Here is a 72089-nt window from a genome sequence, read left to right as displayed (position 1 = left end):
TGGCCATCAGATATAGATATTGCTATAGATAGACTCTATCAATTTATATTTTTAGAATATACTCAAATATTAGCAGTTATCTCTGTGAATGGGACTAGGGAAGGTTTTTGTTGTTCCTTAAAATTTTCATATGTGCACAGTAACATTATATTCCTAAACAGAAAAAAACATTTTTTTCTAATGCCAACAGAGAATTACACTCTTTTAAAAATAGATGGGAGGGAATATCTCTTACTATTTAGGAAGTGAGGAAGTGTTGGAAAGAGAGAGAGGGAGAGGGGAAATGCATGGAAGAGACAGAGAAGAGAAGAAAATCGCAAAGTAACAGAAGTTATAGTCACTTGATGCTTTTCATATTTGATAAAAATATCTACTTTTATCTCTCAATTGGGTTTTTCTTGGACATCCAAACTCTTTAGAAAGGGATGAATGGTGACCTATCCAGATATAAAGTTGGGTCATAATACTTTTTAAGGTCCAAAAGTCTTTTGGAATTGTTATAAAAATTCAGAAAAAAACTAATTGTGACATAGAAAATTTTATGTGCCTCAAGACTGAAAGCTATTTTGAGCCAATCTCTCAGAAGAGTAGATACTGAAAAGTCTTGACTGTAGAACATGAGATGGAGTAAAAGGAAGAAACGCAGTTTAACAGCAAGTCGAGTGAAGGAGGGGAAGAATAACTGGATATGTATTTTATGAAAACTCAAATGATTAAAGAAATGGCCATCCAATATTTGCAGATTGAGCCAGGAGTTAAAGGTAGACTAGGCACTGACATGCTAATATTACAGCACATTAACTTTGTAGTTTGTGGTTCGGCACAACGGTTATGGTAGTAAATGGTGTTTTTACACTAAGTTGTATGTAAATGTACAGTGAAATGCTATTCATACAGATGGGCAACCAGAACACTACTGGAAAACAAACAAAAAAACAATGTGGAAGACTAGCTCTTGGAATAGAAAACTTTTTCTACAGGATATGGGAAGCCAGTATCAGATATCCTGGTCTCAGCCCTCCCAACTCCCACCTTCCTGTCCTCTCAGGACACTTAAATAAATAAATATTTTTGTGGTTTAGCCTCAAAGTAGATTCCAATTTATCAAGGCTAATTACAAATGTACACGTGTGTGTGTGTGTGTGTGTGTGTGTGTGTGTGTGTGTAGGGGGTGTGAGGGGATTTCAACATTAAATTCAAGTAAATATCAATAGAATTCGTTATTTAGGCCCACTGCCTACCACCACTGACACGTCATTGCAGATTCCCATCTACTCTAACTATATTCCCATAGCTGTGGGTGAAGAGGCACTTCTGTGGGTGAAGTGCGATTAGAGAAAAGAAATACTGGTCTATCAGCGTATTAGTCACAGTACTGACTAACTGTCATCTTCTGTGCTACCTTCTATGAATCTTTAGTAGCTGCCAAACTTGTTCCCCTTCCTCCAAACTGCTGAGCACCTTTTCAGCTACCTTCCAAAGCACTTTGGATTGACAAATAATTTTAAGCTTGTTGAGCGTTACAATGACGCTATTACACGCGGTGCATATGCTTTCTGGCAAAAACAAAAAACACAAAAATGCCTCTCTCCACTCAATAACACAGATGACATGTGTAAGAAGGCACAGCCTAGATAACTTCCTCTCCCCTCCCCTTTCGAAATTCTCCTAAACTGGCTTCCTTCTCCTTCACTCTTTCCACGTTTACACAGGAGCCTGAAACAGAGCAGGATTTCGGGGCTTCCGGGCACCAGCCCCGGCCCTGCGTCGCGAAGCTCGGCCGATAGGAGCCCGCTTTCAGGGCTCGCTCACGACACGAGGGCGGGCACCCGGCCAACAACGGGGTGCTACGCGGCGCCGGCGGGGCTTCTGGGTCTGGGGTGCCCGCCGTGGAGCGGCACAGGAGCGCCGGGAGAAAGAGCCGACGCGTAAAACAGGAAACGGGCCGCGGAAGAGGGGAGAACAGCGGCCGCGGCGGGGTCGGGGGCGGGGAAACGGAAGAGGATCCGGGCGGAGCAGAAGAGGGGCGCGGCGGAGCGGAAGGGGAAGTTGGCGTCCCTGGGAGCTGCGGGAGCTTGTGGCCGTAGGGGCTTTGCTTTAAGTAAGTACCGTCTAGGAGAGGACGCTAGCTGTCTCTGCATAACAGACTTTAGTGTTTCTCCACAGGGATTCCAGACGGCGACCCGCGGGGGTTCGGCGGCGCGGTCCGTGTGAGAATTAACTGAGCATGTTGGGAAGACAGGACAGGAATAAGTATGGAGCAATAGCTGATGAGCTCTTTGCAAAAACAGCAGAACTTCAAAGACATATTAAAATAGTATTGTTATCCCAAAAGAGCTGTTTAGAGCCAAGTGTGTTATCCAGCAAGACAGCTGTAAGCTTGCAAATTTAGAGACCGTGAATCTTGGTAAGAATCCCGAAACAGTTTATAGTCCAGATGAAAGAAAGACTTCAGTGAATTCTGAACCTTCTAACTCTTTGGAAAAAAAAAAAAAAAGCAGGTGAAAAGACTAATTTGTTATGGGGTGATGATGAGGTAGTTTCTGAAAGGCCATAATCAAAAGAAAAGGATTTGGGAAATACAAACAAGGGCATTGTCTTTCTGTGAAAGAGAGAGAGAGTAAAAAAAAAGCAACAGTGAGAAAAAGGGTATACAGGCCTGGTCAGGTCATCTTTGGAAAGCTGTATGCCTCCGTTGTCAGCTGCTTCTCTTCCTAGTCATTTCGATTTGGATGTTTCCAGTGTTTGTGTAGGACCACATGTCAGGTGCGGTCTTCTCTAGCTGTGAGATGTGTACTCAAGGTTCGAGTCCCTGAAGTTTGGCTGCCTTCTGGGTAGTGAGGAGGACCTGGTATAGTCCCTTCCAAGAGGATTCAAGGCAGTCTTTGTTCTTACTGATTTCAAATCAGAAGAGTGGAAGAAAATTGAAAACATTAGTCTGGAGAGGAGTAGCCAGACATTATTGGAGACTAGAAGAATTTAGGATCCAGTCCAGTGTGCAGGTATATGACAAAACCTTGAAGATAATTGATAGAACTAGAACTTAATAGCTACGTAAGTGCAAACATGATTTTTCTCTCTATGATTGTCCTCACTTTTATCAAAGATAATCATAGTAAAACTAATTTGTTGGTATTAAACTTGGTTTGATTATTTACATAAATGCAGCAAGAATAGTGATTGACCATATAAGCTCTTTTTCAAAATTGTTTTGCTGGAATCTTGTAAGCAAGGTACAAGGCTGATTTATTTATTATTTTTGAGAAATTCCTTAAAGCTTTCTGGTCATATCTGTCTATGTACATCTTTCTTGAATATGATAATCCAGCCAAAGCCTTGGTAATATAGCCAATATTTCCAGTTGTGTCTTGTTATGAGGAGAATAGATTCTCATTGAATTTATGCAAGTACACATATTGTCATGAAAAACATACTTAAGTTTTTGAATTCTGGAGGGATCAGGACAGGAGAAAAAAATGTTTTAACCTTTGATACAAAGATACGTTTTCTTAAAGGAGAGGAAGAAAAGGGTCCTTTAAATCTAGTTCTGTGTAATATCTTATAGTTATCTAACACCTACATTCTAGAGTATTTGTCAGGATCTTTTCTGCGGTTAAAGGTACTAGAAATGATATTTGCAAAAGCACCAGAGTAAAACAACAACTGTCTATAAATGACAAAAACTTAAAAATAGTAATGATTAAAGATCTGATGAAGGTTCATTATAATGTAGTTGACAAGTCAATTTGGTTATTTCTGTGACTACATCTTTAAAATCATGGCTGATAACATTATGCTAGGACACATCAGAATTATAGGAATTTTCATACCATCTCTAGAACATTTAATAACATTCACGTATACAACATAACCTAAGAAAGTTTGTCATCATTTATTTGACAAAGCTTCCCATATAATTTGACATATCAGATAAACCTGATTAACATCTCCCTTTTTATAAGAAGAGAGAACAAGTCCTTTGAGAAGTCCCAGGGGCCGTCTGGAGATTCCCAAAGTTATTTTCAGGTCAAAATGGCTTAATTTAGAGTTTGATTTTGGGGAAGTGTTTCAAAAATATCAAAAGGTTTTGGACATTTGACCAAATAAGATTACCGAAGATTACAAAACACTAAGTATCTATTTAATCAAAATGACAAAAAGATTTCAAAAGACAAATAGAGAAGGTTACATAGCTGCAAAACAAAAACAAAAAACCAAACCAAACCCTTAGCTCTTCTTTATAAAAAAGACAGCTTTTTTATAAAAGCACAGGAAATAATTTTGATAAAACACAAAAAAGTAAGGAAAAACCTTTCACAATCTCTTATCAGGAGCAGACCAATAGGCCAAGCAAACTTTGTGCTTTTAGCAGCTGAAAGAAAATTAAGTTCCAGTTTTACTTAAGTACACTATTGATATTAAAGCTTACTTTAAAAACTCTTATAGCAAGTATATTTAATCTTATCCTACTTTATTGCATATAAAATTTCTTTCAAAAGATTCTTGTTTCACAAACCCTTCTACAGTTTTCTTTTTACATTTAGATTTTGTCTTTTCCTTTTTATTCTGGCAACATTTTACTTTAGGACAAAACTACTTCCTTTGCATACAGCGATGTTTTCCTTATTTCTAGTAGCTTTAATCATATTTATTAATCAGATATATAACCCTTAGAAACTTTGATTTCTAGTGAAAACTAAGAAGTAAGCAATTTTAGACTAGCAAATTTATAAATGTATTTTCTAGTTTCCAAAGGCAAATGACCTTTTAAATAGTACAGTCTTTCAGTGTGACACAAGACATGGTTACTAAACGGCAAAAATTTATCTTTGGTTTCTCTAAAATAGAAAGCCAAAAGTCAATAGATCTGTGTTCAGTAATTAATGTTTTAGTAATTTATCATGTTTGGAGAATGATCCAGACAGTCAATAAAGATTTGAGTATGCTATTTTTTTTAAGGACACATATCATAAAACATAATTGTTGCACCTAAAAACTCTTAACCCCATTTTCATCTATCTGAATTATTTGTTCCCAACATTTATGCTTAAATTACTGACAAAAACTTCATGAGACATTAGACAAAGTCAGCCATCAACTCAAGCAAATTTTTTTTCTAACAAACTTGCAACAGAGATAACATGAACTTCTTTGACTAGTAAACCCAAGTAGAATAAAAGTATTATATTTAATGCTGATAACGCTAAAGACATGCCTGTTTCAATTAGACTAACAAATTTAAACTAGCTTTAATGCCAGATATTTTCCCAGATCACATGAACCACAAAAGCATCTGTTTGAGTTTCTCTTATATTTCTGATAATTTAATTTATATAAGTACTTAATTTTTTTAGGCCAGTTAAATAGAACTGTTTTTATAAATTAATTTTGGCAATGCCATCTGGAGGTATAAAAAGAACGCATATCTATAACACATATATGGATGCACATAACATACAGACAGACACAGAGATCTTATAGCCTGGTACAAAACTCGAAGAGAATATTTGGATCCAAACTGTATTTCTGGCAGATGGACTAAGTTAACCTGTTTAATTGCATACTGTAAGGATCCTCTTAGAGCTGTCTTTTCGGAGTCCTCTTGTCTTTTTAGAAATTTCTGCATACCTATTAAAGAATGCATTCCACTGTCCTCGAGATCAGGTGTCCTAAATATTGAACCTGGGTTTGAGCAAACTGCAGTTTTTCTTTGGAGACATTACATCCCCTTAAGGCCAAACCTTTTAACAGGTGGATGCTGTCTTTCTGTGAAGAAATTTGAGAAGGGGGGGTGCAGAGAAACAGATTATCTACATAGTATAACAAAGTAGAGAATAGAAGAGTTTATCGAAAAATTTGATCTCAGTAGGAATGGATGTCAGTAGCTTGCAGGGATTAGGAACAATAGGGTACTGGGGGATAACGGTGTTATTTATTGTTCAGAGGTTCTGGACAAAGCTCCATCCCTGGCCTCGGGTTTTCGCACAGGTAAAATAGGGGTATTACAAGGAATGAGTTTATTGCTTTGAAGGCTTATTTATCTACTGTCAAATTCTAGAATTATTGTTTCCTTTTTGGGGAGGAAGAAATCCCAGCATGATACTTTTCTAAAAAGTCTTGGCCTAATAAATGAATAGGGAGCAGAGGAAGTTAAGGATTGAAGAGTGGGTATCTCTCAAAAGGCCTAAAAAAAGGCCTATTGCAGAGACTCCCACTATCTGAACCGTGTTAGTAGCCGTCTTGGAGAAGGGAAGGAGGAAGCTGGCACTGGAGGCAGGGCCTGAGACAAAGAAAATTGGAGGAGGGGAAAGAGAGACCTCAGAAGACACGTCTTTCTTTCTTCGTTTGAAACGTGCATGAGGTAGGACTGCAATTTTTAAATATAATACTGTCCAGAGTCCCCGAAAGGGGAGGGGGGGAACTCCAACATGTAGATTACTGAGATCCCATTTCTCAGGTTTTTTTCCTAGAGCAAAAGAAAATTCCTAAACGGTCTGCAGGTCAAATACCAGCACAGTTCCAACAGGAACAGCCCGATTCCAAAGGAGTTGGGCCAACTGCTAAGTGAGTGAGTGCTCACAGGAAGGATAAAGCCTTTATACAGAAAGTTCTCTAATGGAGGTTGTCTAAGTTTTGGTTTGCTGATGTGGCACCCGTAGCAAGAACAGCTCCATTTTGGGCCTAGAAGTTGATTTCAACAGTAGGTAATATTCCGTGGGAACTCTGTAATTGTCCTTCTCACTACCTGTATTAAATTATCTTGCTTGGGCTTCCCTGGTGGCGCGGTGGTTGAGAGTCCGCCTGCCGATGCAGGGGACACGGGTTCGTGCCCCGGTCCGGGAAGATCCCACATGCCGCGGAGCGGCTGGGCCCGTGAGCCATGGCCACTGAGCCTGAGCGTCCGGAGCCTGTGCTCCGCAACGGGAGAGACCACAGCACTGAGAGGCCCGCGTACCGCAAAAAAAAAAAAAAAATTACCTTGCTTAAGTAAAATTTGCATCCTTGGTTTCACGCAGCCAACTTTTCAACAACAACAAAAATGACTAACTCATTTTTGATAAATGTTCTTTCATTCTACAATTCTTTTGAGCCTCATTAATCCTTGTAATGCTACACACACATATAATTGCGAAATCTGCTGGGGGAGGGAGGAGCATGGTAATAAAACAGAGGATCTTTTCTTGATATTTTATTGGTCTGATCTGAAAGATGATCAGATCTCAATTATTTGGGGCACAGGCAGTGATCAGCATTCCAAGAAGAGAGACCAGCTTGCAAGGAAGAATGGAACCGAAACCGGGTGAGTGGTGGGAATAATAAACAGCGTAGGTAGAGTTGGTGTGTGGACAGCTTCTTAAGCCTTGTATGGCATTATGGATTCTCGAGCATCGTGTGCCAAATTACTACCGGTGAATATTATTTGTCAAGTACTGTACTAGGCACTGCAAATGCCCTTTTGCAGCTAAATCTAGTGGGAAGATTTGGTTAAAGCAGTAATTACAGGAAAGCGTGAGTGAGGGTTAATAAAGAATATAAATACTGTGAGAACAGATAGTAAAAGTATTTTGTATAGTTTCGAGTATTAAAGGAGATGACTTGGAGTTACTCTGAGGAAGAAAAAAGTGTAATGGGTGGGGGAAGCACATATTCAGAGGCTTGGAGAGAACGAAGAGAACACCGGAAGGATTTGAAAAACTGAAAGAAGTTCATTTCGGCTGAGAGGAAGAAGGGTATGTATGGCACGTAATGAAACTTGAAAGGTAGGATAATAAATGACAGCCTAAAACCAAACTAAAATACGAAAAACAGGTCATATCTGACAGTCTGAAGTAGAATAGTTTTGATTTTTTGTTGTTTACTCCCTGCGTTAAGCTAATTGTTTTCTTATTAAGTATGCGTTTGTGTTTATTGTCTAGCAGTTAAGATACTTTTCGTCCTGAAGAAAATTTATAAAATCAAAAATGCCTCCGAACCTTTTCGTTGCCTCTGATCCTGGAACAAATCCAAAATGCTGATTGCTTAACTACATGCTTATGAAAGACCAGAATCTCAGCCCTTGTTTGTTCACTTATACTTTCAGATAATATGGTAGTTTAATAGCGGTTTACACCTTGTCATCTTCTAAGTACTGAACTATTGTCTAATTTAATCTCTGAGTTTAGAATTGGGATGAAAGTATCCATAATAGGCTATTTCAAATGTCAAGAATTGGATCCCTAAACTTGAGGTCAGCAAATCTAATAGGCTTAAGCAGTGCCCTTGAGTTTCTCTGGTACTAGTGTGTGGCACAGACAGGGATATGAGGGGAGGAGAGAAAAGAAAGGAGAGTTAGTGGAAGGGGGACAAGAGTGAGGGGGGAAAAGAAAAAAAATATGGAATCAATAGAGAAAAAGGATAATGAGGTTTTTATTATAAGGTTTCCATGGAAAAATCAACATATCAAAGTTGTCCAATGAGGCAAAAATATTAGTAACATGAATATTTAAATTTGTAATGATTTAAGTATGAGGAGATACAGATCTGATGATGTCTATATTAATTGCCCTTGTTTTGGTTATTGGAGGTGGGGAAGTGTATGAAGACAGAACAGACAGACTCCTTACAATGAGAGAAGATAACGTTTATTGATTCTATTATCCCTTCATAGTACTTAAAAATGCTAATGATTTTATAAGCCTTACCCCTTCTTATTTTCTAGTTTAACTCCTTATTCTTTTCCCTAAACAGAATACTATGGAAAACATAGGGAAATTTATTTATTTTTTTAAATAGCCATTTAAGTTCTCATGAAGTTTCTTTGGCACAGTTCTTTTATACTGAAGTCATGGTCAATGTGGAAAAGACCTCTGCCCCAACTGAATTTTCCATTGAGTGGTCTCTTCTATATATGACTTATCCCCAGGGGCAAAACATGCATAGAGCATATTCTAGGCACAAGCAAGCTTGGTCATATTGTGTTTGGCTCTGACCCTCTATGTAGACCTCTCAGTTTTGTGAACTGATCTGGCAGGTGACCTTGAGAGCTTATTTTTCTTAGACTAGAAGCAGGCCTAAGGAACCCTGAGCCCTACTGCCTTTAACCTTCTTCAGATGCCTTCCGAAGATAAAGGCAGCCCCTGCTTCCATGTACCACACAAGCTGAAAAAGAAAGAGGAGAGAGAGAACCCAGTAGAGAGGTAAAGGAGGAAAGGAGGGAGATCAGAACAAAGAGATCCAAAGTGGCAGCAGTGCCAATGGAAACGGTTTCACTCTGTTGCCTTCTACAGAAAGCTGTAGTACTTTGAATGTTGTTGGCTCAAAACCAATAGTATCTTCCTTTGAAGGAGGAGTGGGGAAGGTAAGGCAAAATAGGTCAAGTCATGGGTTCCCCATTTAAATTTGCCACAAACAGTTACTAGGTCTTTTTAAAAATAATTAATTAATTAATTTTTATTTATTTTGGTTGCGCCGGGTCTTAGTTGTGACATGGTCTTAACCTCAGTGCTCACTGGGTAAATTGCCTCTCATTCCTAGGAAGTTAGAGAATGTAACAGGCTAGTCCTAACCCTTGTGAGGGAAATCTGGTTATATAGTTAAAGTATGAAGAATACTACTAACCAGACCCTTGTAAAATACGTATTACCAACTACAAACATTATAAATAGGTAGAGCGATGTCTTGTTATCTATTACTTACCATCATTTCTTTGAAAGTGTTAGTATTTTGATTAATGATCCAATAGAGATTGTGTTGTATGCAAACGCAATTTGTAAACATGAAAAAAAATATCGGACCCAAAGCTTTTGTGTTTTTTGTGAAAAGGAGCAGGGGCTCCTAAGCTAGGACTGACGGTGGAGTGGTGGTCCTGGATCAAACTGACCAGGGGCCAGTGAAAAGGAGATCTCCTTCTCTGGCTGACTGTAATACCCTTGAGCACTTGGAGCTACATATCCTGGACTTGCATTTCCTAGAATCCTAACAATGAAATAAACTTTCTATCTGGCAAATAGAGATCTTTATTTAGTTTGGGAAATGATGGTTAGGTGCAGTAATCCCTGTATGGTGATAACCACATTAGGTATCATTTAGTACCGCAAATATTAAATGTAAAGCTCTGTATGCTAAAGCCGTGAATAAGATGTGGTCCCTACCCATAAGAGTTTTTGAATTTACTGGAGGCAGGAGCTTCATCTCTAATTCTTTCTTATCTGGTTTCTAGTTGTACATCAATTTTTAAGAAATATCATTACCTTTAATAAGGACACTTGCTCAGTTGTCAGACCTGCCAGAACCTTCAGACACCTATGTGGCCACCAATGGCAATATTTGTGTTCTTTATTAAATATCTTCTATGCAAAAAACAGAGTACTTAGAAAACTAGTTTTGAAATTGGCAGTTTAGAAGGTTGGGAGAGATTACTGGCAAAGGTAGAGACCATCCCCCCCCAAATTTGGAATGATATCCTTCAGTTAAAAAAATGTTTAGTGAGAAATGTAGCATACATGCATATAGTGAAAAGAACATAAGAAGAGTTTAAAGAAAGGCAACAACGAAAAGAAATACCTGTGTATCCATTACTTAGGTTAAGAACTACAACACATTCATTCTGAAACCTAACTTTTTCAAAAGTATGTTAGGTTGGCTTTCTTCATTCTTCATGTCTACATTTATTTTCATTCTGGCTAACTGTAATACAACCTGATTTCAAAGTAAATAAATGAAAGCAATCTTTTATAGAAGTAATACATGAATAGTAGTGTCTCACAGTTTCATATAACCTCATAAATGTTTTGATTTCATCCGATAGCCTTTATGTAAAGTATGTTCTTGTCTATTCAAAAGACTTGTGATTCTAGGCAGCTATTTAGTTACCTAAAATAGTGTCTGAAGTTTTAAAGGTTTTTATAAATTGATAATTTGTTTTAAAAAGTTACATGTATTTATTTGGAGAAAAAGCAGAGTGAGAACTTCGAGAGCTTTCCTGTTGTTTCAGAATTTGACAGTAAGCAGGTCACTCTCTAGAGGAAAGCTTCACATAAAGGTAAGCTTTCATTACTTGTAAAATGGAAATGTGGGCCCTATTTTCTGTTTGTTTGTTTTCTAGATTTGTTTTGGGAGGGTAGTGGGACTATATAATTTTCATTCTAATAGATTAGTGCTAACGTAATCAGGTGAAGAACTGATACTCTGGAAATACGTAAGATGAGAGTATTTTGAAAGTAGCACCCTCTGCCAGTATTTTGGCCACAAGACACTGAAAAAAAAGAGCTGATCTGAGTTTACTTCTTTCTTTGGTTACTCCCCAGCAGAACTAGGATGTTGCTTGATTTTTGTTCTACTTCTGCTTAGAATGTTAAAACTTGGAAAGAATGAAGGGAAATAAAGTATAATCCTATGCACCGATTTAATGTCTTTGGATCCATTTCTGCCTATAGAAAATTCTTAGACTTCATGATAAAAGTTTATTGGTGAAGAGAAAAAAATCCTTTTATGAAGTTAAGGCTATATTTTAAATTTGATGCAGGTCTCTAATAGAGCTTAATAAAAGGAGGGATTTTGTTCTGTTTTCAACTAGAGAGTTGAATATTATTGCTGAGTGTGTATGTATTTTGTTTTTTTGATAAAACTAAAAATACTTTTTTTTTCTCTCTGAAATAGCTAGTTAGCAAAGGGGAGATCACTAAATAGGAACTCAATAAATACCAATTGAATTGTTACCAATTATATCTTACCAAATGCTCTTATCATATGCATGTATGTTTATATACTAGGATCCCAGTCCTTTGAACTTCTTGGCTATAAAAACCTATATACACATGGTGTAATTTACTTAATGGCTTTTATGCAAAGAAACGATTCAACCATTTTTTATTCTTAGAACAAAGCTATTATCTACTTTAAATAATCCAAGAAAGAATACTGTCTTGTTTTAAAGGATTTATCTTAATTGCTAATCTAGTTATTATGTATGTTTCTTGCAATTTGTCTTTTAAAAAGCAAGGAAGGCTTCCAAACTCATTTTGAATGATATATTTTGACATATTTCCTTATTTTTCCCACAGACTTTTATCACTGAACTTGAATCTAGGGATAGTGAAAGGGGAGATGAAAAAGAAAGAACAATGATTGGGGATGAGAGGGCTTTTTTGCACATTGCTGGAGTTGTGAGCATACATATAAATATACATATATATCTTGTCATGAGAATATAAGTTTTGCTAATTTAATTTATTTCTAGCCCCATTGCTTGTAATTTCTCAATAACTCCTGAACTTTTTAGTGTAGATTTGTTCTGCTAGCTAAGAGAATCTTGAGAGAACTTGATACTTATATTTAGTTGATAATTTAGGAAGCCTCCAAAATCCTTGTGTTTTTTCATAACTATTTCATACTTTTTAATTAGTAAAAACATTGTATTCCCCCCCCCCCCCATCCCTTTCATTTCCCAGAAACCTAAATTTTCCCACCTTTATCACTTTATTTCCCCTTCAGGTTCATTTTTTAGGTTCATGCTCAAGTCCTGAGAAGGACTAATTTTAAATCTTTTCAATTTCTTTGAAAATGTATATGAAGATTTGTACTTCTAGGGGCATACAGTAGAAAGATAGCTCTGATTTTAAGGTGTAGTGTACAACTAATTGGTGACCACTGTATTCATCCAGGTACATAGGTTTGAACTATGTTAGTCATAGAAGAAGTAAAGGATGGGAAAAATAAAAAAGTTGCATATGAGAAATGAAGGTGGGGAAGGAGATTGGGTTTTCTGCTGTGGCTTTCTGGGTTGAGGATACTATGGATAGTTAAGGGAAGGAATAAAGTAGTTACAGGTTTTAAATGTGTGAGTTAGGTTTACACAGTGATTTTGAGAAACCTGTGGTACATCTAGAGGTGAGGAGTTAGGAAGTAGATTTTTGTTTGATTTAGGAGTACTCGGGCATAAGGTCTCAACTAGAGATGGAAATGTAGAATTTGTTGTCTTATGAGTTTTAATAAAAACTGTAGGCAAATGAATAAAAGAATTGCGACAAATTAGTACTAAAAAGGCAAAAAAATGAGCAAGAAAACTTGAAGAGGCACTTTACAAAAGATGATATGCAAATAACAAATAAGCATATGAAAATGGAGCTTGACTTCATTAGACATCATAGAAATGCAAAGTGATACCACAATGATATACCACTCTAGAATGCCTAAAATGGAAAGAAAGGGAAAAAAAGACATTGGCAAGTGATAACAAGGTTGTCGAACAACTGGAACGTTCACTAGCTGTGGATGTGAAAACTCTTAGGCAGCATCTTTTAAAGTGAAATAAATAAACAGATGTGATCATTATGACCAGTGGTGTACCCAGAAAATGGCTGTGTGTGGGGGGAGGGTGGGGGGGAGAGATTGATATGTAGAGTTTGCTAATACTCTCACCATGGTTAATTTCAAGCTACCCATGATTTAAAAAGAAACTTGCAAAATTCTTCAGTGTTTAACAAGCAGTTTTAGCCAGCTGCTGCCTGGCCCACTAATTCCATTTCTAGATATAGCCAGCAGAAATGCATACTTGTTGACCCAAAAGACAGATACTAAAATGTTCACAGCAGCTCTACTTGTAATGCCAAAAACCAGAAACAACCCAGATGACTGTTTACATTAGAATAGATGAATTGTGGTATATTCATATAATAAAATACAACAATGAAAAGAATGGACTATTTAGAATCTAATTACACATAATAATAGTAATGGGTGTCACAAACATAGTTGAAACCAGACACAAAAGAATATTTACTATATTTTTCAATTTATATAAAGTTCAGTAGCAGGCAAGCTAATCTTGGGTATTAGAAGTCAAGATAGTTGTGATTTTTATTTGGAATCATGTTCTGTTTCTTGATCTGAGTGCTATTTACTTGAATGTATTTACCTTGTGAAAATTCATTGAACTGTAACTTATGATTTGTATAATTTTCTGAATGTATTTTTTATGTGAACAAAAGTACTTACATAGGGCAAAAAAGCATTTGGACAGATAGGAGATTACCCAGAGATGAGATATATAAAGTGAGAAGAGTGACAGAATTTTGGGGAACACAGAAACCACACACATACATTCCTATTTCTTTGCCCACTTTCCTCAGGACCCCTTCCAGCTTTTTCTATAAAGCATTACATAAGGTAAGGATAATACTAAAAATAAATTTTCTGTTAGAGACTGGAACTGCTCTGTAGCGTTTCTGCATAGAGATTGTTTCCAAGGGGACTTCTGGACTGAATTTATTCTTAGATTTAGAGTTAGAGGAAGAAGAACTGCTGTCATGAGGAAGACTCCCTGAAGGCAGGAGATGGTGCTAACTACAGAACAGCAACATTTTTCTAAGTCCTCCTAGTGTGTTGGATCTCAGTAAATGCCCTATAACTACATCATCATCTCCTGATGATATACTGAAATAATGTAACTTGTATCCTTTGGTTTGAGAAGCGGGGGGGAGGGGAAGCAATCCTATACACTTCTCAGAGAGTGTTTTGAGAAGCAGGAAAGTCCTCCCAATAAACAGAAAGGTCTCTCACTAAAGCCTATTAATGTATAATATTCTAAACGTGTCTGTTTATCCAGACTACTGCATACTTATCTCTATTTTCCAGAAATGGCAAGTTGTGTTTTGAAGACATCACCTATCCCTATGAAGACAAAGTTGCTACAACAAATAGGATTGTCACTTTATAATACCTCTCATGGCTTCCATGAGGAAGAAGTGAAAAGAAAACTTGAGCAGTTTCCTGGTGGATCCATTGACCTTCGGAAGGAAGACAGTGGCATTGGCATTCTTACTCTGAACAATCCAAGTAAAATGAATGCCTTCTCAGGTATAGAGAGCTTTCTTTTGTTAGTTAAAAAATGACACTAAATCTAACCTGCTATCCCATGCTTTTATCCTTAAATCTGTTGACAGAATTCTTGAAAGTCATAGTACTCTTTGTAGAACATGAGAAAACAAAACAAAACTATCACCTGAACCAGGAACACTTTTACTAATTGTGAATATTTTAATGTTTTTTAAAAATCCGTGAATATGGATGTTGGTAAAAATGAAACCATGAAATTAATCTTGATTATTTTTTCCATTGAAATTTTTTTTTATAAATTTATTCATTTATTTTATTATTTATTTTTGGCTGCATTGGGTCTTTGTTGCTGCGTGTGGCTCTCTCGTTGCGGCGAGCGGGGGGCCACTCCTTGTTACCATGTGTGGGCCTCTCATTGTGGCTTCTCTGGTTGCGGAGCTCAGGCTCTAGGTGTATGTGCTTCAGTAGTTGTGGCTCACGGGCTCCAGAGCACAGGCCCAGCAGCTATGGCGCACGGGCTTAGTTGTTCCGCGGCATGTGGGATCCCCCCGGACCAGGGCTCGAACTCGTGTCCCCTGCATCGGCAGGTGGACTCCTAACCACTGCGCCACCAGGGGAGCCCTCCATTGAAATTTTAACTGCTTAATAACTTCATTTGTTTGTGTTCAGCTAATGTCACTGGGAGACAAAGGGAAGGATGTTTCAAAGAGTTTAAAACCTAAAGAGAAAAGCCTAAAATGAAAAAAAAAAATATTTAGCTTAATTTTTTTTTCTATGAACCGAAATAAGACTGTCATTTTAACCATGTAGTTCCAATAATCACTGAAAACACTGCACTTGCCTACTTGTTGCCCCTTTTCTAACTCTGAGATACAGGTAAATACCTTCTATTTACTAGGCAGCACTCTTGGCATATAAGAATTTTATATTTAAGAGACCTCAAAGTCCAGGACCTGTGATAATTTGTAATTTTTTTGCCAAAGCTCAAATTTGAATTATTCTACCATGATGTTATACGAGAGCTCATGAGTTACCTTCCTGACTACCCAGCACTCGTGTTTCCAGGTGATTTTGGCAATCTCTATTTGTTAGCTATATACTTATTGTGGGGGGAGTGAATTATATTTTATAGTAGCATTTGAAATATTGGGTTCAGAAATATCCCAGTAAAGTTTCTTGTGTCTATATATAATCATACTTATACACATAATTCAGTAGGCTGTAAACTTTGGTTTTTTGTTTGTTTGTTTGTTTGTTTTTCCGTACGCGGGCCTCTCACTGTTGTGGCCTCTCCCGTTGCGGAGCACAGGCTCCGGACGTGCAGGCTCAGCGGCCATGGGTCATGGGCCCAGCCGCTCCGTGGCATGTGGAATCTTCCCAGACTGGGGCACGAACCCGTGTCCCCTGCATCGGCAGGCGGACTCTCAACCACTGCGCCACCAGGGAAGCCCTAAACTTTGTAAATTATCAGTGGTGGGTCTTTAAACACAAGATGACTTTTCTTTACATTCAGCAGAATTCAGAGATATCTCTGTTAATGTTAACCAATAGAAGTATAATGCAGGACACAAGTGTCAGCTACATATATAATTTAAAATTTTCTAGTAGCCATATTTCTAAAAAGGAAAAAGAAAGGTAAAATTAGTTTTAATAACATATTTTATTTAACCCAGTGTACTCAAAATATTTCAACAAATGACTGTTACAAAAATTATTAATGAGGTATTTTCCTCTTTTTTTTTTTCATACCAATTCTCTGAAATCTGGTATGTATTTTACACTACCATTACCAAATCAGGTCTGGTTGCTTGCCACTCAAAAATCAATACTCAAGAGACAAATGTTGGTAGAAAGGAAAGTAGCTTTTAATCAGAATGCTGGCAATCTGGGGAGATGTTGGACTCAATGTCTCCCAAAAACCACCTCTGAGGATTCTGCTCAGCCATGAAAGTCTTAAAGGGAAAAGGGGAAGTAATCTCAGTCGTTGAGATAAGGGGTCAGAATCGTCACCATCCCCCAGTGTGTGCAGGCTTGTTGACTTCTTGTGATTTTTCATTAGATGCTGTCTTGTTCACACAGATTTGTTCTCGAGATTTCTGAAGGGGAAGCTAGGGAAGAGATCTGGTCATCTCTTAATTACTTATTCTTCATTTCTACTTCTTTGATCTACGGAAAGAGCCAACAGGTTAGGCAACGTATTGTGTGATCAAAAGATCTGAAAGTTGTGCTAGGGCCAGAGATGAGTAGAGGATGGGGGTGCCTGGCTTAAGGTTAGTGACAAGACAAAAAGGCCTCCTGTAGAGAGCTCTTTCCTGCAAAGAGGCCTTTCCTGCCAAAAGCTGTTCACACTACTGCACATCTCAGTTTAGGCTAGCCATGTTTCAAGTGCTCAATGACTACATGTGGGTGGTGGCTACTTTACTGGACAGTGCAGCTGCATACCTTCAACTGGTTCAGAGAATAAAAGCCAATTTTTATATTAGCCTAGGAAAAATAAAATTAGAAAGGTAAGACTGCTCTAGAGATTTAGACTAGGTAAATACTTGTTTTAACTTACTACTGAATAGCTACAATTTATAATTTATATTAGTAAAACTTTTTATTCAAACGGAAACAAGTATTAATTTGATGCCTAATATTTAAAACTAATACAAGGAGAACTGCTTTGATTTGGATGATGGTGGTTGGGTTGGGTTGGGTTGTGAGATGATGAATGAGCCCCACACCACACAACTCTCAAGGCCCTTGTTTGAAAATCAGCGAACCAGATACTCTTTAAGGTCTGTTTCAACTCTTATGTTTATTTTACAAAGTCAAAAAGATTATTTTAACTACTGGTACAGATTTCTCATACTTAGGGCCAGCCTTATTTTTTCTACCTAACCACATATTTATGTGACTTCTTAATTAAGGGAGAGAGAGAGAGAGAAAGAGGTCACTGTCAAATTGTAAACTTTTAAAGCAGAGATTGTCATGCTTGCCTCTTTTGTATATACTCCTTAGTACCAACATGATAGGCATTTGATAGACATTCAGTAAATATTTGTAAAATTTGTGACCTAAGAGTCTTGTTTGACACCTTACAGTTTCTAAATTATTTCTATTTGTCCAATATTTTATGTGTTTTTGATTCCCCCCCCCTCTGGCAGGTGTAATGATGCTACAACTTCTGGAAAAAGTGATTGAGTTGGAAAATTGGACAGAGGGGAAAGGTCTTATTGTCCACGGAGCAAAAAATACTTTCTCCTCAGGATCTGATCTGAATGCTGTGAAAGCACTAGGAACTCCAGAGGCAAGTATTGTATGAATTATACAATAGGTTCTACATGTTTGTCAGACACCTGGGCTAAGATACTTATATTCTACTTATATGGTTATTATCATGACAGCTTTTCTTTAATAGCTTTCCAAGGATCAGAGTTTTTGTTTTGCTTCTTAAAGTAAAGATTAGCTTGTAATAGTGTGAAGTAATGAGGAATAAAATGAAGGACAGGAAGACTACCAATAAAAAGTTCATTATTAAAGCCAGCAAGGATTTTAATTTTTTAAGTGGAAGTCCCTTAGCATCTCATGATAAGGAGTTTTCCATGAGGTACCTAGCATAGCTTTGGCACATGGTAGACTTCAAAAAATGTTAACAGTTAAAAAATTTTCTTTTGAATTACGATTACAGAAAAGGAATCTGAATCATCTCTCATTATCTGTCCTCCAAGCAACCTGTTTTTCTTGATTTCAGCCATCCACTAACATCCCCTAGGCAGAAAATAAAAAAAAAAGAGAGAGAGAGAGAGAGTGAGAGAGAGAGAGAGAAGAAAAAGTAAAAAAGATATCTGTTGCCATTTAATTATAGATGTGAGCTGTATGTAGGTAATAATGTTTTAATGTTATTGCGCAACTCTCTTACCACTCTATGTAGTATAATGATCTCTATTTGCATAATATATGAGGAAGGATCTCTCTTTTGGAAATTTTGATAGATTTGTATTTGAATGCTGGTTTCAACATTTTCTGGCTAAGTGACTGGGTAAATCACTTATTCTTTCTAAGTCTTATTTTCCTAATCTTTAAATAAGAATTGTATATTTCACAGAGCTATTGTGAGGATTCAAGATAATATATATAAAGTGCCTACTAGCATGGTGTCTGAAAAAGGTAGCTATTATTTTTATTTCAAAGATCATCATCCATGATGATCCATAATTTGTAGCAGCACTAGCCTTAAATTTGTAATGCCTCTGAACGGTTAGAGTGAAACTGCAGAAATGCATCTCGGGGTGGGGGGCCTCCAAGGAGCTCTGGTCCTTTATGTCTCAGATCGGAAAGAATTCAGCAAGAGGCAAAGTGATAGATAAGAAATGATTTATTAGAATAGGATGCTTATAGGTTTACAAGCAGGCAGGCAGGAGGGTGCTGCCCTGAGAACTTAGTGGGCTACAGTTTTATAATCAAAGGAAAAGTGGGGAGGGGGAGAAGACCACCTTCTTCCTCATTCTTGAGTAGACATCATGCTTCCAACATTGGTTCCTCCTCCATGTCGGGTGGGGGGTTTTTCTTGTCCCTACATGGTCAAACTGGGGCTGTCATGGTGTAATGGAAATGAGCAAAAAGGTGGTAACATATACTAAAATATGGTAAATCATCTCAGCTTTCAGTATAATGTCACCTTTTCCTTATATTTTTATTTTCAGTGTATGCAGAGAAGCATGTCCTAGAAATCATTAAATTACTAACCTCACTGGACAGGATGTGGGTCTCAATCCACCATTATTTTATTGTTTGGGGCATGTCTCATGCTTCTGTTACATGATTTTGCTGCTAAGCAAGCCTGCTTGGTTTTGTGGTGAAGCAAACCTGCTTTCTTGAGTGATCATTAACTTACAGGGTCTCCCATACTTTGTCTTTACTTACAGTCCCCTAGTGGGATTAACTATTTAATCACCTACTTTGTCCCTTTAATCTGTCCCTATCAAGAGCACTAAGCTGGGGATCTGAATATATGGATTCTTGCCCAAGCTTTACTGATAATTAACTATGTGACCTGCAAGTCATTTGATTATAATTTTCCATTTCTAGGATAATTGTATTGCTAAGCACTTTACTTTGTTCACAAAAGATAGTATTAAAGATATTGTAGAATGAGATAATAGATTACTGTGGGTCTGGTGTGTTGTCAGCGTTGGGCTGCACCCTGCAGGCCTGCAAGGCCTGTATTTGCCCAGCTTTAAGACCTAAGAAAGAGCCCGGAGTCAGTGACAGAGACATCAGTGGTTCAGTGGATAGGGGGAGCGTCTGAAGCAAGGTCCTGGAGCAACACCCCACCATCTGCAGCAGATGGCGGGTGGGACAGGGCAGGACAGTCTTCACTCCAAGGGCAAGGGGAGATGGGAGATTGCCAATTTTAAGGGGAATTAACCTCAGGTTGTTAAGAACAGTCACTAACTGGGGCCTGGGGCAGGGATGTAGGAAGGTCAGTCATGTGAGTAGGGTGTAGGTAAAGCAGGCACTGGTGGAGCAGGGAATGTATAGAGAGGAAAACACCCCTAAAAATGTGGAAGGTTATTTTGCTTTCTTCTAGTTAGAAGGTTGTTTCCGTCTAACTAGATTATGCGGCTAGCATTTTTTTCCCTATAAATGTAAAAACTAAAAGTGGAGGCATGCTAATTGTTTCACATATATATAGCCAGTCTGATGTAAATCATGTAGGAAAGTATGTATCATTTTTATTCAGACTTCAGGTAAGGGATCACTAAATAAAGTTTATTCTTTCCAGTAAGGACATTCTCCAAGTAATCTGCTGTCTTGAATGCCTGCGGTAGAGTAAGATTGACTTTTGATCAGCAGCTGAGAACTCGGGTGGTGTTACCCCAATGCTTAAATAACACTGCCGGTGTTCGTCCCTTGTAGTTATGCACATCTGCCGGTCTCATTAGGAAAAAAAATCCGGAATTGTGATTCTGCTTTACAGTGTGTATGCTTCAAGCCCAGATTGGTATTTAAAATACCTTATTTTATTTAAAGCATTTTTTTGTGTAGATGGATCCTTTATTGTACTTTTATGAAACGTTCTTAGTCATAGTTATAGGAAATATATAGCATAGAAATAAACAATTTGAGTAAATTCTCTTCATGGATAATGTTAAGAAACACAGTAATATTTATAAAGTATGGTGTATTTGTCACATGATTTTTAAAATTAATAAGAACTGAAAACAGTTTACATAAAGTTCCTGTTAACTATTTCCACTTCTCATATAGAACATATTCCTGTATGCCTGAGAAGTAACTATAAATATGTGTAAAACTGAAATTTTCAGTGGCCTTGGGACTTTTGAGGCTCATACATGTTTATGAATTGCAGCTGCACATATAAACGCATCTGTCCCTCACAGCTGAGATGCTTAACATGACTTTAAGTATAAACAGCCTTTCTCTCAACAAAGCTCTTCTTTATCTAATATACTTACTCTTTGTTGTTGCAAATGCGTCATTGCATCTGCTTATTTGGTGAATTTGCTCTTCTGAGGGTGATGAGATAAGTAGAATAAATGATTTTAGTAATTGGGTTACTTTCCCTTCTCATTATAATAAGATACATGAAAGTGATTATTAAATGGCTTTTTAAAAAAAGATAATTATGCTGATGTTTTTGCCACTATATGTTTTCAGTTTTGAAACAATATTTTATTAATGAAAGTTACCAAATATAAACAAAAGTAGACGCGTCGACTGAAAAAAAGTACATGACCTAAAAGTTTTTTCGGCGGACATTCTTAGGACTTCAAGCCTGGAGACAGCATCTCAAATAACCCTGAGAAACTGCTCCGAGGAGGTGAGGGGGAACCAGAATATATAGGAGTATTTGCAACAAAGGGCAGGTAGTCGGAATGTCAAAAGATTATTGTTAGTTAAAGAAAACCAGATATCTCAAGTTAAGGAATTTACTGCTTTTCTATGTATAGGGAGGTGTAAGAGTCTGGGCTCACTGAAATCATTCCTTTGATAGGCACTTCAGCTATCTGGGACCAGTGTCCTGTGTTTTCTCATCCTGAGTTTCCTTAAATCTGCACTGTTGGGGTGGCTGCAGTCTAATGACTGCTAGTTGGGGGGCATTCCTTGTTTCCATCCCGAGTTCCCTCAGGGCTCACCATTGGCAGTGGCTGCTGTGACTGATGGCTGTGACATCCTTTGTTTACTGACATGACAGGCACTATTTTTCTTCTCAGACTAATACGTTGAAACCCTCATGTACTCATAATAGTATCAACAGTCATCAACATTATATTTGCTTATCTGTCATTCTAGTTTTTTTTTTTCTTTATGTACGTACGTGGTCTCCTAAGAGGTTGGTTTCATATTGGTACCCTTTGTTTAATGAGCAGGAAAAGAGCTCTAATTGTTTCTATTAGGCAGTTAATCCTTGGTTGAGAAGGTCCAGGCAGGGAGATGAATTAGCATAACTCAAGCATTAGCCCTGAAAAGTTATGGGACAGAAAAAAATAAAATAGGAAAAAAATCTAGTGTAAATATTAACCCATTTATAAGATTTGAATTGATACTACCAATGTTCTGCAGACTAAAAGAAGTCTTTTTTCAGAGGGCAGAAATAATTAAAATCCAATTAGAAGCTTCAAGATTTGGGGTAATAAAAACCTGCTTACTCTGCAGTGAATGGGTTTAATGCCTCAAGGAAAAGTCTGGCATTTTAGAAACCTTTATACTCTTAATCTAGCTGGAAGATAATATCCTCCTTTGTCCGCTGACCTCCCTTGTTACTTTTCTACCAATCTGTTGCCCCCTATTTCTCTGTTGCTTAAATTTCCACAGCGACCTCAAAGTTCTTGTCTAACTTCTTTGCTTTCGCTATGACTATTGTACAGTTCCATTGTAGCCTTATTAATTTGTAGACAAGCTATTATAATTTTCTTGAAACCCTTCCATGTATTTTGAGGAAATTAATTCATACAACAAGCACTTAGGGGAAAAAAAAGAGGCTTATTTATGGTTATGTTACTGTAAGGGGGACCCCTTCCAGGGCCCAAGAGTGGACTCTTGTCTAACACTCGGAATTGAATTGTCCAAGGAGACACCTGTACTGACAAAGCAAAAGACTTTACTAGGAAGGGGTGCCTGGGCGGAAAACAGCCGGGTATAAGGAACCCAGGAGAACTGCTCTGCCATGTGGCTTTCAGTCTCAGGTTTTATGGTAATGGGGTTAGCTTTCCAGGTTGTCTCTGGCTAATCGTCTTGCTTGTGCCCATATTTGGTCCAATTCCTGGCAGCGCATACATCTCTCAGTCAAGATGGTTTCCAGTGTGAGGATTTCTGGGAGGTTGGCAGGACATATTATGGGCTGGCATCTCCTCCCTCATTTTGGCCCCTCTTCCGGCTGGTGGTAGCTTGTCAGTTCTGTTTTCCTTATCGGGACCTCCTGCTGTGAGATAATTCATTCAAGCAGTTATGACCCTGCCTGGCCAGGGCAGATGATTTCTGTCAGTGGTTCCCTAACAGTTCTAGGATAAGATATGTTTACAGGCTGGGCATTTTTCCATTCAGGATACATGCGGCTTAGAGTAAATATGATGTTGATAGTTCCCTTTGGCACTTAGGCTGGGCATCGTGCGTCTCATCTTTGTTATCCTAGGAGGAGCTGGAGGAAGAGGGTTGGGTCTCAGGGTATCATCCAGATAGGATGGAAGTATCCCCTTCTGCAGCAGCTCTGAAAACCTTTGTTAAGTTTAAGTTCCGAGCTCCCAACTTTCATTCATCAGAGTAGGTCTAGATTTTCATTGGTTCCTTTCTTTCAGTTTATTCTATCACAAGTCACGGTTTCTCTGTCACTGGCTTATTTTCATCCTGTAGCCTAGGACGAGGCCTGAACATTTAGTCATTGTTGGCTCAATAGCTTTGGGGAATAAATTTAATAAATTAAATATTTCTTCTCCCTAGGTCATGTTGGCTAGTGCAATGTAATCTCTACTTTATGATACATTTAAAGCCAAAGCATACCTATTATCTGATTGCTATTACTGATATTAATTATAACGATGATAGATAACATTCTTGTTCTAGTACTGTATGTCAGGCACTGTTCTAAGCTCTTCTGTGTTATAACTTATTTATTACTAATTCCCCTAATGAGATATAGGTACTATTACTAGCACCATTTTACAGGTGAGGAGACTGAGGCTCAGAGAGGTTAAGTATCTTGCCAAAATTCAAACTAGCTATTAAGTGGTAGAGCCCAGATTCAAACCTAGGCAGTTTGGCTCTAGAGTCTGTGTTGTTATCCATTATTCCATATTGCTCTTAAACATTTTTAGTGTGACTTTTATCTTTTGAATGAGAAGTATAATAGTACATAGGTTAATACCCACTTCACTTTTATTTCTACCAATTCTAAATAATTCCATCAGTATTTTAAGTACTCTAAAATCTAGTAATAGAAAATAAGCCTATTAAAATTACTTTGTTGAGATAATTTAACAGGCTTTATAGGAAAGATTTTTAATAGAATATAAACTATTCTAGTTTTAAACCTTCTAGCTCTTTGTGCTTGTGTTAATTTTCTCATCACTTTACTGTATAGACTAACCTTCCTGATAAAGGCTTTCAGTTAGGAAATTTGTATCATACTGGTTTTTACCACTCATTGACTGCCTTTGTTTTATGAATCAACGTAGTTCTCCATCTCAAATTCATCTGAGTCAGTTAACTTCAGCAAGCACATACTATATGCAGAACATTGTACTACTAGCTTCTGAGGATAAAGAAGGCATTTTGTTAGCCTCAAAGACTTTATTATCTAGGCGTAGCAAATGCCATCTCCCCTTCTCCTCTATAAAGCCTTCTCAACTACCCCAACCCAGTTGAAATGAATTGTTTCTTATTTGTCACTGTTCTCAGCTTGTTCAAGCATTTCTTAAAATACTTACTATACTATACCTTGATGCATGTTGCATTTCTTTATTTCTCACAAGATTTTTGAGGACTGGGAACTGGGACCACATTCTACTGATTATGTTCCCTATCCTTATTTTGTATAGATGATGTGACTGATAATAAATCCAAACACAGTGTATACAATCTATAAATTCTGTAGTTAAGTTAGAAAAATAAAAATACTGCAGAAACACAAAGGAGAAAACTATTACTGTGGGATTTAGAAACTCTTGATGGAAAAATATTTGATCTGGGCATTCCTTGAAATAGGTAGAGAAAAGGACAGGCTGTTCCAAATAGTGGGAATGATGTGAGCAAAGACACAGGAACAACCATAACTGTAAGGTGTTAAAAGAATGACAAATAGTTTGTCGTTGCAGAAGTTAAGATGCTTGGATGAGGTGTGCAGTAGTCAATAAAGTTGGTTAAATAGTTTGGGATCAATCCTTCCCAAGGAATTTAGACTTCATTTTATTGGTGATATGAAATTATCATCCTACAGGGAGGTTTTTCAGGCAGAATGCAAGATATATCACAGAGGAAAAAGAAATTAAATATAGAGAGACCAGTTAGGAAGCAAGGCTGTTGTAATAATCTAAGCATGAGTAACACAAGTCTGAACTAGTGTTGTGGCAGAGAAAATAGAAAAAGAAGGGATGTGCATTGGAAATATTTCAAAGGAAGGATTGAGGGGACATGCTTGTTAACTCATCGAGCATGGGAGGACTGTGAAATGGAAGAGTTAAAGATAATACCAAAATTCTGAGCCTTTTGGACCAGAAAACCTTTCCTATTAACTCAGAACTCACTCTGTGATCTTTTACAGAGTATCTAGGTACATTTTCATCTTTCCAACCATTCTTTAAGTCAGATAGAACAGGTTTTTAAATTTTTCATTCCTTCCTTATGGATGAGAAAACCGAAGTTCATAGTTATGACCTGCTCAAGTTTATGTTATTATTATGTGGCAACACTAGGATTAAAACCCAGCTTTTCCACAAGCAGTTGGTTTTGCCATGCTGAATTTGAAGTCTTAGCAGAATGTGAAATTTCTAGCAGGTTTTGGGACTCTACATGAAAACAGTAGTTGAAGCAATGGGATTGGTTGAGACTTCCAAGGGAGAAATTGTAGATAAAGGGGAGAAAGAGAACCATGGATTGGATTTTTGGTAATAGCATTTAGCTGAATAAAAAGAGATAAAGAAGAAAAGTGGAAAATAACAATCAAAGAAATAGGAAGAGGATCAGGAGTGGAAGATGTTGCTAGAAACTGAGAATATCAAAATGAAGAAACTGGTCAGAGCAAGAGGCTATATATATTATGGAGACACAGAGGAAGATGAGGATAAGGAAAAGCCATTTAATTTAACAAATAGGAGATTATTAGAAAGCTTTGAGGAGAGTCTTTTGAGAGAAGGCTGAAGACCACATTATACTAGGTTGAAGAAAGTATATGAGGGAAAAAAGAAGAGGCAATGAGTTTACACTACTATTAGGAAACTTGTTTTTTATGTTTATATTCTTAGGGGATCAGAGTTTGGGATAATAGGTGGATTTGTCTTATGCCTCTTCCCTCCAAATTACCCTGAGTAGAACTCTCCTCTTTTCTGGGGTATATGACTTAGGTGTGAGAGTTACTCTCTCTCTCACACCTAAGTCTTTACTAATAGCTCATGCAAAGCTGAGCTCAAGGAACCCTAGAAGATCAACACAATTAAATACCGCATCATTTGCATTTCAGACAGCTTCAAAGAGTTTTAAATGATAACCTCATTTTATAAAGTTTGGTATATTTTTGGCTTTATTACTTTCTAAATCCTGAAAGTGTTTTTTAATAATTTCTTATATAATACATTTGCATTGTATCTTTGTGCTTATTCTTATTTAAAGGATGGAATGGCCCTATGCATGTTCATGCAAAACACCTTAACAAGATTTATGAGGTAATGTATCTTTGTTTTTAAAATATAATTTCTAATAAACCAAAAATAGCTCTTCATTCTGTGATTTGCAGTAGTAAAAAAGTAGTCACTGATTTTCTAATCATATTTATTCTAATGATGAACTATTTGTGCCATCAAGGATTGTCATATAATTAAATATTACTGAAGGACATACAAGTATGTCTCTTAAAAAATAAGAGATGAGAGATAAAAAGAATTAAAGACATAGCACTTTTCCCTAAAGAGCTAATATTTAGGTATAATCTGGCTATATTTTAGGTATAGACATGGGAAAGTTAAATACTGTTACTAGAGCAGAATAGACACTGGTCAAGAGATGACACATAAAGATTACCTAATATTCAAAATTAGTAGAATGTATAGTGAAGTGGTCTGTATCCGCAAGGAGATAGAAAAAGAGTTACTAATTGGAGAAGGCTTTTACAGATTTCCGAGGAAGATGGATTCACTTTGCACCTAGATGAGGAAGAAAAAGGAGAAAATTTTGGGCCTGTCATTTTGCATTTGGGGTTACAAACTGTGAAATGATTGGGCTGATTAGCTTTCTACTTCTATATTCTGAATGTAAACAATTTAAATATAATTAAAACCAAGGAAATTCATATTTATTTAGCATACTTGTTTATTGGACGTCACTGTATTTTTGGTACTCTTTGTGAGTCTAGAAAGAAAAGTGGAATCAACATTACTGTTTAAAATACCTTCTTCATTGTCTTAGCTCCTATTCACCTACTTCTCCCTATTACATTTGACTTTTCTTAAATAAATCTTAAAACTTGGGTTTTTTTTTTTTTAAATAACCCTTTTTAGGGACTTCCCTGTTGGTCCAGTGGTAAAGAATCCACCTTACAATTCAGAGGATGTGGGTTCGATCCCTGTTCAGGGAACTAAGATCCCACATGCTGCAGGGTAACTAAGCCCATGTGCCACAACTACTGAGCTCGCGCATATCAACTAGAGAGCCTGCGTGCCGCAAACTACAGAGCCCACGTGCTGTGGAGCCCGTGTGCCACAACTAGAGAGAGAAAAAATCCCACATGCCACAAATAGAGAGAAGCCCGTGCCCTGCCAGGAAGAGCCCGCATACTGCAACGAAAGATCCTGCATGACTCAATGAAGTTCCTGCGTGCCGCAACTAAGACCTGATGCAGACAAAAAAAAAAAAAAAAAAAAAAAAATCCTTTTTATTTGGAAGCAGTGTGTGTTAAGAAATTTGCAATTACTTTAGACCTGCACCTTTTCATTTTGGTTAGACCTACAAAAAATTCTGTACTCTAAGAACATTTTAAATTCACCTTTTAAATACACACTTTTTCAAAGTGGGTCTTTGCAAACACGAAAGGTTAAGACTTATTTTTACTTCAGAACCATTCTTTTATATAGGATCAGTCTCTGGATCATTTCAGTGAGTAATGAAAACATTTTTGATAGGAACCTTCAATAACAGTTCTGGAGCTCAATCTTCTGTACCACAATTCTTCCTTTTGGATACAGCCTTAATTTTCCCATCCATAATTTTTTTTTTTTTTTTTTTTTTTTTTTTGCGTTATGTGGGCCTCTCACTGTTGTGGCCTCTCCCGTTGCGGAGCACAGGCTCCGGACGCGCAGGCTCAGCGGCCATGGCTCACGGGCCCAGCCGCTCCGCGGCATGTGGGATCTTCCCAGACCAGGGCACGAACCCGTGTGCCCTGCATTGGCAGGCGGACTCTCAACCACTGCGCCACCAGGGAAGCCCCCATCCATAATTTGATACCAATAAAAATGGACTAAGACAATATCACATTGAATTATTCCCGATTGCCAGCTGCTGAAAAGTTCAGGAGCTGTATACAGGCCTACCTCAGAGATATTGCAGGTTAGGTTCCAGACCACTGCATAAAGTGATATTGAAATAAAGCAAATCACAAGAATTTTTTGGTTTCCCAGTGCATATAAAATTATGTTTACACTCTACCATAGTCTATTAAGTATGCGATAGCATTATGTCTAAAAAAATGTACATGCCTTAATTTAAAAATACTTTATTGCTAAAAAATGCTAACCATCACCTGAGCCTTCAGTGAATCGTAAACTTTTTGCTGGTGGAAGGTCTTGTCTCAGTGTTGATGGTGGCTGACTGATCAGGGTGGTGGCTGCTGAGGGCTGGGATGGCTGTGGTAATTTTTTAAAACAAGACACCAGTGAAGCTTCCTGCATCAGTTGACTCTTCCTTTCATGAATGATTTCTCTGTAACATACAGTGCTGTTTGATAGCATTTACCCACAGAGGAACTTCTTTAAAAATTGGAGTCAGTCCTCTCAAACCCTGCCGCTGCTTTATCAAATAAGTTTATTTAACATTTTAAATCCTTTGTTGTCATTTCAACAGTCTTCACAACATCTTCACCAGGGTAGATTCCATCTCAAGAAACCACCTTCTTTGCTCATCCATGAGAAGTAACTCCTCATCTGTTAAAGTTTATCATGAGATTGCAGCAACTCAGTCACATTTTCAGGCTTCAGTTCTAGTTCTCTTGCTGTTTCCACCACATCTTCAGTTACTTCCTCCACTGATGTCTTAAACCCCTCAAAGTCATCCAAGAGATTTGCAATCAACTTCTTCATACTCATGTTAATGTTGATATTTTGACCTCTTCCCATAAATTGCAAATGTTCTTAGTGGCATCTAGAATGGTGAATCCTTTCCAGAAGGTTTTCAAGTGACTTTGCCCAGATCCATCAGAGGAACCACTATCTATGGCAGCTATAGCCTTATGAAATGTATTTCTTAAATGATGAGACTTGAAAGTCAAAATTACTACTTGATCCACGGACTGCAGAATGGATGTTGTGTTAGCAAGCATGAAAATAGCATTAATTTCGTTGTACACTTTCATCAGAGCTCTTGGGTGACCAGGTGCATTGTCAGTGGGCAGTAATAGTTTGTTTTTTGGTTTTTATAAATTTATTTATTTTATTTATTTATTTTTGGCTGCATTGGGTCTTTGTTGCTGTGTGCGGGCTTTCTGTAGTTGCAGTGAGCAGGGGCTACTCTTTGTTGTGGTGCGCTGTCTTCTCATTGCAGTGGCTTCTCTTGTTGCGGAGCACAGGCTCTAGGTGCGTGGGCTTCAGTAGTTGTGGCATGCGGGCTCAGTAGTTGTGGCTTGGGGGCTCTAGAGTGCAGGCTCAGTAGTTGTGGCGCACAGGCTTAGTTGCTCTGTGGTATGTGGGATCTACCCGGATCAGGGCTTGAACCTATGTCCCCTGCATTGGTAGGTGGGTTCTTAACCACTGTGCCACCAGGGAAGCCCTGGGCAGTAATAGTTTGAAAGGAATCTTTTTTTCTGAGCAGTAAATCAGCAGTGGGCTTAAAATATTCAGTAAAACATGTTGTAAACAGATGTGCTGTCACCCAGGCCTTGTTGTTCCATTTCCAGAGCACAGAGTAGATTGAGCGTAATTCTTAAAAGCCCTAAGATTTTCAGAATGTTAAATAAGCATTAGCTTCAACTAGTAGTCACCAGCTGCATTAGCCCCTGACAAGAGAGTCAGCCTGTCCTTTGAAACTTTAAAGCCAGGCATTGACTTCTCTCTAGCCATGAATGTCCTAGATGGCATCTTCTTCTAATATAAGATTGTTTTGTCTACATTGAAAATCTGTTGTTTGGTGTAGCCACCTTCATGAATTACCCTAGTTAGATCTTCTGTATAACTTGCTGCAGCTTCTGTATCAGCACTTGCTGTTTTATCTGGCACATTTATGTTACGGAAATGGCTTCTTTCCTGAATTCTCATGAACCAACCTCTGCTAGCATCACACTTTTCTTCTGTATCTGCCTCACCTCTCTCAGTCTTCATAGAATTGAACAGTGAGGACCTTGCTCTGGATTAGGCTTTGGCTTAAGGAAATGTGGCTGATTTGATCTTCTATCTAGACCAATAAAACTTTCTTCCTATCAGCAGTAAGGTTGTTTTGCTTTCTTATCATTCATATATTCACTGGAGTACCCCTTTTAATTTCCTTCAAGAACTTTTCCTTTGTATTCACAACTTGGTAACTGTTAGCCAAAGCCTAATCCAGCGCAATAAAGCGAAGCACAATGAAATGAGGTGTGCCTGCATTATACAAAAACATCCATTTATTTGGAAGAAAGTTGATATGTCTATAGTTTAAAAATATATAATGATTTGGGGAGGTATTTTGATAAGCTTACGTAGCATTTAGTATGAATTATTTTATCTTCATTATACTGTTTTGCTCATGATACATTGGCTAATAGTTCTATACTTTGAGGTGTGATTATTTTTATAAACATAGTTCAGTAATTTTGTTTCTACTGCATCTTAAGTTTTAAAAGTATTTGTAAATTAATATCAAAATTAAAAATATTAACATCCATTTTTCCTTTTTCCTTCAATATACAGACTTCCTTTAATAAGTGTTGCACTAGTTCAAGGTCGGGCCCTGGGTGGAGGAGCAGAGGTTACTACAGCGTGTGATTTCAGGTAGGATAAGAATTGTATGACTCCGTGCACAGGTGTAATTAACATGCTCAAATTCATTCTTTGCCTGAATATCAATATTTTATTTATTCGTAAACAGGATAATCAATTAGTGAATATTTTCTTTTTGCCAATCATTAAAGTAGATAATCTTAGTCAGTCTAGTATAACTCCATAATTATTTCATTACTATGCATTTCAAAAAGTTAACAAAAGGATTTGAATAAATCAAATCCATATTAGCAAAGTCCCTGGGGAAGGAAACCGAGAAAATATATGAAACTTTAAGATTCCCAAGAATTATACAAGAAAAGTAAAGAACTAAAAAAACCCAGAGAAATAAAGTAAAGAGAATAGAGAAAGAGACTGCTTAAGTCTTCCTCTTACAAATAACAAGAGGTTTTCTGAGAACTATTTCCTATCTTTACTGTGATTTGTAGTAACTTTGTGGAGATTTTGGGCTGATTAGGGAATTTAATTAGAGAAAGTTATTTGGGACCAATTAACCATTCAATCCCTAGAATTCTTTTTAGTATTGGCTAGCTGTACTTTATAGGAATGACACAATTTTGATAAGGCCTTCTATATTTTGGTTTTGTGTGTATAAAACATAAATGTTCAGTTTAATGACTTGCTACAAAATAGGAACCTATGTAACCATATTATAGGTCAAGAATTGAAAGATTGGGGCTTCCCTGGTGGTGCAGTGGTTGAGAGTCCACCTGCCGATGCAGGAGACACGGGTTCGTGCCCGGTCTGGGAGGATCCCACATGCCGTGGAGCGGCTGGGCCCGTGAGCCATGGCCGCTGAGCCTGTGCGTCTGGAGCCTGTGCTCCACAACAGGAGAGGTCACAACAGTGAGAGGCCCGCGTACCGCAAAAAAAAAAAAAAAAAAAGAATTGAAAGATTACTGGCACTCCTGAACCCCCATACATGTACCTTCTAAGTCATAGACCCTTCATTTCCATCTATAGGAAGCTATTACCCTGTATTTTATGATAATTACTTTCTTACTTTCCTGTATAGTTTTATAAGTTAACTATTCTGTAACCAATATATTCTATTTTTTTTCTTTTTGAACTTAATATAAATGGCATCATATACTAATAGAAATACTATGAGGAAAGATTCAGTAAGCTAATTCATGCAAAGTAGTAACATTTTATTGATATATTAATTTTTCTCTTTTAAATTTATGACAGGTTTCAATTTATAAGTTGAAATATATCACTTTGTATTCACATAAATCGGGATTTTAAAATAGTTTTGGTGTATAAGACAATTTACAAAGATCCCAGTCTCTCTGAAAACTAGTACTTACTAACTGGGGAGGATTCTTGTACACAACGAAAAATGGCGATTTCACATGACAGTGACCTCTGCTGTCATCAGTGCAGATTGCATCAGGAAGCTACATTTCATTCTGTGAGGAGGAAGCAGTTATTGGCTTCATGGACAATATGAGACTAAATATAAATGTTCTGTGTGTGAAAGGATTAAATGCTTTCTCACTTTACCCTGAAACACAGGTACTTGTGGAATATATAATTCTGCATAAAAGTAAGTGCAAGTTAAAACTTTATAGATGCACTCTGGAGAAAGTGTACCCTCTAACACAGAGTCTGGTGTTCATCTTTAAGCATTTATTAGACTTTGGCATCATCCTTTATATTCATTCCTGACCTGTGTTTGGGTGTAGTTAGGGTTTAGGCCAAAAGGCAAAATCACAGAAAAAATAGAGATTATTTAGTCCTTTAATACTGCTAATTTACCTTGCTATGTTATTCTCTAAATGAAGCATCATGTGTTCCTAGAGCCTCATAAAATATTTAGTTTTTTTGATTATGAGTTGTCTGAGGGTACTGCCCTCATCAGATATATTCAGTAACATAACCAGATACAGTCACTTTTCCAATGAAGACATATTCATTTGTGGACCAACTACTTGGCATATACAGACCCTCATATTAAATTGCATTCAGTAGAGTCATTCATTAAACATAGTTTAGCACCATGGCTAGCTAGGCACTGCCATTTAAGAAACTTGTATGTCTTGGGGTTTTGTTTGATTTTTCTAGTAATACAGTTTTACTACATTTTATAAAATTTCTGATTCACAACTGATAAGAAATTTAAAAAAAATAGAAACTGATCCTTCACAATAGAAGTGTGAAAAGCATTGTCCTAGACTATTCAGCCCTTTTAAATCTTTATACTAAATGCAAGAGTTCTTAAAAGATAAAGGCTAATAGAGAGGGTTGTATACTGAAGTACATTACTAGCCACAGTTACAAGGTAGTGATAAATCAATACAAATTACTCTAGCTGATTTTCCCCCTAACTTGATCAGTACCCTGTCAATTATCTTCTATGACAAATTATATTATAAAAACACCTGCTTGTTATAAAAAAACCACCAAAAGCTTTCATAGCATTCTGCTAAAAAGGTAAGTTCCTTCCTTAGGTTGGCTCTTTTTAGCTTAACTTTCTTACCTTGGAGAATTGCCTGGAATTCACTCAACTGACAGAAGAAGAAGAGAAATAATCTTAATATGAATATTCCAAAGAATTGAGCTCATGCACCATTCTAGCATTATCCTACTCCCTGCCCCAAAACCCTTTAAGCACCAGCTGATAATACATGTAATGAATTAATGTCAGAAACAGGTCTACATGGCATATATAGACCCTCATACTAAATTGCCTTCAATTGAGTCATAATTTTCATTTAAACTTTCTTAGAGAAAATGGCTTTTTAAAAACATTTTCTAAAGCAAAACATTAACTTACGAATTAAAAAATGACATTCTACAGTGCTCACAATCTCGTCACTCTAACATTATCTTTCCCTTTAGTGACAAAATTGATGAGGAAATAAAAAGCTAGAACTGTGTTAAAATCATTTGCTTCAAATTTTAAAATTTGTCTTGATTAAAATATCTAGAATGAAATATAAATTAAGGAAATATTTATTTGAGTATTAGTTTTCTATTGCAGCCATAACAAATTACCACAAATTTAGTGGCTTATAACAACATCAGTTTATCTCACAGAGGTATAGGTTGGAAATCTGGCTGGGCTCAACTGGCTTCTCCAAACCTGGTCACACAAGGCCCAAATCAATATGTTGGCTGGACTGGGCTCTGAGGGCTCTGAGGGCTCATCTACTTCCAGGTTCATCCTGGTTACAGCTGGCAGAATTCAGCCCATGCACTTGTAAGACTGAGGTCCCTGTTCTTCTGTCAGCCTGTCAGCCTGGGGCCAGTCTTTGCTCTTGGAGGATGCCTGCATTCCTTCTCATGTTTTCCATGTGGCCCCCCTTCAGCAGTGGTGGGTTAAGTTCCTTTCATACTTTGAATCTTTCTCACTTTCCCCTCTGCTGCATCTCTCTGACTCCAGCTGGAGAAAGTTTTCTGCTTTTAAGAGCTCGTGGTTAGATTAGGCCCACTCAGGTAATCAAGGATAATGCCCCTATTTTGATGTATATAACCTTAATTACATTTGCACAGTCCCTTTTACTATGTTTACTATGCACAGCTTCCAGGGATTAGGGCCCAGACATCTTTGTGGGACCATTCCACCTACATCATATGGGCTTGGCATAGAGAATATAGTTGCCAGATTTTTTGCTTTTATATTCCTATTTGATCACCAATTAAAATTGGTAACTTTGTTACTCTAAGCTACCTTTGTAACTCTTTTTAAACTTTTATTTAGGTACTTTTTAGAAAACATTAATAAGAGTTCCTATATACACCACATTTATAAAGGTTCGTTGATATAAACATTATTTTAAGTGTAACTGTAGTATGGTTTCTTAGATTGGTTTCAAGCTCAAGTTTCCAGAATGTGTTTTAGGAGGTACTTAGAACACTCATTCCTTGATTCTGCTTTCTGTCTTATTCCATGTCATTCAAAAAAAGGGGGTCGGGGTGGGACAAAGGGGAGAGAAAAGAAAATCTCTCAGAACTACCCTAGAAAATAGAAAATGACAAACTCAGACTGCTTGGCTTTTCAGCATCAACTTTTGGCAATCAAAAGCATGTAAACAGTTTAATTACATGTCTAATAATTTAGTTTTTGCTACTTAATTTGGTATAAGAGAGAAACTGGAATTGCATTTTTTGTTTGGAAATATAGTCAGCCCTCTGTATCTGCGGGTTCCAAATTCAAGGATTCAACAAAGGATTGAAAATATTGTGGAAGAACAATTCCAGAAAGTTTCAAAAAGCAAAACTTCAATTTGCCATGTGCTTGCAGCTGTTGACATAGCATTTACATTGTATTAGCTATAAATAATCTAGAGATGATTTAAAGTATATGGGAGGGTGTGTGTAGGTTACATAAAAATACTACACTATTTTATATGAAGAAATTGAGCATCTGAGGATTTGATATATGTGGGGGGTCCCGGAACCAATCGGGACAGAGAATTTTCCTATACTATATTATCACTTAAATTTACCGATTTTTAACACTTTGCTGTTTTTTCACCGTGTGTGTGTGTGTGTGTTTACGTATGTTTTATATATATAATAATTTTTTTCTGAGAAATTTGAGTAGGTTGCAAATGTCTTGCCCTTTTACTCCTTTAAACACACACGTACTCACATAAATATATATTATTTTTTAAGAACTAGAGTATTTCCTTATTTAACCACAGCACAGTTGTCAAATGCAGGAAATTTAACATCAATGCCATACTTTTATCTAACATACTATCCATATTCCAGTTGTGTCGATTCAGCAGTAATATCCAGTATAGCACTCCTGGACTTTTCCTCCACTGCAAAATCATGTACTGCACTTAGTTGTCAGAGTTCTTCACATTCAGAACTGAGATAATTTATTTTTAAGCCAGTAAGTTTGTGTTATAACATCAATAGTAAATAATACAGGTGATGATATTTTTAAAATGTTTATTGTGCTTTCTGGTTGTAAAAGGATATGTGTGCATTCTGGTGAATATGAATCACCTGGGATTTTATTAATAATATGCAGTTCTGATTTCATCTCAGGGGTGAAGCCTGAGGTGATGCTGATGTTGCTGGTCCACAGACCACACATTGAATAACAAGGTTCTAGATTATTTTGAAAATACTTATTTCAGAAATATTTTACATATTGTAAAATATACCTTACTGTACATTAAAATTTTTAAATGTACAGTGAGTTATAGACTAAAAATTAAAGTTGTTGCCATTCAAAGATAATTAGCATTAGCACTGTGGTGTGCTTTCTTCACATCTTTTTAAAACAGATGTATAACTATTTTTTTAAAATTAGGATCATATGACATATAGTTTATTTTTAATGTACTTGGAAAACATGAATTTAATAAATTTAAAATATTCCATCAGTTTGGATTACTAAAATATCCTCCTTTGGTTGTTTCTAATTTTTCTCTATTATGATTAATGCTGTGATAACTGCCTTATAAATAAGGCTTTGTCCTTTTGGATTATTTCCTTAGAATAAATCCTAGTACTTATTAAGTAGTTCAAGTGCTTAGTCAAGGGATGTGAAAATGTTTAAGGTGTTTGATATATGGTGCCAAGTTATCCTCCAGGAAATATTCTGCCACTTTATACAACTACCAGCAGTATATGAGTGTCTGTTTGAGAGCATCTTTTCTTACAATGAGTATTACTCTTTTAAAAGATCTTTTCTAATTTTGATAATCAAAAATTAAATTTTATTTTAATTTGCAATTTTTAAAGGTTTCAATGAGGCATAAATTTTCCCATGTTCATTGATGTGTATCTGTGTGTGTGTGTGTGTGAATTGTCTGCATTTTCTTTTTGCTCTTCTTTGGAGTATCTAAGATTTAGCTGTTTATACACTGGATGAAAAATACATTTTTATTCCTCCATCTCCCTAGAGAAATAAGATTCTCAATTATGCAATTTAGAGCCTGCCTATCTAATTTGTTTTCAATCTCTAACATCGCTTTCATGAATATAAATAACCCTCAGCCAAAGGTATTAGCATTTCCAGCTGCTACCCATTACTTCAAAGTATATTACAAAGAAGGGGAGCTAGAAACAGCCTTGTCCCAAGGGCGCTACTGTAGGTAGCTCTTTTCTTAAAATACTAATTTAATAAGTAAAACGCAAAATACACATAATATACATACTTGCACAAATGTGCACGTGCACACACACACCAACCAGCACATCCCAGAGTCATTAGAAAACAAATTCCATTTTTGCTGCGGCAGTGCCTGTTCTCTAAATATGAGATGTCCACCTTAGGAAGCGGTCATGCTGCCCACGCATGTTGCTTTGTTTTGTAGTTATCACTGTATTATGCGGAAAGACTTATTTTAGAGCCTGTGATATCAAGAAAATGCACCTCTGAGCATGCTAGGATTACTGACTGAGTATTAAAATCAGACTATAATCCCAAAGCATTTTACTGTTTCTATCTCACTGTACCACACACACACACGCATGCACACACACACACACACACACACAATATTCACTCATTCAACCACATACTCTCTTAGTCAAGCAGTCTCTTTGCATAAAATACACGGAGCCTCATGAGGACAATCAGCTGAGAGCAGGAAATCAGAACAGTGAGCTATGGGGAGAATCTTTGGGGTCTTTCCTTCTATTTTCCATAATTTATCTTATGTTGTGATGGCAGGTAGAAAACAGGAGGAAAGAGGTGCCAGGAAAGTACATGCACAAATAAGTGTCTGCATTCAAAGCATGGTTTTAAAGTATTGTTTGTGGTCAGATATGTTGTTGCTATTATATAATTTTATGTGCCATATTTCCCCATATCACCAGTTTGCTTTGTTGTATTTGGTTCGTTCTATTTATTTATTTATTTGTTTATTTATTTAATTAATTAATTTATTATGGCTGTGCTGGGTCTTCGTTTCTGTGCGTGGGCTTTCTCTAGTTGCAGCGAGCAGGGGCCACTCTTCATCGCGGTGCGCGGGCCTCTCACTGTCGCAGCCTCTCTTGTTGCAGAGCACAGGCTCGAGACGTGCAGGCTCAGTAGTTGTGGCTCACGGGCCTAGTTGCTCCGCAGCATTTGGGATCTTCCCAGACCAGGGCTCAAACCCGTGTCCCCTGCATTGGCAGGCAGATTCTCAACCACTGCGCCACCAGGGAAGCCCGGTTCGTTCTTAATACCATGTATAAGGACCAGCAGTTTCTGGCCCTAAAGTTTATTTAAATCAATGATTTCAGACTTTAAATTTATATCATGTGATTTAATTTTGTAACAGGACTGCTTTCTTTAAAATTTTTAAGTATTTCAGCTTTTACTTATATTGCACGATATTCCTTAAGTTAGTCTTAGAGAGATATATGTCTTTTTCTTTTTTTAAATCAACTTGGAATCTTCTGCTTCAGCCATATCTATAACAGAACACAGTTTTATTTCTACCTTTATTTGGAAATGAAAAATTGTATATATTTTGTATTCTCCATTAACAGATATTGAGGAAAGGTAGTATATCATTATTTGCTGGGCTTCCAGTGTGAGTATAGCTCTTTTACATTCAATACTTTAGGGACTGAGTGAGTTTAGTCCAGGAAACAACTTTATAATGTCTTTCTAGCAGAAACATCTGCTGTATTTCTAGTGACTTATTTATTAATGTAACCAACTTGATAATAAAAGCTAGTACACATAGTTTAATGTGTACACTGTGAGGCTACAAAATACAATTTTTATATTCCAAATAAAAGTATAAATAATACTGTGTTCTATAGATGTGGCTCAGACAGAAAATTTCACACTGATTTTTTTTTAAACATATATAAACACAATTCCTCTAAGATTCTGTTTAAAAGAATTGTGGTGTATATATGTTCTAAGTAACTTTACATATATGGTTTAATATGAGTTTAATATGGTTTTATAAATGAGTTGGCTATAAGGCTTCAGAATCTTAAGGTTCAGGTCTTCCAGTTTTCTACATAGATTAATAGATTATCCCTTGCACTAAATTACATTACAGGTGGTACCAGGTAACTGCATCTAAACTCTAGCAGTAATTAGTGTATAATCCTATAAGGCCTATCAGGAAGCAGTTACTGTTTTTGGATGCATCTTGTTGATATGACGTTTTCTTCATAAATTCTGGTTATCACCATTAAAGATTTTATATTTAAACTAACTTTTAGGTTAATAAAGAGTATTGTGAAAGGTTATCATCTGAATGTTCCATATTTCTCTCATTGTTAGACTGAACTATTTTGTGTTCTTTTGTCACTAATACATTTTTTGGTCATATTTTCTAATGTACTGATAATATGTACATCAGTACACAAGTACACCCTAGGCATGACATGTAAAGAATGGATGTCAGAGTTTGATCACAATAGGTATTTTTATAAAGATCACCTCAGGATTTGTTAGTTATAAAATATGATTCGAAAAATTGTACCTCACCTTGTAAAATAAGGCAAAAGGGAAAAACCACACATGGTATAAAGATGGTAATAAACATTCTTCTTTAGAAGCAAATAATTCCAAATATAAATATGCTTATATATATAATAACTTTTGTTGTCATAAGTTCATCTACACTATCCCAGCATCTAGAACTTTAACCAACTTTTATGTTCAGCTGATTTTAAATGAATTTTTCCCTGACATAATCCTTTTCTGTACTGTAGGCATAGATCTGAGCCATCAGTGTCAATTCCAGTATATAATTAGGAACTGTGACACATTTATTCTGTGAAAAGCTTTATAGGATTTTCAATATTAACAATATTCCTATTTCCAAGTCTATTAGACATTATTGTAATGTCTATTCTACTTTCTTAATTTTTGACCTTGATTTCTGTTTATTATAAGACAGTACTCCTCTCACAACTTGGGGCTAGATTCAGGTTAAGATACTTGTTCTTTCTTCCCTCCCATTTAAAAATTATTTATTGAAAACTACTATTTTCATGGCTATTTGCTTCTAATAGCAGTTGTCCATAATTGAGGCAGATTTTCTCTTATAGGAATTCACAGCTGTGAAGAGAAAGTTCTCTTTCCCAGTGGGTTAGTAAATAGGCTTTTGTGAGAAGTCTCTACTGGAATATTTCTCTTGATTAAAGGGTCAGAGACTGAAAGTCTATTGTTCTTGGTGCTAAAAGAACCAAACCACCTGCAGCTAAGCATTGAACTCTTTGGAAAACCAGAACTATCTTCAAGTCTTCGTTTTTGTAATGAGTAGTTTGAAAGCAATAATTTTTCTTAAAAAATTAAAATTCAGACATGAGTTTTGGTCCAAATTAGAGATTTTAATAGTGAATGCATTGAAGAATGCAGTCCAAATAAAACTCATACGCTGCATTCTCTAAACAGTATAGCTTTATGCAGCCTGTTAATACTATACACATATTTAACTGGCAAATGTGATTGCTGTGCCCACTAATCTCTTTGTGTTTATTCCCTTTTATTGTTCCACTTGATTATTAATCCCCCTATTCATAAAAGTCCCAAGATTTGGGGGAAATGAATCCCTGCTATAGGAAATCACTCAAGTCCAACCCAAGCCACTATCAACTTCAATGGTATCCCTGCTTCCACTCATCTAGTTAACTATTTTATGTACTGTGAGGTTAAGAGCACACATAATGAAGCTGACTTACTTGGATTTAAAATTCTGGTCCTGCTATAGCTGCATGGCCTTGGGTTCGCTATTTATTTAATCGCTGTTGCCTCTGTTTCCCTCTGTAAAATGAGCGTATTACTGTACCTCATATGGTTGTTCTGAGGATTAGTTAACATAAAGTTCCTTAAATAGTTGGTGTGCTATTAAGTGCTAAATAGGCTACTCTTACAAATCAGATACTACTCCTTAGGTCAGCCTCCTCCTAAAGAGCTTCACACTTAAAAAATAAAACCTGACCTCCTGAGTGCCTATAAGCTTACCTGTCTGATTTCATCCCCCATTACTCTCTGTTGGCTCTATTCAAGCTACATTAGCCTGTTCCCCAGAGATACTAAGCAGTTCTACTTCAAGGCCTTTGCACTTGCAATTCCCTCTTCCTGGAATCCCCTCCCAGAATTTTGCATCGCTCACTCACTTGGGTAAGCTGCTCAGATATTCAGAGGACTCCATCTAAAATAGCACACACACAGCCTCATTCTCTAGTTCCTTGCCTCATTTTCTTTATAGCATTTATCACCACTGACATTGTATCGTCCAGTGTTTTTCCTAACAGGAATGTAAACTCAGCATAGGGGTTTTATTTTGGTCACTCCTGTAGTCCCGCATCTAGCATTGGTAGTGCTTAGGAAATATTTGTTGGAAGAGTGGATCAATCAATTCTGAGTTAAAAAACAAACATTTTTTTCCCCCCTGAGGACTACTGAGTTTAACTTACTATGCATTTTTTTCATGGTATGCACCTAACATTCCTTATGCGCATATTTTCACTTTAATACAGGTTTTCTCAGTAGGCCACCACTCACTTGAGAAAGATACACTTTGGGCTTTTAGAAGTAAACATAAAGAAAGATTAGATTCTTATATGCAAAGTAAAAGATAAGCGAGCACAAGAATGTTGACCATGTTTTCAAAGGTAAGTGCTAAATACTGTGCAATAAATTGAATTCTATACTTAGCCAGATTTTTTTGAACATTGTTTTTAATACAACACATCTACCTGTAAAGATCTATTGGGATTTCAGATCAGATTATGAATAGGTAGTACTTTGTGACTAAAGCATATATAGTTTCAATTAAATTTTTTCTTTTTTCTTCTGCAGGTTAATGACTACCGAAAGTGAGATCAGATTTGTCCACAAGGAGATGGGAGTAATACCAAGCTGGGGAGGTGCTACCCGGCTAGTTGAAATAATTGGCAGTAGACAAGCCCTCAAAGTGTTAAGTGGGGCCCTTAAGCTGGATTCAAAAAAGGCTTTACAAATAGGAATGGTTGAGGAGGTCTTGCAGTCTTCAGATGAAACCGAATGTCTCAGAGAGGCACAAGAGTGGCTGCAGCAGTTTATCAAAGGTCCACCAGAAGTAATTAGAGCTTTGAAAAAATCTGTTTCTTCAAGCAAAGAGCTTTGTTTAGAGGAGGCATTACAGACTGAAAGAGATCTTTTAGGAACAGTTTGGGGTGGACCCGCAAATTTAGAGGCTATTGCTAGGAAAGGGAAGTTTAATAAATAGTTTTAAAAAATATGTACTGCAAGTAAAACTCCAATGATTAATATGTATAAAAGTTAAATGATATTAAATATGAATGTCAGAACTACTCTGAAGGCTACTATTAGTATTTCAGTTTTAAACAACTGTTTGAATACCTGAACTCATTGGCCTAGTTTTCAGTCTATTTGGGTACTTAACAAGTAATTTTGAACATCTGACTAAAATATGCAACACTTTCAGCTTAAAAATTATTAGCAATTCCCAAATTCCCATATTAGTTCTTAGGCTATAACCAAAGACCAGTTTTTAAAAGAAAAAAATACACAAAATCTGTTTCTGGTGTTATTTTTCATAAAGTCTTTGTCTTGCCTTACCTGGAAATAATTTACAAAAATAGCTTAATGAAACTTAGAGAGCAAAAGTGGAGAGGGGGGCCTCCCTGGTGGCGCAGTGGTTGAGAGTCCGCCTGCCGATGCAGGGGATACGGGTTCGTGCCCCGGTCTGGGAGGATCCCATATGCCGCGGAGCGGCTGGGCCCGTGAGCCATGGCTGCTGGGCCTGCGCATCCGGAGCCTGTGCTCCGCAACGGGAGAGGCCACAACAGTGAGAGGCCCGCATACCACAAAAAAAAAAAAAAAAAAAAAAAAAAAAAAAAAGTGGAGAGGGGTCAGGGGACAGGAAAATATGCAAAGGTATGATTAGTCCTCTTCTTCTGGGCCAAGCAGCTGGAGTAAAGAAGTCATGGGTAACAGCCCTTCTTTTAAATAAAGATGCTCCTCACCTCAACCCTCTACAAATTTGGGCCTTATTTATTTGATCTTTTAAATAATTATTAGATTTCTATTTTAAATTATCTACAAAACAATGATAGCCACCATATAGAAAGTCTACTAGCTACAAAATTGGCCAGTTCATTTGTGTGCTCTAGAATTTCCAAACCAGTAGTTAAGAAGTACTGTAGTTTACGTAGTAATCAAATTTAACTGTGATCAAAACTGCCAAAGACTGCAGAGACCGAGGAAGCATCCTGTAACATACGTTTGCATTTTACATCAGATTTCTATTTTTTTCTGAAAAGTAGCTAGCGTTTCTTCTTTTATAACTAGCTATCTTTTAAAAGTAAAGTTAATAACAATGTGCAACTCAAACTTTTATGATCATCTCAGTAATACAGACTTCTTTAAAAAACATAAGTCAAAGAATTAAGTCCTAATTCTAACCTATCACAACAAGAGGTAAAAGGATGGACCTAGAGTCTGTCATACAGTGAAGTAAGTCAGAAAGAAAAACAAATACCGTATGCTAACACATACATATGGAATCTCAAAAAATGGTACTGATGAACCTAGTGGCAGGGCAGGTATAAAGACGCAGATGTAGAGAATGGACTTGAGGATGCAGTGGGGAAAGGGGAAGCTGGGACAAAGAAAGTAGCACTGACACATATCCACTACCAAATGTAAAATAGCTAGCTAGCTAGTGGGAAGCTGCTGCATAGCACAGGGAGATCAGCTCAGTGCTTTGTGACCACCTAGAGGGGTGGGATAAGGAGGGTGGGAGGGAGGCTTAAGAGGGAGGGGATATGGGGATATATGTACACATATAGCTGATTCACTTTGTTGTACAGCAGAAACTAACAACATTGAAAGCAATTATATATACACTCCAATAAATATGTAAAAAAATAAAAAAGTAGTGACAATTTATATTTGCTATTGTAACATTCAACTCACCTTTGAAAAATCATATTAAAGACAACTTGCGTATGCTTCGTGATCCTACTGTTTTACTTAGGAAAATACAGAAGAGAAACTCACGTTACTTTTCTTCAGAATCAAATTCTGGATTACCAGGTTAACCCAATGCTTCCTACCTTGCTATATAGATTGTACAACATTTTGTGTTGAATCACTTCGTGTCTACTAATGCTGTTTAAAAATAAGCCTGCCATTTAATTCAGATTAGGGTTAGCCATTAATGAATACTGGCAAAGAAAATCTAATATATATACACGGTCTCTACTATCAGTTATTTAAGGCCTTTAAGTCTCACAGGCTTTAGGTTTATTTCCATACATATTTATTCCATGAACATTCCCTGTAGACTCTATTTAAATATTCTCTATGAAGAAATCAAACTTTTCTGAGCAGGTGACTATGTAAGCTGAATATACCACCAATTCAAATCACCCCCTTTTTAGTCACCTTTTGGCTACAGATGTCAAATGTTTCCATCCCCTTCCAGACTCAAACAAGAGACAGATTATTTTTGATAAACTCTAGTATTTATTAAATTATAAAGTCTGTAATCAAAAAGAAAAATGTGGATCAAGACACACCTCAAACTACAAGGACTAGACAGCAAAGCCTATGGGAACGCCATGAAGTGTGTTACAGACAAGATTCTGAAACATAAGTTATAAGCTGTTTCCTTTACATTTCCATTTCAGTAACTTTACTATTAAATAGTTGTTATTCATCTATTTTAAAACCCCAAATTCACATCTATGCTCACATTAATTAAGCTGCTTGTTCATACTGATCCCAGACATCTCATAGGTGCCAAATTTTAGTAATGGTTTTATGTCATTCCATGCAGAAAAATATGACAATGCAAGAGTCAGATGAGGATCGTTAATGCACAGATAATACACGCTGGCCAAAAGAACTGAAGATATTTAAAAAAACTATAAACAGACCTCAAGAAAACTGGGTTATTACTAAACAGCTCTCAACTATTAACACCCAAGTTCCTTATATTAAATAAATTTCTCAACAGAGACATGTTAGACATTTTAATTACAGGTCTATCCTTACCATACCCCTTCCCACCCCAACTCCCAAAATGCACTACTAGGGATGAGTATAATGTTATGTGGGCAGAAATTTACAGATAACCATTTTTACCTTGAGCATGGATCTGAAAACTTTCTTACTTAAACTTCAGTTACTGTGCACTGTCCATCAGGCCTTCTGGATCTGACACTGACACCCACTGTTCCACCCCCTGCCACAGATCGATCAGTTCCTGATAGATCAGATCGATCAGATACTGTCTGGTTGGGATTAGGAACCAAAAGTCTCTGTTGGGTCAAGGAGTGTTGCGCAACAAGCGCAGATCCATCCTCACTATCACTACTGGCATCTGATTCGGTCTCTTCAATGGAAGTGTCTGGTGCTGGTACCCTGCCTGAAGATGGTGACTCATGATCTTCTTCTCCTTCCCCCCTATGACTCCTTTCAGCTATGCTGTCTCCACCGAGTTGTAAATGTGCAAAAGAGTCTTCCAGAGAAGTGCTTGCATCAGGGGATGGTGTTGCAGGGCTTGTTAACTGACCATCTACTGACGTCAGGGGCCTTACAGAAGAAGACACCAGAGGCTGAACAGAAGCTCCACTCTGTGCTGATACACTGTCCGCTCCATCAGCAGAGCTCTCTCTTGCTAGATTTACGGTATTAGCATCACAGTCCAGCCTAAGTCCGGCTACTCCCTTCTTTGGTATATCTATTATATCCCGCTTAATCTTCCTGCGACGTCCATGTTCATTTCTCCTATATTGAACCATATTTTCAAGATCGGCAACATACAGAAACCCGGCAATTAACATTTCGGTGCTCTTTTTACCTTTGGAAAAAGCATCTTCCAGCTCTCTGCTAGTGCGCTCATCATACTGCCACCACCCGTTTCTTCCTTCATAATACCATGCATATTCACCATTTCCTCTACTTGCTGCCTTGAGTTCTTCTGGTGACAATAAGGTTGGCTTATCAAGGAAATCCTCGGGAATTTCTTGTCGACAGAGGGCACATCGCTTTCCAAGCCATGACGCTCCCTTCACACATAGATAGCAGAAAACATGCTTGCAAGGCAGACTGACTGGGTGAACACATGTTTGCAGACAAATGGCACATTCAGGGACAGTTAGAGAAGGTGCAGTATTAGAACAGGACTCATTTGCTTTCCTGTTCGTAGGAAGCATATTTATTGAGTGATCAATTTCACCACAGCCAGCCATCCTGAGAAAATGAGAGAAAATACATATAGTATTAAAATCTTATTTTAACTCTTCCAATACCTTAATTCAACAATTCAGAAAACATTAAGTACCTGTTACATGCAAGCCACATCCTAGACAATGGGGATACAAAAATGAAAGTAGAGAAAAAACTCTAACTTGTATAGAAAAATCTTTTTGATTTGTATTAATTTTTACTTGTGGGGGGCAATGAGGCACACAAATGTTAAACCAAGAATAAAAACATACAACCAAAGTATAGATTTCAAATAAATACACCATTTCTATTCATTCACAGAACTTACAAGATAGAACTAAATGCAAAGATTTTAAAATATATCAATACAACCCATCTAGACTTTTACAATCAGTCTGGAAAGTAGAGAAACAGAAAATTGCTAAAAGTAATTCAGGTTACAGTTGCAGAAAGTAACAAATTTTGTAGCCTTTTAGGATACTACTAGGTGCAGTTTTGCAAATATTGCCATGTATTAATGTACTTTTGGTACTTGACAAGGAGACCATATGAAATCAATACCAGAGTTTAAATTCTAGAAATTCCCCTTCTCTGCTGTATAATCTAAAAACACTGGTTAAACCAGTCATTTCATTCCCCCTCTGTGAAACGCTCTCTTCTTATGGCCTTTTCTGTTGTTGCTGCCTCTTTCTAAACCATATATATGCTCTTCTTGCTATACTCTTTCAAGACGATCTCATCTATATTCATGGCTTCAACTGCTACCGACTCATAAGTTGACATTCACCAGCCCAGGTCTCTCCTTTCAGCCCTGTACCTATACTTTTAATTGCCTATTTTAGATCTCTTCTTGGATGTCTTGAAGGCACAAAAACTGAATTTATGATCTGCTTCCTCCTTATTTACTCACTCCCTAAATGCCCCTCTGGAGACACCTCTATTCATCTGCTTTTCAAGCCAGAAATCCATCACTGAAGCTGTCTTTCTCCTAACCCCTCCCCAACCAAAAAAATCAGCAAGTTTTATATTTTATCTCCTAAATATCCCCTAAATCCATCTACTATCCACCTCTAACCTTCCCTAGTCACCAAGCAAACACTATTTATTAAATTACTGCATATGCCTTTTAATGGGTCCAGCCCTACCCCTTTTTAAAAGGTTGATTTTAGGTTAAAGACCAGGATCTATATGCCCTGCATGGTCGGGATGCCAGCTCCCACGCTAGCCTCATCTCACATCAAACTTCCCCTTGATCAGGCTTCCAGCCACAGTGGCTACTCCCTCCAATAATAGGTTTTCTCTATATGGAATATTTCTTCACTTCTTGCCTCTCATGCCCCCCACCATGGACAAACTACTACACATCTTATATCTCTCTTGAGAAAGCCTCCATGAATTCATAAAACTTAGGTGGGAAACCACCCCAGCAAAAAAAACAAAAAAAAAAGGCTCAACAAATGTTACAATCATATAACCACGGGAGAAAATGACATGAATACCGAAGTTGCCCTGAAGAGAAAGGAGAGAGGAAAAAACCCCAAAGATTTGTCAAACTATCTACAAACAATAAATGCTGGAGAGGGTGTGGAGAAAAGGGAACCCTCCTACACTGTTGGTGGGAATGTAAATTGGTGCAGCCACTATGGAGAACAGTATGGAGGTTCCTTAAAAAACTAAAAATAGAACTACCACACGACCCAGCAATCCCACTACTGGGCATATACCTAGAGAAAACCATAATTCAAAAAGATACATGCACCCTGATGTTCACTGCAGCACTATTTACAATAGCCAGGACATGGAAGCAACCTAAGTGTCCATCAACAGAGGAATGGATAGAAGATATGGTACATATATACAATGGAATATTAGCCCTAAAAAAGAACAAAATAATGCCATTTGTGGCAAAATGGATGGACCTGAGATTGTCATACTGAGTGAAGTCAGACAGAGAAAGACAAATATCATATGATATCACTTATATATGGAATCCAAAAAAAAAGGGGTACAAATGAACTTATTTACAAAACAGAAGTAGAGTCACAGATGTAGAAAACAAACTTATGGTTACCAGGGGATAAGGTACCATAAGTTTGAGGGATAAACTGGGAGACTGGGACTAACATATACACACTACTATATATAAAATAGGTAACTAATAGGAATCTGCTGTTTAGCACAGGGAACTCCACTCAATGCTCTATAATGGCCTCTATGAGAAAAAAATTTAAAAAAAATAGTGGATATATGTGTATGTATAACTGATTCACTTTGTTATGCACCTGAAACTAACACAACACTGTAAATCAACTAAACTCCAATAAAAATTTTAAAAATTAAATTAAAAAATAAAAAAGATTTGTCAAACTGGATGTATAAAGCTTAAACACTGGCATAAAAATTTGGAACTTCCACCTTACTGATTCAGATAAACATTTATTAAACTACTACTATCGTCCATATACAATTCTGAGTATTGATGGATCTAAAGATGAATAAGACACATACCTACTCTGTTAAATAAGGAAACGTACATGCAAACAAGCAGATATTCACAATGTGACCTGATTCCTGCAATAACTGAAATGTGTTAGGATACTTATTAAAAATAACAATGATAAGAGAGATGAGAGGATAGACAGAGGTTAGAAAATTTGGGGTGCAGGAGGCTGGGGAAGGCACAGACGTGCAAAAGCACTGAGTCATAAGCAATGGAGCAGCAGGAAATTAAGCTGAAAGGGTAACCAGATGCCCAACCTGAAAACCTTATTGTGCCCTGCTAAAGAAACATCTGATTTGGTTTAATCCCATAGTAACAGGAAACCACAGATATTTCAAAGGGGGAGAAAATGATAAGGGGGAGTATACGAGTGATAAGTGAAAGACTGAGAAATGGAGGTGAAGACCTCACAGAGACTAGCAACCCTTAATTAACTGCTGCTTAAAGTGAGTGGCAATCTCTCTCTACTAGTTGGTTCTATCATTTTAAATACGGAATATTTAGAATTTAATCACTATAAGGATATTTGCTTTTTTCCCAAGATCAAGCTCTCAAAAATGGGTTCGATGGTTACAAAAGGTATAGTCAGTAAAAATGTTTACACTTATCTCTAAGCCTTTCATCACAGTACATCTAATCAAACAAAAATACATTCTCTTACTGCTTTTTCTGTGTCCTTGGTTCCTCAACAGGCAAGGTTCAAAATGACAGTAAGTTTTTGAAAAGACTGCACTTATCTAGAAAAGGAAGCAACACACAGTCTCAAGGGAAAGAACTGATCTCCATGAAATGCTTTATTTCCCATCTTTTTTTTTTTCAACGTTTAATTTCATTTCCAATCAACTACTTTACCAAAAACTAAGTTACAGAACCTAGTAAAATACAACTTTTTCCTAACCTATGGTAAATTCTAAGTCAACCAAATATGATCTCTTAATATGTGTTAGGCACTACAGGAGCTTCAGAGTATTTTGAGATACACTTGTCCCTTCAAAGATTTTGTAATCTGAGTTATAAAGTGAAAGCACATGCTTCTCAACCGGTCAATTAATATCCCCCACCTATTTCCCCTAAAATGAACTGCCTGTACACAGAATATTTTGTTAGGCTCTCAAAAACTCATATGTATTTCTTGAATACAAAATCTAAGTACTTTCCAAAATGGCAAGAGACAGAATACCACATATTTCATTTGTCATTTAGCAAAAGAGTCAGAATACTTTTGTCTGTCCCAGGTAATCTTACACTGTGGTAACAGTTTATGTACACTACTTTCAATTTGGCCAAATACTATACTCAGTGCCCAATGTATCTTTAAGAGATTTAAAAGAAAAAATATCTCACACACCATGCTTCTGGGACTTCAGTTTTCTCATCAGTAAAACAGGAAAAATTCATGTTTTGACTCAAAATTCCCTTTTCTAAGATATCTAATACATGCTCATCACATAGTACATAATAAATACTTGCTAACTGAATTTAGCTTCTCACTTTTCTGTTTGTTGGCAAAAGCTATATATAGGCTATGCTCAGGAAAGGAACTCTGAAAACAGTTGTAAGGCACTGGCTACCTAGTTTTAATTCATCAGGTTCTATCGCTACATTTAAATCTCAGGATAACTTTAAACATTTTCATAACAAAAAGAACTAAAATCAGCTGTAGAAAGGGTGAACAATTAGTACATATATTCTTTCATCCCTTTCAATTTAAGTTAAAGAAATCAGTTGTCAATGAAATTCTTGAAAGTCTTTTTTTAAATCTCCAAATTTATTTGAAGCCCAAGAAAGAAAAAGAAAATAAGGAAGCCCTCCATCCACAAGTAATAATTTAACTGAGTAAGAGAGATGTTTGATTCTATTCGGAAGACAAAATGTTGAAATGGGCTAATGCTCATCAGTACTTTGAAAAAACAATAGCAACACCTCATATACAATAAGTCCATATCCTAAACTATCTAGGTACCTTCTGGGCAAAGGACAGGCCAATAAATTTAAAATTTTAAAAAGAAAATGTCTAGTAAAATGTAAATAAAATATCCAACAGTGCAACTTGGATGAACGCCATACTTTTAAAAGATACATAATCCCAAACCCTGTTGTATTTAAGTAAAATTAACCCCAAAAGTCGATCTTCCATTAGATGCAGTTATCTACAAAAAAGAAAGTTTTCAACCTAGAGACATCACTCTCCATCCTGTTTAATATGATCAATATTTTATATGACTCTTACTCTTGCATGCACAAAAAAACATAAACATAAACATATGATTAACAAACTAAAAAAAGCAATTACAGCCATCCCAGGGGAAGACATGAACTGTGAAAGCAACATGCTTATTTAGAAAGGCAAAACAATTCTTTTGGGGCAGGTACTTTGGTTCCCTCATTAGAATGAAGTAAAATTGAATAAACTTCATCAGAAAACAGAGAGAAACAAGATAGTTAAAAGTTTCATTCACCTAAAGCACTTTCAACTATCAATTTGCCATAGCAAACATCAAATTCTGATTCTGTTTAGCCCACCAAGTACACTGCTAGTCTATCACCAACTAAGACGCGGAGAGAACTTATACTTTTTACATAACTCTGGATGAGGCACATACAGTGGACAAGATACCATTAAGATATTTAACAAGATAGAGACAAAGCAACCTAAACCACTAGCCTGCCTATCTATAGACACACTTCAAGGTAATTTTCATTACCATTTTAATCTAGTCTACAAAACAGATTTTTTTCTTTGCATAGTTTCGATGATCTTCAAATAGGTTGGAGACTGAATATGTTCAGAGGATCATACTGATGTGTAAGAAATGCTTTTTTTCCTTTCCTTTTTGTAGAGCAAGGATTTGATAAAGAGAATGCTAATCAAAGAGAGGTATTCCCTAACTAATAAATGTCTCAGGAAACTTCAGAGATCATTTTGAAAAAGGGAATTTATTTCCTGGTTACTAAATTAAGAATAATATGTAGAAATTTGGAATGACGTTAGTCCAACTCTGCTGAAGAACACAGTAAATGTTTCACTCATTTTCCAAGACTTTTTTACTAACTGAACTCTTAATGTGATATTATGACTTTTAAGCATAAATCCCATTCTTCTTCTAAACTATGTAAAATATTTCTGGAAGACAAACATCTATTAATGCTAGTAAGGCTTCTCTCTTCAACAAGACCAAATATAGAGGGATATGGGCAGATTTATTGGAAATCTCCAAGTATTCAGATTTTGTTTTATCTTCTTAAAGACATTTCATTAATCAAAAGAAAGATAAAATTACTATAAATTAAAAAGACCTTTTAGCTTACATAGTATTGAAGAAATTTCTGCCAGCAATAAAAACTACAAGTATTAAAAGTCAGATTTTTAAGTCTGGGCTCAGAATCCAATTAAAAACATAAAAAAGGGAATAAAGAATAAGGTACTGCAACATCTTTTGTGCAGACCTACCAAAAAAGAATGTCATCTTCCTTCCCAAAACTTTGACTATTTTTTAAAAGAAAAAAATTCCTCAAATCTTTAGTTCTGCTGGAATATAAAGAGTTTGAGGTTTAATACAAGTTAAAAATATAACATTAAAATTTTAATTTTAACAATGACCATTCCTAAGTCCTTAAGACAAAATTCTTAACTTTTCCTATTGTACAGTGTGTTGTAATTGGTGGGTGTTTGATTTCTGTTGGATGTCTGCTGATGCATATCTTATTACATTAAAATATAACAACTAACATTTACTGACTGCATAATATGTGGCAGATACTTTGCAAAGCACTTTATGTCTAATCCTCTTATCACCCTACGAAATGGGTCCACTGTTTTCCTTATTTTACAGATGAGGAAACTGAGGTACAGAAAGTTCAGGTGAAGAAATACACAAAGCCACAGTTCATTAAGTGATGGAGCCAGCCTCAAATCTAGGTTTCATAATCCAGGTGATCTGACTTCATAGTCTTTACCCTTAACTGTTACAGAATGCCTCTAAAATAATCATGACTATCCAAATATAAGAACCACCATCAATAATTTTAGAAAAGACTTCAGGAAGTTACTAAGAAATTACACAGACTGATAAAGGAATGACATTTTTATCACCTGCTGCAAGAGCTGTCATGTATTTCTCCTTACACCTTTTCAGTTTTTTTTTTTTTTTTTTTTTTTTTGTGGTATGCAGGCCTCTCTCACTGCTGTGGCCTCTCCCATTGCGGAGCACAGGCTCCGGACGCGCGGGCTCAGCAGCCATGGCTCATGGGCCCAGCCGCCCCACGGCATGTGGGATCTTCCTGGACCGGGGCATGAACCCGTGTCCCCTGCATCGGGAGGCGGACTCCCAACCACTGCACCACCAGGGAAGCCCTCCTTTTCAGTTTTGAACAGAGAAAGTGTCTGAGCATCTACCATGCCCATGGCGCTAGCAGAGAAATGGATAATAAAACCTGCCATCAAAGTTAAGTTAAAGAACACTACATTACCTAATGGTTTCTGATAAGTGTAACAGATACCATTTCTTCCTTTGTACTCCCCAGTAACTAGCAGGGAGGGGATAGATACATTTTGAATGGATGAAATGTACTATGCAAGAAGTATTGCAAAGACCTTGTACATTACGCTTAGTAAGTTTAAACACTTATTTTAAATACAAATGGTTCTTAAACATTTTTAGGTCACAGTCTTATTAAGGAAATCTTACATATAACGTCAAGGAGTTCAAGGATCTCTATGAAGCTGGTCCATATATGAACCCCTAAGGAGGCAACAGGAATTCACTGAAAGGTTTTATGTTAGGAAGTGACAGTCAGTTTAGTAGTTTATCAGGACCATTTGGACAGGAGTTTGGAGGAAGACTTGATGTCATGGGGCTAAAAGGAAACTAAAATTTATAGTAATCCAGGTATAAGATAATTGGGGGGGGGACAGATGTAAGGTTCCAACAATAGAATATAAGAAATACTAAGGAAACAGAAATGAAAGCATTTAGTTACTGGTGGATGATGGCAGCATTCATCAAGATTCAGAACTTGAGGCGAGTTCTGACATAATGATTTTGAGATATTTATAAAGTCTTCAGACGAAGACAGGTAGATGACAGTTGAGTTTACTAGATAGGTGCTCTGAAGAAATCTAAGCAGAAAGAAGTCTCATGAGTCACCAACACATACATGGTTCTTGGGACATGAAAATGTACAAATGCCCAAATTAAACCTGTAGAGAGAGCACACAAAAGGGCCAACGATAGAACCTTGGATTACTCCAACATTTATAAGTGAGGCAAAGGATGGGAGGAATGGTCAGAGAGGAATGGGGAATAAAGTAAGACTGCCACCTCAAAAGCCACAAGGGGAGACATTTGCAAAAAAAGAAGGGTCAAGCAAGGAGAGAACTTACAAAAGTTACTCTTCAACTTATGAAAATTTCTATATTTGTAGTGAAATATATGGTGCAAAAATTGTGAGCACCATACAATGATTAGCTATTTTGATTCCCAGAATCCATCAAGCCTGCTATCAATTACTTTTTACTCAGCTAAGACATCTTTCTTTCCCTATTCCCACAAAGACTATTACAAAACTTCTCCAACCTCTTAGTAAAGAGATATTCTGGACTCCCTTATTAAGAAATTAGGTATGAATGACTCCTCAAAATTTATTTTTATCTTCACTCTACCTCATCATCATTCCTCTTGGCCCAGGATGGGGTACTGCTAGTTTTCAAAGCTAAACCATCCCAATTCCTCCAAGATTTCGATTAATATTCTCCATCCCTAAATTTCAAAATCAACTAACATGCTAAGTCTAATGACCTCTTTCAGTCTGATCTATTCGATCACATTGCACTAAATGATATTATTAACCATCGACTCTCTAAAAATTTATATTATTCATTTCCATGATGGTACTCTCTCCTAATTCTCCTTTCTGTATCATTTTTTTTCTACCTTCTTTAGCTTCCCTTAAATACCAGTATTCCTCACAGGTGCTCTGTGGGTGACCAAATTTTCATACTACATTCTACGCCTAGACAATCTACTGAATATTCCAAACTTATATATATGTATTAGTTTGGAATACTCAGTAGATATATAGTATATATATATAAACCCCCATGAGTCCCCAAATCTAATATCCAGAACTGTTCTGGATACCTAAAATCTGTATTTCCAATTCTGTATTCAAAAAGTCTACCTCAATATTCTCCAGTCACCTGAAATCAAACATTAATAAAACCAAAATTATCTGTTCCCCTAAACCTACACCCTCTTCCTTTGGTCTCTATCTTGGATAAAACTTGGGAGGCATCCTCAGAGCTCCCCTATTCCTTGGCCACTTTGCTTTTCTGCAACAGAAACTTCTTTAGAATATGTTCCCTTTAAAGCTGTGACCTTAATTCTGGCCTCTTGAACACACTCTTGTACAAAATGCTGACCTCCCAAGTGGCCTTCCTGACCTCAGTCCCTTCTTCTTCATCTTTCCTCAGTTCAATTATGTCTAATTAGTCTCCCCTCCACTCAATCTTCAATAGTTTTCTATTGCCTACATAATCTCATAGAACTTCCTAAGCACTAGCTTTCAATTACACTGACATAGCCTTCAGAGTAAAACAGACTTAGTTAAAATCTATCATTTATTCTTATTGTTGACCTAGAACAGTGTTTCCCAAACTTCTCTAAAGATAAGAATGAGCTGGTGTGCTCTCTCCTGGAAATCTGGACACATCTGGGTTAGAGTCTAAAACTCAGTTTTCAACAAGTGTTCTAGTAGATTATTCTCAGAGATATTTGGTAAACACTGACCCAGGGAAAATGACTTCATCTCTGTTTCTTCATCAGTAAATAAGGCTACTACTATCTTGTGACTGAATTCAATAATCCAAGTAAAACACCCAGTAAGCACCTGGCAATAAAGTAAGCACTAAATAAACACTCAATCCCTGTGAAGTCTCTATTTCCCACTCCACCTTCACACACAGGACTGCTCCCTGACTCCCCTAAGATACCTTGATATTTAGGCAGCTGTGCCCTTCCCCATTCCCTTGGCTTAAAAAATAATTCCTAGTTTTCTCAGACTGTTAAAATTCTATTCATTCTTTAAGACCAAACCAAAAGCTCCCTGTTCACTCTGAACCCTTCAGATGGAATAAATCCTCTCAGTTGTGAAAGCATTTTATTGTTGCCTCAATATAGTATTTCTTCTACTATATAATTATTAATTACATATGTGTCTTACTGACTACACCACAGTCTAGTTCCTTGATGGCCATGATAGTCTGATGGTCAGACTATCTGACCTACAGGATTAAAAAATATACATATGTATACAGATAGATAATACATGAACAGGGTTAAATAAAAAATATATTTGTCCCAATTTTAAAGAAAAATGCTTACTGGTTTCAATTGTCTTTTATCAAATTCTCAACACTGACTAAGAATGATATGGTCATACTTTTAATGGGAATATATAATCAAAGCACCATATTGGAAAAGTAGATAACAATAGTTATATGTCAAACTGGGAGAACATGTGAAATAGTATCTACAAGGGTCACTCTCTGGTCAAGTATATTAAACACTGTTATCACCAAAACTGTAAAAGTAAAGTGTTCACTGCATTTTTCATGAGTGACTCAAGTTGGATATTTTTCACATCAACTTGGAAGACAGAAATATGATGTTCATTGTGTGAAAAAGTTTCATCAATAACAGAATGAAGTTCAATATGGGCAAGATCAAGGTAGTAGTAACATTTTAAAGCATACTTCAGAAAGAGAAACTGACAGGAAAACAGAACTAGTAAAACTGGGGACTACAGTGACTCCAATAGGAATTAAAATGCATGTACTAACTTGTTAAAAAAAACCAATTAATTAAAAAAACCTATTTAATTTAGTGAAACGTGTTTTTAATAACTAGTGTTTTATAACCCATAAGTCTTTCTTATTTATAAAGGCTGATATTATCTCCTTAGCTTGGTTATTTAAGTAAATTACTATGTAAAGAAAAAGTAGAACCTAGAAGACCTGGAGATCTTTCCAGTTTTTTTTTTATAGCCTTCTATGAGCAAATTTCTCTGTCTTCAGTTCCACTTTTTAATAGAGATTTTTCCCTATGAAGAGATTTTTTTAAGAAATCTACATTAATAATAATTTAATGTGAATAAAATTTTCAACTCAAAGATCTAAAAGTCTATATAAAATGCTCATTTTGTATAATTAAAACTAACTATGACAGATACTTGATTTATTACATTTTATACCAGTCCAGTTAATTTACTGCAGCTTTGGAACAAACATAATGTCATACTTACATTTCTATTACAGATCCCACAGATGTCTGTCACAAAAATAAAACATCATCTTCACGAGCAATCAGCCAGTTTGCAATATTTTCTCCTCCATTGCTGGATCATCCTGTGCTGCAAAAGAAAAATTTCAACATCAACTTCTCTACAGACTAAGATCAACAACATTAAAAATTAATTTCAGTCAATTATGTATGATTCTTCATTTAACAAAATTCACTGGCAAATTTTATCTCAAAAGTGGAAAAATTTCAAGACAAGGATGCCTGCTTTCACCACTGCTATTCAACACTTTACTGGAAGTTCTAGCCAGAGCAATTAGACCAGAAAAAGATAGGAAAAGCATACAAATTGGTAAGGAAGAAGTAAAACCATTAACTATTTGCAGAGACAGTAAAATTTTTCTCTATTCTCTATATAGAAAATTCTGGAGAATCCCCAAGAAAGCTATTAAAGCTAATAAACAAATTCAGAAAAGTTGCAGTTTGCTGTAAGTTCAATGCACAAAAAAGTCAGTTCTGTTTCTGTACCTAGCAGTCAACAATTCAAACAGGAAATCAAGAAAGCAATTCCATTTATAATAGCATCTAAAAGAATGAAATACCTAGAAATCAACTTAACCAAGGAGGTGAAAGACTTGTACACTGAAAACTACAAAGCACTGCTGAAAGAAATTAAAGAAGAGTTAAATAATGGAAAGACAACTGGTGTTCATGGATTGGAAGACTATGAAGATGACAGAACTATCCAAAGTGATCTACAGATTAAACATAATTCTTATCAAAACTCCAAGAGCCTTTTTTTCAGAAATGAAGAAACAAATCCTCAAATTCATATGGAATTGTGAGGGGCCCCAAATAGCCAAAATAATCTTGAAAAAGAACAAAGTTGGTGAGTTCAAGCTTCTCGATTTCAAAACTTACTACACATCTATAGTAATCAAGACAGGGTGGTACTGGCATAAGGATAGACAAAGATACCAACAGAAGAGAGAGTCCAGAAATAAACCCATCTATGGCCAACTGATATATTTTACCACAAGAAAAAAAATTTAAGTGAAACAAGTTCTTTATGGACAAAGTAGCCCACATGGAATGTATTCCATAGCCACCGCCTTCCTACAAGAAGGTAATGTATGGGAAGGCAAGGTCATCATCACATTAACTAGGACCTCCTGGTATTTATACGTATGTCCAAGTTTAAGCCAACCTTCTCTCAAGATGCCTGTTGTCCAGGAAGTCCAGAGTCACCAACTAAAGCATCATCTCAGCCATTAATCCTCTTTCTTCTCATTTAGTATTTCCTCCTTCCACTTCATCATGCCCACTGTAGGAGGCTCATTTTACCACACAGAAATTAGAATCAAGCATACATGATGACTAAAGAGATGAGGGGCTTCACAGTAACCACAAGACAGGAGAGACAAATACTCTTTCAGTTCCATGTGCCACTCAGTGTGGGAATCCATCTCCCTAAGAAATTTGTAATTTTAGTATTTAAAGATTTTTAAGACGATATATGGCCTTTAAGTACAAGCCAGCCTATCTCACCAAATTTTAACAGACCAAACAGTATGCAATGTTTCAAAACTGGAGAACTTTCAAAAGTAACTGACTAGAAAGGGTTTCTAAACAACTTGACTTTTTGTTTTACTCTGACTTTAGAACTTAGTCTTTACATGAGAAGGACTCCACTGTCCTGACTTTCCCCCACGGCGCTTTCACTTTACCCTCCAAGAGCCTACAACTTCAATGGCACCAAAGAATACTCCATCATTCACTTCCCTCCTGTAGCCTACTCAAAATAGAAACTGTCCAGTTTCACACACAGGACAGTAAGAAACAATCTACTATTCTAACATCATTACTCTTAAAAACAAACAAAACCCCCCCACTTATTCTTTGAAGTCTCCAACCATTGGCTATAATCCCCTATAGCTATTCTCTCTTAACCCTTAAGGTACTGACTTAATCTACTCATTACTGGTCATCCTATTCATCTTATCTCCTGACATCTCACTATGAACCTATTTAAATATCCTTGAGAATAAACCATTCAACACCTAACTCAGAGGTTCCTGAACTTGCCCCACAGAGGTGGCTTGTTAGAAATACACATTCTCAGGCTCTAACCCGAGATACTGTAGGCCAGTAGAGATGGGTTTCAGCCCAGGAATCTCACCTCAAGTGATGCTGATGCAGGTAGTCCATCGAATACAATTTGAGAAACACTGTCCTTGTTTTTCAATTCCTAAAATCCTAAATTCAATGAACTTCATCACCCCCCTCCCCCCCCCAAAAAAAATGATGGCCACATTTGGAACTAGATGCCTCCTAAAACTACTGCCTCTCTAAAATCTTAATCTCACTCTCAGATCACAAGCTCCGGTCCTTTCGGCTCACTTATTCATTCCCACACCCACTCTTTAATTTCAAGGGGCTCTCCAGTCTCTTGACCACCTACTTTCCTTTCTCCAATACCTGATCTCATTTGCTTTCCTGCCCAATCTGGAGCCCAACCATTTTAACTTCTTAAGAGAATGCTTGGTTCTCTCATATCTCTGTCTCTCATCTACACATACTCTACACACCCCCATCTCTGCATATATCATACAATGTGACATCTCAGCTTCCATGCCTTAACCAATGAGTGCTGACAGAGAAAAACAAAATCCTTTTTCTCATTCCCCTCCCAACACATCACACCAAATTCTGTCAACTTTCATCCCTAACACCTTTGGAATCTATCCTCTATTCTCTTGCCATTGCTAGTCCCCTAGTTTAGACTTTTATCCTCTCTCTCCTGGACTACTGTTCAGCCTGATTATCTTGCTTCAGTATCACCCCTTAAATTTATTCACCAAGTCTCTAAGTGTGATAGACTTAAAAAGAAAAATGAAGCCTTCCATACGCGAAGCCCTATACGGGCTCTCCAGCCTATACAACAAAGGTAAAGCTCCTTAAGACAATATTCAAAAGCCTTAAAGACCTGAAACCTAAATAACTCTTTAGTCTTATTTCTCTCTCACAAATTAATACTCTACTTACACCTAATTACTCAGTTCTCCAAACTTCCCTTTGTAGTTCTGTATTTCCTCCTGCCTGGTATAGTCTCCCTCTTTTAAGGCTAAAAAGAATGTTACTACCTTTCTCTGACTACCTCCAAAAAACTGTTCCCTCCCCTCTATTTTGTAATTCTTCTATTACTGAATTTATCATATGCACTGCAATCATCTGTTCGCTTCTGACTCTTCTAGTAAACCATGAGCCCCCTGAAGATAAGGACTATTTATATCTCTAAGCGGCCAGTAAACTGCCAATCAGTTGTTGACAACTTGAACTGGTATTTCTTGGATGAATGAAAAACTAAATTTATTTACTAACATAACACAACATTTGCATTCTAATTGTGAATAGGCACCCAACCACAAAGGACATAAAGATATCTAAGCTCTAATCCTTTCTTTAAACAACTTAAAATCTAACAGAAGGAGTTACTACATTTACAAATATAAAATTCATGCCATCTTTATATCTTTTGACAAGTACATCATTTATCCAGCTTTATTCACTGGCAATGAATTCTACAGAATGCAGATAAAAATCTAGGAATAAAACCAATTTTAGTAAATCTTGCAAGCTACGGGGACTTTTCCAATTCCTGTATCCCACGGCTAAATTTCAAAGCTGACTCTAAATAGATTATGTTGAGGGGAGGAAAACGAACTAAAACCTATGTAGTCATCTAGATCCTAGCTATGACAACTGTGGTCCTCAACTAGCAACATCAGCATTACCTGGGAGTTCCTTACAGACAAAATATCTGAAGCCCCACTCCCTACCAAGAGAATCAGATCTCAGGTATTTCATATGCATATTAAAGTTCAGGAAGCACTAGTAGACCCATTACATCATTGAATCCTCAAAATGACTCTGTGAGAAATTTTATAAATGAGGAAACCCAAGCCCACAAGGATTTAACCCCAAATCACGAAACTATCAATACTGGGAGATGAGATTCAAGCTCAAGTATATCTTTAAAAAAATATTTTCCTCAATGTGCTGTATCTCAAAGAAAAGGTCTAGAATAGCATTATCTAATAGAAAGATGATGCAAGCCACATATGTAAGTTCACATTTTCTATTAGCCACATTAACAATAATAAGAAAACAGGCAGATTTAATTTAAAGAATATATTTTATTTAACCCAATATATTCTAAACATTATCATTTCCACAGGTTATTTAATATAAATTGTTAATGTGCTATTTTACACTCGTGTGTGTGTGTGTGTACACTCTTTGAAATCTAGTGTGTATTTTACTTATAGCACAACTCAATTCAGACTAGCCACACAGTTTGCTCAATAGCTCCATGTGGCTAGTGGCTACCAGACTGGTAATGCAGGTTTAGAATGTCTTGCATACCAACAGGTTTTTTCCAACACAAAACTGGCAATTTACTACAAGAATTGTTGAATAAAGAAAATGAACTCCATGTTACTTTACTCACATCTTTGCTGGCACAGATGAAAAAAATTGCATATTTTGCTGTGATCAAAACTGACTGGTTTAGCTAGTCCTAATTCTACCACATAGATCCATCAACTCTAGCATCTGAGAATTACAATGCCAATGGGCACAACATAGGGTATGGCATATATCAGTAAGATTCAGAACAGTCATGTAAAGTAGCCCTCAGAAAACTTCTACACTTGAAACCGAATATTTTTTTCTTTAATGGAGGGAGGGGGACGCTTTTACTTTCAACCAAAGATAAAAGAATAGTATAATTCTAAGTACAGGCCAGAATTAACTTGGCAAACATACATAATTCCTTCTGCAATGAATGATTTGTAAATTATGACCAAAGTCAACACAATTTATGAATTATTACAGTAAAATTTACCACAATATTTTGACATGCAAATACCAATCAGCTAATGGGTTAAGGTTCCTTCTTAAGGTGCAAACTTATACAGAAATGAACCATTAAGAAGGTAACATAGAAAGAGAAAACATATGAAACTAAATGAGATATTTCTGCCCCTTAACAATTCTAAAGAAAAAAAGTGGCAGACTGAATTTAAAAATATATAAAAGAGATTAGAGAGTATCAGTTAATTTAAATCATTTATCCATTCAACCAATTAAGTATAACTGAAAATGAATATTGTATTATTTATAATTTGTGACCACTCAACAAATTCATGCTCCTATTATTTGCACCTACTGTTATCTTTGAAAATAGGCTTAATTACAAGTCTACTTTTCAAGTCAGTCATGGAGTCAAAAAAAAAGGTTTTTTTTAGATTACAGATTCAAATAAATGATTATCTTTTTTTAAAGAACTCATCAAAGAAAAAGATAAGCATGTAACAGTTAAAATATCAGATTACAAAGATCTGAAGATTTCCTGTATTTTTCCAATTATACTAACAGCTAATGTTTAATAAAATAGTTTTTACTCTTTATTCAAAATACACAAAACAGGAAATGTTCTATATAAAAGATATCAGTGCCAGAAAAGAAAAATACTACAAATCTTACAACTTTTGGTATACAAAGTCAAAAAAGAAAAAAGAAAAAAAAGCAAGGACCAGTAAAAGAAGGAACAGAGAGAGAGAGAGAGATCGGGTGTAATTTAGCAGATACATCTTAATATTTCTTAAGAAAGAGTCCCAAATTGAGAGATGTAACTAAATGCCCTAATGTTTCCATTTTTAGCTTTCCTTCTCATCTGCTAAAACTCAGCTTACAGAAAGCACACGTCATACTGGGAGACAGAAGTCTTCGGTCAAAACTCATTTCAACTAAATGGGGTTCAATATTTTACAGTATTCTATGTTAAAGAATTATTTCCACCACTGCGTTTAACACTTCCCATAAAAAACATTACTGTATGACAATCTCCGGGCTTCACAATCTTCATAACCAAGAATTAAATCTTTATATTTTCCACCCAAAAAGGTGGGCTTTGCATTTTATTTTAACAAAACATTAAATGTGAATGTGAACAAATACTTTCTTTTAATCACATAAACCAGAAGTTGCATAGCCTGCAACCATTTTGTAAATAAGAAAAGCTCTGCTGCTAATTATCTGTGTGACCTTGGTCAAGTCACAACTCCCATGTCTTAGTTACTTCACCCTACTCTACACGTCCATAATTCTAAATACTTTAATTAATACGATTTAACAACAGGTTTTGTTTTAACTAACTCAAAGGGTAATAAGCCATGAACACTCAACAGTCCATAAATAGCACAAGTGGTTGTAGCAGAATGTAAATAAGATGGATTCCATACCCACAAAGACAGTTTCTAATCCAGCTGGTCAGACAAAATCAGGTTCCTTAGGCACAATCAAAAACCAGGCAAGAGGATGGAAAAGGTTCACCTTCTGTTACTAACACTGGGGGGAAAAAAACATTCAAATACCCAACTGACAGCGTGTCAGGTGTTTTATGCTAGTAAATTGCTAATACATGAGAAAATATTCTCTATGCAGATCAATATTGTGAAAAGAAAAAATTTAATACTATCTTTTTCTTCTACTAAGTCAAGAAATCATTTTTAGATCCTTTCAAAAAAAAAAAAAAACCTGCCCTATCCTTGCGACAACTCAAAAACAAAATACTTTACCAGTTGACACATGTCTCCTAAAAAAAAAAAAAAAAAAAAAAATTCTTTTTTTCTTCCGCTTGTCTAATGATCAGCTATTTGGAAAAACAGTTTTCCTGATGATTATAATTCTACCAAGTTTTTAACAACGAGTAAATAACCAAATCCTACAAATGTTTACCATTATTTTCATTTTGCCTACAATTTACACTGGCCCACTTGAAACATAAATTCTAAATCAAAGATTCGGCTTAACAAAATGCTCCAATTTAAGATGTACAAGCTAAAACAAACACATCCAAAATCTATTTCTAAAGTGGTTTTTCACTTTTCCGGTTTGCTCTTTAAAATTGGATTACTTGACGTATTTTCATGATTTTTAGAGCACTCCCAGACATTCAACACAAACAGTATTTGCTGGTCACAAAAACAGCAAAGCCAACATCATAAATCCTGTTATTTGTGCAGGTCATTTTCCTCCTGTGTCCTATATGACACGTCTTTTAAAAGTCTAAATATAGATTCACTTACTAAAAAAACAAAAACAGTTTTAAGTCTTCCAGTTTCCGTAAGTATATACTGCTTTTAACGCCAATGTCATACTTTCAAATTCTATTTTAAAAGTACACACATTGGAGGGGTACCTGAAATGTCAATCATCCAAAGACAATGCGTTTTTCTATCATTTCTGGGCTTTCTTCTCTCAATTCCACAGTTTTAATATTACTTAATAAACAAAATATTACTTAACAAACAAAATGTACGTACTTTAGAAACTTGAGAAATAAGTGCTCACTAAAATGGCACTTAGGGAAAAGAAAAACATATTAAAAGCGCTATCAAGGGGAAAAGATCTAGTTGCCAGAAGTATGTGTAAACTCAAAACAATTTTTCAGCCTTTCTCTAGATGCCCACGGAAATAAAACAGCGGCAACAATATAAGACCCGTACTCTTTCAGTCGGGACGGGGGGTAGGGAGAGAATTCCGCACCCAGCAACCAGAAGAACAAAGCAACAGCCTCCGCTGTTAAGATGCACCAAGGTTTTTGGAGGTTCAACGGGTATTGAGAAATCTCTTAATGATTCTGATGCTTTAATAACAGAGCTGGGCTTAACGAGAGCAAGGCGAGGGACTGCTCGTCATATTAGGCAATACCCAGAAACTGAACAGGAGGAGGAGGGTAAGAGAGAAGAGAAAGAAGCCAAAGACACTCCGGAAAAAGACAAAATGCAGGAACTCTACGCCCTGACCCAAGGCCCGGGTAGAGGCCTCCGCACGGGAAACTGCGAGTAGGATACCCCTCAAACCATTGCCGCCCCTAAATCTTGAGGCCAAAAGTCCCCATGTAGAGGCCTGACACCACCGATGAGGGGAGAGGAGAGGGACCTGGCTACCACCAAAGGCAGCGACGAGGACCCCGGCGGAAGAGGCTGCGCAGTAATGGCCGCTGCTCCGCCTCTCGCACCCGGACCGTGACCAGCTCCGGGCTGTCGCCCAGGGCAGGGGCTGCGGCGGCCCCAGGCAACGCAGAGCCCGTCACCGTCTTCTTGCCTGCGACAGCAGCCAAACTGGGAGCGACGGAAAGGGCTGAGCTGTCCCACCCCGGCTCGGCGCAACAGCCGCGGTCCCGCCGGCCCAAGGGCGTCCACCTACGTATCGGTCCCTGACCCCGCCGCCGCCGCCCCTCTCAGGCCCGGAGCGCAGGGCCGACCCAGAGCGCGTCGCCGTTGGAGGTGACACCGCGGGCCATCACTTCTCTCCCCGAGTTAGAATCCCGGAGCGGCTAACTTTCACCCTGCCCCTCGAGTGGGCTTCGCCCCTACTCGCACCTCTGTGGCCACAGCCGCGGTCGCCTCGCAGTCTTTTCTCTTCGGCCTCGGAACCCGCAGCGGCCGGGGACGCGCGCGCGGCCGTCACGTGACCGCCGGTAGCGTCGCGGGGGCGGGGCCGCGCGATGCGGAAGCAGCGCCGCGCACCCGTGAGCTAGCGACAGCCCAGCTCCGCCCTAGTTCCCCACGCCCCGTTCCTGACGCACGCCGCAGGTTGCCTACCTTCTCCTGTCTTTGGGGAGCTGCAGTTCCGCCGCTTCTAACTGCTTTATATTTTGCTTTACTTGTAATTAGGTGCCGAAGAGTTCTGAAAGAATGCAAGTCCACCAGAGAGAGATTTGGGGCCGAGGAAGTAAGACATGTGTAGGACCAGCAGGTGGTGCTGCTCAGAAACCCAGCTTCGAGATCCAGGAGAAGAAGCCCTTTGGGCGCCTAGCTGGATTTGGGGGTGAAGAGTCCTTGGCAAAACTACTTGTTCTCTTTCAAAAAAAAAAAAAGTTCCAATTTGTTCATCTTTTGAACCACTGAGCAATTTAATAGGAAAAAAAAGTCTTACTTTGCTTTGGGCTCATTTTTCTTAGACTAGGGCCCAGGAAGCTGGAGGAAGAGATTCATCAGCATAAGAATCTAAAACTAAAGAAATGGCTTTATTTTATTGCACGTGTTTGGTTTCAAACATCAGAATCCTGGCAGTACCCTCCATTTCATTTTAGCATATACATCATCTTTTTTTGGAACTGATTGTATTTTCTTAATTTGTAGTAAAATGAAAAAGGTGGAAGAGCATGCTTTTTTATTTTTAAAAGAATATATGTTTCAACATTCCTTACCAACATCTTCTTAACTTGCAATGCTGTTGCATTTTGAACTCTCATTAACTGTTTATGGTTAATTTTCAAGGTTGGAAAATTTTCAGTGTTTATATATATGTGCATTTTCTTTTATTCTGTCTACCTATCTGCTGATCTGTCTGTCTATCCATCTGCGTGCAAGAAAGGAATTAACAGGAATCCCACTAAAACGCCGTTACAGGCTTCAAACTCTCTCTCAGCCACAGCCATAGTCTTAGTAGTCATTTCAGTGAATAGCTCTTGCTCACATCATCTTTCCTTGCTCACACCTATCCGTACTTTCTCTCTTTCTCTTATGCCCCATAACCACTTTGCAAATAATCTGTTGGCTCTTCGTTCGAAACACGTTTTGAATTGGACTACTGACCGCCTCTACTACAACCTACATTATCTCTTAGACCAAGGACTGGTTTTCTTGCTTCTGTCCTTGCTTTCCTTTGAGTCTGTTCTGCACCCAGAGGCCACAGTAAACTTATTAAAAAGGAAGTCAGTCATACACATCTTTGTTGGAAGGCTTCCCAAAACAAAGTAAAAACCAAAGTCCTTAAGAGTGGTGCTAAGACTCTCCCCTCATTACCTCCCTGACCTCACAAACTGCTTGTTTAGCTTTGTGTTCCAAGAAGACTCTACAAAGTCTCTCAACCTCGGTCTCTGCAGTTGCTCTTTCCTCTGCTTGGAAAACTCTTCACCATAGTGGCTTTCTCCCTCTGTCTGGGCTCAAATGCCATCTTTTCAGTCAGGCCTCTACTTGCCAAACTATTTTAAATCGTGACATTCCCCCATTCCCAGTATTTCTTATTCCTCTCACCTTTTTCTCGCTAATACTTAGCACAATGTAAAGGATGACTTCGTTTACCTGTTTATCTCTATCGTGTGTCTCTGCACACTAAAACCTAAGTCTCTCGGGGTCAAGAATTTGTGTTCTATTTTGTATTCCAACTGCCAAGAATAGCACCTAACACATTTAGAGAAGCTCTCTGGAAATATATGTTGAATGATTGAATGAATATGTGCACACACATTTATATACTAAATAATATATAAATGGGGCTTCCCTGGTGGTGCAGTGGTTGAGAGTCCGCCTGCCGATGCAGGGGACGCGGGTTCGTGCCCCGGTCCGGGAGGATCCCACGTGCCGCGGAGCGGCTGGGCCTGTGGGCCGTGGCCGCTGTGCCTGCGCATCCGGAGCCTGCGCTCCTCAGCGGGAGGGGCCACAACGGTGAGAAGCCCGCGTACGGCAAAAAAAAAAAAAAAAAAAAAAAAAAAAAAAAAATATATATATATATATATATATATATATATATATAAATGAATAAAAACTTCTTATTTGTCAGCAATTGTATATAGAGAGGAAAATTGAGTGTATGGAATGTTATGCACCCCACCTTCACCACACCTGAAAGGTAGTATGAGTTTCTGTCTATGAGTAATACAGGAGGGCACCTCTCAACATGGACAGAATTATTTGAAAAGTAATTGGTTTCCAGTAATTGTCAAGATGCCCAAACTCTATTTATAAAGAAATAAATCAGAGCCCAACAGATTCAAGGTATCTCTGTGATAATGTTATTATCATTTTCATTCTATTTTGCTTCATTGAATCAAGGAGTTGCAAAAGACTGCTAGGAATTGCTCATTATTCATAACTGACTGTCTATTTTCCACAAGCATATAAAATGTGTTCATGAATACCACACGTCTCAGGTACCCCCTTCCTCCCTATACTATCACCCCAACATATAAAAATGTTTGATGTTGTTAGTTTAATGATCAAAATATTCTGTTTAGTTAACATCTGAAGACATCCATGAAAACATGCATGAGAAAATTGTATGTGTTACAGTGGAAAATGTTTTGAAAACAATTGATGTAGCTAGTCTAGGGCAGTGGTTTTCAGAGTGTTTTCTAGTGTTCCCTGGGGGTCCTTGAGATCCTTTCAGAAGATCCCAGAGGTAAAAATTATTTGGATAATAATATATACAAAGACTCTAGTTGCCTTGTTTCTCCCCCACCCCCTTTCACTTTAGTACAGTGGAGTTTTCCAGAGGCCACATGATATGTGATATAACAACAGGTTGAATGTAGAAGCAGATTCTAGAATTTGGCTATATTAATTAGGCCAGGCATTAAATAAATTTGCAAAACATAAAATAATACTGCTCTTCTCACTAAGTTAACTTTGGTTTTAAAACTAGTTATTTATCAGGAAATATTTATGGGGTTATTAGTGTTAACATTAATGGGTTATTTTTAATGAATTAATTTTAATTGATGAATTAATTTTAATGAATTTAATGAATTAATAACTATTTTAAACAGTTCTCAGTTTTAGTCTGGTAAATACTGATAAATTAACATATATAAACAATACTTCTTTTGAGCCTTCTATAGGTTTTAAGAGTATAAAGGGGTCCCAAGACCAAGAACTTTGAGAACACTAGTTTTAGTGTAATGTAAAATAGTCTGGGACTATTTTGTGCACCAACCCTAAGCTAGATTTCTTCCCACATGCCAGCAGTCATCTGATAACTGTGGACACAACTTTCTCATGTGTCTGGATACAGAACAAACCAGATTCAGGAATGTACCAGTCATTATAGCTAGCAGATGAATAGAAATAAAGCCAAGAGGAAGTTTTAGAAAGCAAACTTTTCCATTTCAGTTGAAGATTTTGCTCCAAGAGCTGATATATAGCTTGCTCTCTGTCCTACCATTTGACATGCTCTTCAGTTATCAAAAATATGTACTTTTCTACTAGAATTCCTTTGTAAATAGTAGTAGACTAGACAGTTTTGCTGGTGCTCATCCTTTACCTAATGTGATAATCAGTTCTCTCTCTTTGGCTCATTCTTAGTGCTTCTACAGCAACCGTGGAAGTTACAACTGAGTTATGACAATTGTATGCCTGGGAAATAGCCCAACACGAAACAGTCACTGAGTCAGATTTTATAGTTTGTAAAGGCAAGCACGCCTTTCCTAACCCTGATTGTATCTGTACATGATGTATGTATTGATTTTTAGATGTTTTATATTGACAATATTAGCTATTATATTATTTCCAAAGTCCATGCTTGTTTCATTGGACATGACCTCATTGAGCATTGTATTGAATAAATGCTCTATTTTATTTATTGGCAGAATCATTTATTAATTTAAAGCTAGATTATTATTTTAATAAAACTGACACTTAGGGCTTCCCTGGTGGCGCAGTGGTTGCGAGTCCGCCTGCCGATGCAGGGGACACGGGTTCGTGCCCCGGTCCGGAAAAATCCCACATGCCGTGGAGCAGCTGGGCACGTGAGCCATGGCCGCTGAGCCTGCACGTCCGGAGCCTGTGCTCCGCAACGGAAGAGGCAACCTGACACTTAAACAGTGCGCCCTATTACATAAAGGAAATAGCTTACAATCTTACGGGCAGCAAATATGTTTTGCAATGCCACATTTGCCTCCAAATGGTTAGGTTAGGAAATCAATGTTAAATGGTTTTATAATCATGCATATTTGAATTCTTATTTATTTATTTATGGAATTATATGTCTATCAATGATCAGTTTAATACAACTATAACCTAGAAACTTGAAATATTTTTCACTGTGGTGTATCAGGGTCCTGTTTGGAAAACAGACACCACCTTAAGTATTTCAAACAAAGGGAATTTAATGCAGTGAACTGCATTAAAAGTATTATGAAACTGGAGGACCAAAAGAGGGAAGATGAGGATACCCTGAAATCAGTAACTGCAGAAACTCACTAACTCTCCTAAGGTTGGTGGAGCAAAGGGTTTATTGATGTTCCCAGGAGTCTATTCATATACCCCCATACGCTGCTATAGAGCACTTCTGTATGAATTGCTGCAGTAGGAAGCCAGGACCCATATGCTCACTGAGCCTACAGGAATCCAGGAACTCATGGCGACCAGCAGTCGCTAACCCCACTACTGCCAGAGCCAGGAACAAGAAAAGAGTCACATTCTCCCTCCCCCTCCTTCTATTTTCATATAAGTATGTTCCATCGAAAGAACCACGCAGGAAACCAGTGGTCAGTGGATTCTGGAAACTAACTTTTCCAGCTCCCTTAGATATAAAGCAGAATATACAAGTGCCAATGTGAGGCTGGGCATCAACAGGCAAGGAATGTGCTACAACTCTGACTAGAACTGAGTTTTCCCCTTTTGTTCTTCCCATTGTCCCTGATATCCATAGGGGTCCATGAGATTCTAGGAAATATTACTTCATCCTTGTAAGTGGAGGATGTGAAATTCTGGGACTTTTACAGAGAGTTTTGGAATACAGACCCTCTCCTCCTTTGGATGGCATCAAGCGCAGGTGTCACACCTTTAACTGCCTCATCCGTATTGTTACCCTGAGGAAAACTGGCTGAAGATGAAACTGATAGATGCAGGACAGCAAGACTTAGAGAAAGGCAGAGGCCTCATTGAAGCACATTGAAAAGCTGTCTTTTCTCTGAACTTCTCAATTATGTGAGCTCATATACAGCCCCTATATTGTTTGTCAGTTTGAGTTAGGTTTTCTTGTAGTATTTGCAACAAGAAACAACCTGATACATGATTCAGTTCCTAGTGCTGGCAACAAACAATCCCATAGTCTAGCTACAAACTTTCATATTTCTGGCTCTCACACTTTCACAATCCTTCTAAACTGTTAGAAATATAAGGCAAGTGTGGAAAAAATCTGTTTTGCATAACTGATACATCTTTCAACCTTTGACAGAGTACATAGTAAAAAAAAAGATAATGACAAGGAGAAACTGCATGATAGTTTAAGGCTGAATCAATGGATATACAATAAACTGTATAAGGAAGATATACCTTATATTCAAGTGTCCATGTAATAATTACCAAACAGAGAAAGAGAAAAAAAAAAACTCATATACTTAGACTGCAAAGAATATTTCAATAAATTTCTCAGAAGTTTATTGGGCCATATTTTTCTGATAAACAATGTAGTTAAATTAGATATTAATAACAAAGTATTAAATGGGAAAAAATTCATTTCAAAGTTCCAAGTAAAGTCTCTAAATCTTGGACCAACAATAAAATCAGTATTATAATTTGAGACAATCTTAAAACAAGAATAACAAGAACACAATATATTAGCATTTTTTGAACATGGGCAAAACTAACCTCAGAAAATTTCAAAAACTTAAAATGTTTTATTACTAAAAATAAAGAACAAAACCAAGAATTTTTAAAAGAACACAAGAATAGAGAAATAAAATCCTAGATATAAAAATCAAAGTAGAATCAATAATCCAAAACTTTTGTTTGATTTAAAAATAAATGCACAATATAATAGATAAATTTGGACAAATTTTATTAAGAAAAGATGTAAAATATAAATAAGCATTATTATTAAGAATAAGAAAGAAAAACAGTCATATATAATGGAAGAAGTTAACATCATTTGAAAACACTATACTAATAAATTTGAAAATTCCAGTGACATGAATAACTTGGAACATACTAATTTTTTGTACACACAGAAATTTTTCTTACACTTTGGACTAACTGTGCCTTCTACATAAAATCTTGCTATGGTCTGAGTAACTGTGTCTCCCCAAAACTCATGTTGAAATCCTAAATTCATAAAGGTGATGATATTAGTGGGTGGGGCCTTTGGGAGGAGATTAGGTTGTGAGGGTGGAGCCCTCA

At 37.0% G+C, this 72089-nt stretch overlaps 2 protein-coding genes across 2 annotated transcripts; one reads left to right on the top strand and one right to left on the bottom strand.

The window, feature by feature from the left end:
- Positions 1 to 14615: 14615 nt before the first annotated feature.
- Positions 14616 to 42754, top strand: ECHDC1 (ethylmalonyl-CoA decarboxylase 1; the record flags this gene model as incomplete). The annotated part of the gene is made up of 5 exons (XM_079716476.1): positions 14616 to 14835; positions 17964 to 18106; positions 26644 to 26696; positions 31122 to 31202; positions 41941 to 42754. 5 exons carry the CDS (start codon positions 14616 to 14618, stop codon positions 42347 to 42349), a joined length of 906 nt encoding a protein of 301 aa, XP_079572602.1. The 3' UTR covers positions 42350 to 42754.
- A 2509-nt stretch (positions 42755 to 45263) lies between these two features.
- RNF146 (ring finger protein 146) lies at positions 45264 to 65579 on the bottom strand (the record flags this gene model as incomplete). The annotated part of the gene is made up of 3 exons (XM_079716475.1): positions 65568 to 65579; positions 57122 to 57229; positions 45264 to 46344 (listed from the first exon to the last, which is right to left on the bottom strand). Coding segments are annotated over exons 2-3 (1083 nt in total). The 5' UTR covers positions 57124 to 57229; positions 65568 to 65579.
- Between the last annotated feature and the right edge of the window lie 6510 nt (positions 65580 to 72089).

Source organism: Hyperoodon ampullatus (assembly GCF_949752795.1).
Source record: "Hyperoodon ampullatus genome assembly, chromosome: 12".
NCBI classification, from domain to species: Eukaryota; Metazoa; Chordata; class Mammalia; order Artiodactyla; family Ziphiidae; genus Hyperoodon; species Hyperoodon ampullatus.
The sequence above is the reverse complement of the archived record's forward strand: the minus strand, read 5'-3'. Positions and strand labels throughout refer to the sequence as shown.